The sequence below is a fragment of the Nicotiana sylvestris genome, chromosome 1 (genome assembly GCF_000393655.2).
Source record: "Nicotiana sylvestris chromosome 1, ASM39365v2, whole genome shotgun sequence".
NCBI classification, from domain to species: Eukaryota; Viridiplantae; Streptophyta; class Magnoliopsida; order Solanales; family Solanaceae; genus Nicotiana; species Nicotiana sylvestris.
This window is the reverse complement of record NC_091057.1, coordinates 116,428,975-116,501,063: the sequence shown is the minus strand read 5'-3', so window position 1 is coordinate 116,501,063 and position 72,089 is coordinate 116,428,975. Positions and strand designations below refer to the sequence as shown.

At 37.0% G+C, this 72,089-nt stretch overlaps 3 protein-coding genes across 3 annotated transcripts; 1 reads left to right on the top strand and 2 right to left on the bottom strand.

The window, feature by feature from the left end:
• Window positions 1–25,954: 25,954 nt before the first annotated feature.
• Window positions 25,955–26,836, bottom strand: LOC138873659 (uncharacterized). Its single transcript, XM_070152136.1, has 2 exons — window positions 26,742–26,836; window positions 25,955–26,570 (listed from the first exon to the last, which is right to left on the bottom strand). The coding sequence occupies exons 1-2, from the start codon at window positions 26,834–26,836 to the stop codon at window positions 25,955–25,957; spliced, it is 711 nt and encodes a 236-aa protein (XP_070008237.1).
• Window positions 26,837–32,913: 6,077 nt separating this feature from the next.
• LOC104238411 (partner of Y14 and mago) lies at window positions 32,914–36,966 on the top strand. The gene is made up of 4 exons (XM_009792759.2): window positions 32,914–33,233; window positions 33,318–33,437; window positions 35,693–35,911; window positions 36,584–36,966. Exons 1-4 carry the CDS (start codon window positions 33,045–33,047, stop codon window positions 36,722–36,724), a joined length of 669 nt encoding a protein of 222 aa, XP_009791061.1. The 5' UTR covers window positions 32,914–33,044; the 3' UTR covers window positions 36,725–36,966.
• Window positions 36,967–39,088: 2,122 nt separating this feature from the next.
• On the bottom strand, window positions 39,089–42,503 carry LOC104238412 (uncharacterized). The gene is made up of 8 exons (XM_009792760.2): window positions 42,429–42,503; window positions 42,152–42,317; window positions 41,514–41,604; window positions 41,357–41,415; window positions 40,881–40,941; window positions 39,878–39,968; window positions 39,673–39,749; window positions 39,089–39,517 (listed from the first exon to the last, which is right to left on the bottom strand). The coding sequence occupies exons 1-8, from the start codon at window positions 42,454–42,456 to the stop codon at window positions 39,401–39,403; spliced, it is 690 nt and encodes a 229-aa protein (XP_009791062.1). The 5' UTR covers window positions 42,457–42,503; the 3' UTR covers window positions 39,089–39,400.
• Window positions 42,504–72,089: the final 29,586 nt, after the last annotated feature.

Genomic DNA, 72,089 nt, shown 5'->3' with positions numbered 1-72,089 from the left:
TTATACAACTCCATTTCAGTCCACTTACTACATACTAACAGGGCTCTACCTATCATCAGTGATTGAAGAATTTTAATACACAAGTCATATAGAAACCAAAGCAGAATTTCAACTCTTCACGTATATTCAAACTTCATGTTTTCAGCTTACGCATGCCAAAGTTACAATTGTGTACCTGGAAATTGAAATACGAGAAAGGAATGGTCAGCAACAACAATACAACAGCAGTTACAACAGCAATACCACAACAGTACCAGTTTTGAATCAGAAACACACCCAAACCAACGCACGAACAGATTTGTAAGACCCCACAACAATAATCAACACCCAAATCAACTCAACCGAACTTGAATTAAACCAAAAATGGACCAAAACTTCAATGAGACGGTGTCAGCTTGTATTCTCTTTTTTTTTCAACTCTCAGAATGATGATGTTCAAGCTCTCAGGAAAACTCTCAAAGAAATGCTCTCTAAAATATCAAATAAAAACTGAATGTTTCAGCTTTCAAAACGCTGTGTAAGATTGCCTGAAAACTCCTTCAGTTCTCCAAATTTTTCCAGAACTGAAAACTAAAGAAAAAACTCTCAAAAAGCTCCTAAAGACTGCCTGAAGAACTGATTTCCTTTAGTATTTTCAGAAAGTGTTTTCCAGCTCTCAAAAATGGATCCTCTTTTCAATGTTCTCTCCAAAATGTCCTCCCCTAGACTGATCCCGGACTCCTCCCTTTATACCCAAACACTGACCCTGCCAGCTTGTAAGAACACTAGGCAGATTTAAGAAACTAATCCTGCCCATGATATCTTTAGCACTCCACTAGAGTATGTTTTCTTCCCCATTAACCTTTTTCTTTATTTAAAGTTCAAGCAGGTATGGGCAACATATTTTAATCAATGCCTTTTAAACCTCTCCATACCATTATGTTTTGTTCCCCACTAACACATTAGATTAATGATTAATTAAGTACTTTACTGACAACCCACTAGCAAGACCATTTGCCAAATTTGAACCCCAAATTACCCCCTGAAATTACTGTGATTTACTGTCCTAGTCCCATCCCCTGTACCTCATCAGCTATAACCAATTTCCTTAATCAAAATCAAACAGCAACTCAAACTACACAGATTAGATCAAATAGCAAACTAATATTAAACTGCTAAGATGTACATGTATATGGGAATAACTGACTACACTCACAATTCTAAACCAAACCTATACAAAAATGAATGAAACATTGTAATATCATGAATTCATATGCAACAAACTGATTGGCAACGGAGAGGAAAGAATCAAACATAACATAATAAGACAATTTGAACCAACAGTAATATCAAATGATCAAAGTTTTATACAATCACTCACTAAACTTGCCTAACTCGAAATACTCAACAATGTAAAGAAGAAACTAATCCAGAGTGAAACCAAACAGACAGGGGTTCGAGCGATTTCAACTAAATCCAATTAACTATAAAATCCAATTGATACAGTGATGAAAATTTGGACCAGAAAAAGGTCCGAAAGAGGGGGAAGAAGTAATTGACAAACATAGCAATGAAACCTAATTAGGCAAATAACAAACAACAAAAAAAGAAAAAGGAAAAGAGGAGAAATACCTCAAAATCAGAAACCAAATGAACTCCGTTCTCATTGACCTTCGTAATTCCGACTTGAACTTTTGAGGCCAAAAATGGACCTTAATCGAGTGTTCTCGACTGAGAATACTCGACTAAGGTCGATTAACAACCTCAAAACTCTCCTAATTTTAGACAGGTTCCAGTCTTGGTCTTTTTAGGGTTTTTATTCGATTTAAGATTCGACTAGTTCTAATGGGATTCGAACAAAAGCAGGGGTGATTTGGGAACAAGGGAGGTCAGGTGGCTTAGTAGTGTAAGTTTGGGGTTAATCGGAGGAGGTGAGGTTTTTTGGACGATCTTCGATTGAAGATTCGAAGAGTTCAGTTGAGATTCGAAGTAAACGAAACATGGATTCATGGAGAGGGTGGATAGAAGGTTCAGGGGTGTTATTTGGGTGGCCGGCGGCGTTGTTGCCACCGGGTTTCAGGTGAAGGGGCATGAGGACGGTTAGGGTTTCAGGGGGTCGTTTGGTCTCTGACTTGGAGATGAAGGAGTAAAAAATGAGGCGGGTGAAAGGGGTTTGGGGGTTTTTGGTATATTGAAAATTAATTGATTCATTCGGGCCGTTGGATGATGGGAACCAATGGTCCAGATTAAGTCGCTTAAACCAAACGGGGTCGTTTAGGCTTAGTTGGGGCGGGTATAGTTTGGGGTAAGCGGGTCAGGCAAGAAATGGGTTATGGGATGGAGTGATCTGGACTGTTGGATCAAGTCATATCAACGGCCCAGATTGGGCGCCAGAGAACGATGTCGTTTTGGCCTTCTCTGAGACCAGCCGGTTTGGGCCTGGGTTGGGGTGTGACATTGGGCCTGAACCTTTCTTTTAAAACTAGCCCAGTCCGATTTTTAAACTCTTCTTCTCTTGTTTCTTCTTTTTCTTTTATTTTCTTTTTGATTCCTAATTACCAAAATTCTAAAATAAATTGTAAAGCCAAAATTAACTTAGAAAATACTAATTAACCCTTAATAATAATTATCACACAAAATTAAATACAAAAATAATCACACAATTTGACATTAAACCCTAAAAATATGAAGTACGTTATTTTTTTTTGATTTTCAATTTCGTGAAACAAATCACTGTTTAATTATTCCAAAATTGTAAATGCAAATGCAACACATATATTTTTTGTATTTTTCATTAATTAAAATAGAATAAACATTCATAGACAAAAATCCAAAAAATGCAACGCGAATTCTCCAAATTGCACACAAATGCAAATTATTTTATTTTGAATTTTTGGGAGTAGTTCTCATAGGGCAAAAATCTCATGCTCACAGCTGCCCCTCTTTGTCCGGAAACACGAAGTGTTTTCGTGCAAAGATAAAGTTAGAGGATATGAGCGATTTTTGCCCGTTCGGTAACTCCGTGTAAAGCATTTTTTGAAAGATTCGACCAAACCTCTGCTTCAAAGGTTTCCTACATATCCCTGGCTAAAAGGGAATCAGGTCAATGTAGTTCGGGAAGTTTTGGTAGCTGGGACTACCACGGAGCTGTGGTTTTACTGTTACTGTTGTTGTTGCTGCTGCCGCTACTTACTGACCTCCTTATTACACTATGCTAAAATAAAACAAGAAGCTAGACTAAACTATAGTCTATGAATTACAAAATCTTATCTAGATCTTCAATCTTGCTCTTGTGTCTCTTATTGCTTTGATGTCTTGCTGACTGGTGTTTCCTCTGACGTTTCTTTCTTTCTATCTTGACTCATAGTCTTCTCTTGATTGTCGAATTTGAACTGCTTATTTCCTTCTTGTGAGCTTCGAATTATTTTTCCTTTGAAGCTTGAACTGCCTTCTTCTGACTAGTGTTGCCTTCCTTCCGACTTCTGAACTTTAATTTATGTTGGGGATCTTTGTTGCAACCCTCCGCTCTCCGAGCGGGCTCCTGACTTCTGTTATGACTTAACAAGATAATACCTCCATTCTCCAGGCGGGCTCCTGACTTCAACAACTTCTTAAAAATATAACACCTCCATTCTCCAGGCGGGCTCCTGACTTCAATAACTTCTTAAAAATATAACACATCCATTCTCCAGAAGGGCTCCTGACTTCGACTACAACTTGAAAAATATAACAACCTCCATTCTCCAGGTGGGCTCCTGACTTCGACTACAACTTAAAAATATAACACCTCCATTCTCCAGGCGGTTTCCTGACTTCAAAAACTTCTTCGAAATGTAATACCTCCATTCTCCAGGCGGGCTCCTGACTTCGACTACAACTTAAAAATATAACACCTCCATTCTCCAGGCGGACTCCCGACTTCAAAAACTTCTTCGAAATGTAATACCTCCATTCTCCAAGCGGGCTCCGGACTTCGACTACAACTTAAAATATAATACCTCCATTCTCCATGCGGGCTCCTGACTTCAATAACTTCTTAAAAATACGTTCTATTACCGTTGTTCCTTCCTGCCTCCTGAACTATTTTCCTTCTAACTTGAATTATCTTCTTTCAGAACTGCTTCCCTCAAAACTAGTGTTTCATTCCTCTGAAAACTGTTGTGGATAACACCGGTGTTTTATTCAAAAAATATGCTATTTTCCTCCTTCAAAGACTACTTCCCTTAAAGCTTGTGTCATCTTCCTCCTGAAATTGCTTTCTTTAAAACTTGTTTTGCCTTCTTCCGAAAATTGCTGAGGATACCGCTTTTCACCAAACTTGTGTTATCTTCCTTCTTCCCCAAGTGGGTACCTGACTTCCAGAAAATTTTCAAAACGAAAGAAAATTTTCTGCCCTAGTTCGACAATCTTTCTTATGGTATGTCTTTCTATCATCAATAACATTTCCTGTCCCTAATTAAAATCAAAGAGAATTTGTTAGTTTAAAACGTGAGGATGCTCCTGTTGGGGACGGTTTTCCCTTTCTCTCTTTTCCATGCTCTGCGTTGTTCGACCATCTTGAAACTTGGCTGATAACTTCCGACCTTCTTGATGATTCTGTATTCACCAACTTCTCAACCGTTGTTTTCCACCTTTGCTCCATACTGTCCTCGAAAACTTAGACCAATCCATCATTTGGCCTTACAACGACATCTTTCTAGTCCCATCACATTATCCTCGCATGTCTTATCCCCAATTACCTTGCACCATGTTGGCAACTGGTAGTTGGCTTTGAAAATCCTTCTTAAAAACAAACTACTACTGACCAAAAAAGAAATGGAAAATGATGACTTCGAAAGATAGAACAAGAAAAATCTTTCTGAGCAATTGTTTGAAGAGAAAATAACTTATCTGAATGGTATAATCGATCCCAATGGTCATGTCGTGCATTTTTGGACTAATCAATCCAGTCTATTTACATCAATCAATCTTTCTGATATCCCTACTTCACATTTCAAAGGTCCCGCAACCCATCTTCTTTTGCCGAAACAACATCTTTATTTTGTTTGATGTCTCGGCGGATCCTTTCTATCAAGCTTATCTCATTTTCCCCATTTAATTCCTTGTCGCCTTATAGTGCCCTTCGAGGGGTTTTCACTAATAAGACTCTCTCGTTTCTCTCAACTCCCATCGCCTTATGGTGCTTATGAAGGTTTTCACCAACAAGACCCTCTCATTTTATTTCTCGCAACTTTCGTCGTCTTATGGTACCTGTGAAGGTTTTCACCAATAAGACTCTCTCATTTTATTTCTCTCAACTTCTGTTGCCTTATGGTGCCAGTGAAGGTTTTCACCAATAAGGCTCTCTCATTTTCACTAATTTCCCTGCTTGGACTGGAGTATTGCCCTGATATGAATCACTCTACTTGCTCGACTTGTCATCTCTTAAAAACTGATCAGAAGGTCTTTCTTTGGACCATAATGTAGACTTTTGGATGGGATTAGAAAGAAAGGGTATCAAAGGCTCAAAATAATTGCCATGGGTTTAAAATTACAACTTTTGGAATCACATTTCTTATTACAAATACAACCTCTGCCCCAATTTCTTGTTTGGTAATCTTTGGATATTTTATATCACTTTTACCGAGCCGTAAAGCTGCCTACGTACCCTTAACAGGGATTAGGTCAAACGTAGTTCACACCTGAATTTCCTTGTTGTTATATTTTTCACTTCTTTTCTTTTCTCTTTTTCTTTTCTTTCTCTTCTCTCTTTTTCTTTATTGATTCCAAAAGAGGGGTATGAAAGAAATAAATAAGGCTCAAAAAAGGGAACAAAGGGTAAAGTGTTTAGATAGTAGAACAAATTGCCTTCGTCATTTCAATCTTCGAAATAATGCCAAATACAAACAATTAACAATTATACCAAAGAAATCATACATAATATCTTTTTACTGCATCAGAATTGATAGCCATGTCTATGCATTTTTCCTACAATATCTGTTAAACATAAAACACCATTGGACAATACTCTGGTTACAATGAATGGCCCTTTCCAATTCGGGGCGAACTTGCCTTTTGCTTCAACCTGATGTGGAAGGATGCGTTTCAGCACTTGCTGACCCACTTCAAATTTCCAGGGCCGCACCTTTTTGTTGTATGCTCTTGCCATTCTCTTTTGATATAACTGGCCATGGCACACAACTGCCAATCTCTTTTCGTCAATCAAGTTCAACTGCTCCAAACGGGTTTTGATCCACTCATCATCATCAATCTCAGCCTCAGCGACAATCCGAAGGGATGGGATTTCAACTTCCGCCGGTATTACTGCTTCAGTTCCATATACCAATAAATAAGGAGTTGCACTTACCGAAGTACGGACAGTAGTGCGATAACCCAGCAACGCAAATGGTAATTTTTCGTGCCATTGCCTAGAACCTTCCACCATTTTCCGAAGTATTTTCATTATGTTTTTGTTGGCTGCCTCAATTGCTCCATTCGCCTTGGGACGATATAGGGTAGAATTGCGGTGTGTAATCTTAAACTGTTGGCATACCTCTTTCATCAAATTGCTATTAAGATTAGCACTGTTATCTGTGATGATCACCTTCGGGATTCCAAATCGACAAATGATATGTGAGTGAACAAAATCGACCACTGCTTTCTTGGTCACAGACTTGAAAGTTTTGGCCTCAACCCATTTGGTGAAATAATCAATGGCTACCAGAATGAACCTATGCTCGTTGGATGCTTCCGGCTCAATTGGTCCAATGATATCCATGCCCCAAGCGACGAAGGGCCATGGCGCTGACATTGTGTGTAATTCCGATGGCAGAGAATGAATCAAATCTCCGTGTATCTGGCACTGATGGCATTTGCGCACAAAACTAATACAATCTCGCTCCATGGTGAGCCAATAATAACCTGCTCGAAGAATTTTCTTTGCCAACATATATCCACTCATATGTGGTCCGCAGACTCCTGAATGTACTTCGGACATGATAGACGTAGCTTGTCTAGCATCTATGCATCTTAATAATCCTAGGTCTGGTGTTCTTTTATACAAAACTCCTCCACTCAATAGAAATCTGCTTGCCAACCGTCGAATTGTTCTTTGTTGATCCCCCGTGGCTTGTACCGGGTATATCCTCATTCTGATGTATTCCTTGATATCATGGAGCCACGGTTCGCCATCAAATTCCTCTTCAATCATGTTGCAGTAAGCATGTTGATCTCGCACTTGAATGTGCAAAGGATCGACATAGGCTTTGTCCGGATGGTGCAACATTGACGCTAGGGTAGCCAAAGCATCGGCGACCTCATTATGGACCCTTGGAATATGCCTGAACTCCACTGATCTAAACCGTTGAAAAAGATCATACAACATTGTCGGTATGGTATGAGCTTCAGATCTTGCATTTCTCATTCTCCTTGAATTTGGTGCACCAGAAGATCCGAGTTTCCCAAGACCAGAACTTCCCGGACATTCATGTCTGCAGCTAGCCTCAAACCCAAAATGCATGCCTCATATTCAGCCATATTGTTGGTGCAATAAAACCGAAGCTGAGCCGTAACATGATAGTGATACCCTGTTTCAGAAATAAGCATAACTCATATTCCGACTCCTTTCATGTTAGCAGCCCCATCAAAGAAAAGTTTCCAACCTGGTTTTTCGGCCTGTTCTAGTTCATCAATATGCATCACCTCTTCATCAGGAAAATAAGTCCTCAGTGGCTCATACTCTTCATCGATTGGGTTCTCGGCCAAATGATCGGCCAATGCTTGGTATTTCGTCGCAGTCCGAGTCACATAGATTATGTCAAACTCTGTGAGCAAAATCTGCCATTTTGCAAGTCTTCCTGTCGTCATAGGCTTTTGAAAGATATACTTCAACGGATCCAAACACGAAATGAGGTAGGTAGTGTAGGATGACAAATAATGTTTCAATTTCTGTGCCACCCAAGTTAGAGCGCAACATGTCCTTTCCAGGTGAGTGTACTTAACCTCATAAGATGTGAACCTTTTGCTACTGGTGACATCATACTGCCCCAGTATACAACCAAATGAATTTTCCAAGACTGTCAAGTAAAGAATCAAAGGTCTCCCTAGTTCTGGCGGAACCAGCACAGGTGGGTTTGTCAAGTAACCTTTTATCTTATCAAACGCCTCTTGACACTCATCAGTCCACTTGATTGCAGCGTCCTTCCTCAATAACTTGAAAATAGGCTCACAAGTTGTCGTGAGCTGAGCAATAAACCTGCTGATATAGTTCAGCATTCCTAACAGACTCATCACTTCAGTCTTGTTCCTCGAAGGGGGCAATTCTTGTATGGCTTTGATCTTTGATGGGTCCAACTCGATGCCTCGCCGACTGACTATGTTTTCTGGATGGAACACCAAATGCACACTTGGTAGGGTTAAGCTTGAGGTTGTACCTGCGAAGCCTCTGGAAGAATTTCCTCAAATCCTCGACGTGGTCGGCCTGATGTTTTAATTTTATGTTCACATCATCTACATATACCTCGATCTCCTTGTGTATCATATCATGAAACACAGTAGTCATAACCCTTATATAAGTTGCCCCAGCATTCTTCAACCAAATAGCATTACCCGATAGCAATAAGTTCCCCATGGCGTGATGAACGCCGTCTTTTCTGCATCTTCTTCATCCATTAGAATCTGATGATACCCGGCATAGCAATCCACAAAAGATTCAATCTCGCGGTTGGCACAATTATCGATCAAAATGTGGATATTGGGTAGTGGGAAGTTATCCTTCGGACTTGCTTTGTTGAGATTGCGGTAATCGATGCATACTCTGATCTTGCCATCCTTCTTCGGTACGGGCACGACATTAGCCAACCAAACAGGATATCGGGTGACCCGAATAACCTTTGCGTCCAATTGCTTGGTAACTTCTTCTTTAATCTTCACACTCATATCAGTTTTGAATTTCCTCAGCTTTTGCTTGACGGGAGGGAATTCTAGATCAGTGGGCAATTTGTGGACTACTAAATCAGTGCTTAAACCCGGCATGTCGTCATATGACCATGCAAAAACATCTTTGTACTCGATGAGTGCTTTGATTAACTCCTCCCGGATTTTTGGCTCGAGGTGGACACTTATTTTAATCTCTCGGACATTGTCTGTGTCCCCTAAATTGACGGCTTCTGTGTCATTCAGGTTGGGTTTGAGTTTTTCTTCGAAGTGAATTAACTCCTTACTAATCTCTTCGAAGGCTTCGTCCTCATCCTCGTATTCTAATTCGTAATCACAATCTACTTCTTGAACTAACATTTCGGAATCAGATTGATTTTTAAGACTGGGCTGAGGATTCCTTATGCATGACATGTCATTAGAATCAGTGTAAAAAGAACTGTATAGAAAAGAAAAGAAAACAAAAAGAAAAACCATCAGTAATGATGAAGAAAAGGAAATTATATTTCATTGAATGATAAAAGATAACAAAGTTTACACACTTAAACAGACTGAAAAGAAAAACAAAAAAAAACGAAATCTGGATTATAACCCTGGAATAATCCGTACAGACTTAAAGGAAAATCAAAGCGAACTACCAAGAGTCCTTCTGAGTAGGGAGAGGAGTAGTTTTCCAATTATTAAGCTTTGTTTTTGGCCCGACAAATTGCACTTTCGTGTTGCTAGAACCCTCTCCACTTTCCACCATGTTCACACTGTCGAACAACTTCTCAAATCTTTCAATCAACTCCTTGTCAGGATTAATCACAGAACTGGGAATTGTTGTCACTAGGCGACTCCTTATACCGGACTGGAGAAATGATCTGGAAAGATGTGGGACCGGCTTTGGAAAGACCCATGTCCTCTGTTTCAATTTCCTGGCTCTTTTTATGTCTGCGGCTGTGGGCTTGAATCCCAAACCAAATGTTCCCAAGTTTTTAGGAAGAGACGTGGGTTGTATGATGCCTTGCAACGCTGATCCCAAACCCTTTCCTGGTACAAAATCATTCTTCAACATTTCATACGCTACCACGACTGATGCGGCATTTATCTTCGGACTTGGGATACACTTCCCTTTTGGAACTTTCTCGACTGACATTGCGTCAGAAACTTGGTAGATCCATGGTCCCTTGTCATATTCCACTTCAATGAACGACACAATGGTGTTGCTGTGAGCGCACAAATTATCTTCGTCGTGCACAACTATTTCCTGTCTGTCCCATTCAAACTTGACCATTTGATGGAGTGTTGATGGTACTGCTTTAGCGGTGTGAATCCACGATCGCCCTAATAGCAAATTGTAGGAAACAGTTATATCCAGCACTTGGAATTCCTTTGTCAATTCTACTGGACCTATGGTCAGTTCCAACATTATGTCCCCGACTGAGTCTTTGCCTCCGCCGTCAAATCCCCGCACACAGATATTGTTCTTATGGATCCTCTCCTCTTCTACTTTCAGCTTGCTTAGAGTGGAGAGAGGACAGATGTTCGCACTTGAACCATTGTCAACCAATACCCGGGTAACCACGGCGCCCTCGCATTTCACTGTCAGGTAAAGGGCTTTGTTATGCTCAGTGCCCTCTACCGGCAATTCATCATCGGAAAAAATTACTCTGTTTAATTCAAAAATTTTGTTGGCTATCTTTTCTAGATGGTTTACCGAGATCTTGTCGGGAACATGGGCCTCATTCAAGATTTTCATCAATGATTGGCGGTGCTCATCTGAATGGATTAGCAATGAGAGTAATGAAATCTGAGCGGGTGTTTTCCTCAACTGTTCTACAACAGAATAGTCATGCACTTTCATTCTCCTCAAAAATTGCTCTGCCTCTTCTTTAGTTACAGCTTTCTTCGCCGGTGTTGGATCATTTTTAGTTATTCTTAACTGCTCGGGAGTAAAACACCTTCCTGAGCGAGTCAAACCTTGTGCTTCGCAAACGTTTTCCTTGATTTCTTTCCCTTTGTAAATCACCGTCACCCGTTCATAATTCCAAGGAACAACCTTGTTGTTGATTAGTGGAAGCTGAGTTACTGGTTTTATAATAACAGGCTCTGTGCGAGTACCCTTCACGACCACAACAGGTTCACTTGTGACCCCTGGTACTACCACTTTAACTTTCTCTAGTTTCACTGCAACAATGCCTGACGACCCTCTCTCGGTTGCCATAGCTAGCTTATCATCTACCCCTCTCAACTGGACTACTGATTTCCCATTGATTACTTTTTCCTTTGAGCTGGTTTCGCTGGAACGGATCATCATTACCGTCTGTGAGGGCTTCCTGGGCTCCCCTCTTTGTGTATTAACTCAATCATGTGTGTCTCATGGTGAGCTGGCAGTGGATGATATTTGGTGCTTCTGGGGCTTGAACCTCAATCCGATGAGTATCAATAAGCTCTTGCACAACTGTTTTTAGTTTCCAGCACTTCTCTGTGTCATGCCTAGGGACCCCTGAACAGTACTCACAACTCACCGAGTGGTCAAGATTTCTAGGGGGAGGATTTGGCATTTTAGGCTCAATTGGATTCAACATGCCCAACTGCCTCAATTTGTGGAAAACACTGGTATATGATTCCCCCAGTGGAGTGAAAGTCTTTTGCTTCTGTGACCTCTCATTCTTGAGGGCTTGGTCAGAAACCTGTCCCGAGGGGATTTCTGTAGGCCCTTGGAGGTGGATATGTGTTTTGTGGAGCTGGGTATGGATTTTGTGGAGCCGGCGCATGCCATTGTGCGTGTGCCGGAGTTTGGGTATAGGTTTGTGCATGATGGACAGAAAAATGGGGATCTGGCGGTGGGTAGTAATGTTGTGGAGGGCTATATGGAGTGTAGGGGTAATTTTGGTGGTAGGGTCGTGGTTGGCTATAGTAGGGTGACGGGCCTCTAGATCCGAGCCAGGCTCCGGACTCAACAGTCGTGACATCTTCTTTCTTCTTCTTCCCAAGTACACCCCCAATGCCGCTTTGAATGGCCTGAGTGGTTGCCTTGATCGCTGAATAGATCATGATTTTGTTGGACTTAAGCCCCTCCTCGACCATGCCTCCCATTTTTACAACCTCATTAAAAGACTTGCCAATTGCGGACACCAAATGACCAAAGTAAGTTGGCTCCAAAGCCTGCAAAAAGTAATCGACCATCTCGCTCTCTTTCATTGGGGGATCTACCCTTGCTGCTTGCTCCCTCCACCGGAAACCATATTCTCTAAAGCTTTCACTCTGCTTCTTCTCTAGTTTAGTCAAAGATAGTCGGTCTGGAATGATCTCAAGATTATACTGAAAGTGACAAGCGAACGCTTGTGCCAGATCATCCCATGTGTACCATCTTCCGTGATCTTGGCAGGTGTACCACTCCAATGCTGCTCCGCTCAAACTCTGACTGAAGTAAGCCATTAGCAATTCATCCTTTCCTCCGGCTCCCCTCATCTTACTGCAAAAACCTCTCAAATGAGCCACCGGATCACCGTGTCCATTGTACAAGTCGAATTTGGACATTTTGAACCCTGCCGGTAGTTGTACATTTGGGAATAAACACAGGTCTTTGTAAGCCACGCTTACCTGACCTCCTAGCCCTCTCATATCCCTGAAGGATTGTTCTATGTTTTTCATTTTTTTGAACATCTCCTCATGTTCGGGATTTTTGGCTGGTCTCTCAGCTTCTCTCGGGGGATCAGAACGTGGATTTCAGGGGTAGGTTTCGGGAACTTTGAGGGTGGATTCCGGGGGATAATACTGGCTGTCCTGGGCCTGGAACACGGGTTCACTCAGGGATCTATGGAGTGCAGTTGGTGAAGATGTCACAAAGATAGGGGTGACTGGCGGAGGAGGGTATGGAATTGATTTTGGTGGTGGAGCTTGTGGCATATGAGAAGTAGTGCCATGGTAGTGTTGATAAATGGGAAAACCTGGATCGGTGGCGGGATGATCCTGAGACTGAGCTAATGGTGGGGTAAAAGTAGGGTTAGCAGGGTAAGCTGGCGGTGATTGCCCTTTGGACCAGGCCTGGTACATTTCGACCATCTGTTGCTTAAGCTTGAGCATCTCCTCTTTCATTTTATTGACGTCCAACTCCTCTACCTCAACACTAGTGTCGATATCTGGGATAGACATGATTTCCGGTATGGTCCCTTCGATCTGGTTTGGTAATGATAATGTGCCAGTATCCTCTAAATAAACTAACTGCTTGAATTCTCTGGACAACAACAACTTTGTTAGTTTTAGAGTTTAACACATATGAAATTACACGTTGGGATGCAATGCACCTAGGCAATCATGCATTTGCTTCGGTTGTGTGCGTCATTCCGGCCTCTCATAATTATGCCCCTTCTTTTAAGATTTCTTTATTCTATCCTTCTTTATTTATTTTTCATTTTCCCCTCTTTATTTTTTAGTGGTGGTCGAATCCTATAGAGATTGCCTACGTATCATGTCCCCGCATGAATCAGACCGTGCATAGTTCTGTCAGATAAGTGTGCAAGTAAATAAAATATTTTTGGGATTTTTAGCTTTTATAAAACAGATGCTTCGATTACACAGACTCAATATCAACAAATTTAAAAAGACCAACACACTCTGACGCAAAGATGACAAACAGACTCCGAAATCAAGATATCACACTCTAAAGAAATGCAGACTCGGAACAGAAAGAAAATGCAAACCCAACATGACTCACAGACTCTAACAGAAAAGGAAATACAGATTCAAACGGAAAATTATAAGTACATCAATATTCCTGGTGTCCGTGGGACATCGTTCGGTCTCGCCACGGGCCTATGTGCAAGATCCCTTTGAAGTCGGTCCAAATTGTTCATTATTTGCTTAACAAAGGTCATCACTGCTGCAAAGAATGTAGTGCGAGTCATATCCTCACAAATGTGGCACTTCATAACGATGTAGTCAGCGATGTTTCTAATTCTCTCTCTTATGATGCCTTTCTCCTGAAGCAACCGCCCTATTTGCTGATTACGGGCTTCTAACACTCGAGAGTCCTGCAGGTGTTGATTTTGCCTGCTTGACTGCCTCATTCTTGAGAGTGGCTATCCTTCTTCTTAGGATAGTGATGGTCCCTTCATAAAATCGTGCTTGCTCTTCTGCCTTCTTTATCCATTTTGCCTGGATTCTCGCTAGACCAGCTTTAGATTTTTCCAGGTTTTCTTGATACTCGAGGGCTTCTTCTTCAGACCATTTATGAACCTTTTATCAGCTCGGCTTCTCTCCGAGTTTCTTTTCATTTTCTGGATTTGAGATTTGAGGACTTTGTTTTCCTGAGCTAGCTTTTTCTTTTCTCCCTTGTTTGCAGCGGCTTGAACACCATTTTCAAACTGAAGCTCCATGACTTGCTTCTCCAATCTGCCTATTGCGGCTCTATACTCATGTTCTTTAGTCAACCAAACCCACTGTCCTTACGACGCATCGACGAACTCCTGGAGATGGGGTCTTTTGGCTGGCCTCCCAAACTCGATTTCTCTCCTATACCAAGCAAGGTATCCCGGCGAAACTTCACCTTTGGACCGATCACGTACACACGTATTTGCCGTTAAGTATTGACACTCGCTCCAAATTTGGCGCACTGCTGCTTCATGAAATTATCCGTTGGGCCCGATCTCGACTATTTGGCCATTAAGATCTTCATCTTTCGGAACTATTTGGCATCTCCCCAACTGCCTCAAAACTCGATAAGGGGTATAGGGCTGGATACCCCTGAGCCCCATCAAAAGGAAATGAGGTCCAGTGGCTGGTATATATATGATTTCATCCACAGGCAACCATCCAAATGTCCATTCTATTTGGCTCACAGCGACAAAACGGAGGCGCGCTGTCCACTCTGTGACCCCTTCTGGTAAGCTGATTCCGTCAACCCTCATAGGAAATTCCTCTATGCATGTTTTCTCCGTCGACCCATAACTCATAAATTGAGGACGATGACATAGGTGTTCGATCATCCACATCTGCAGCAACGCGTTGCACCCCTCAAAAAAGTCTCCCCCGGCTTTGCAGGCTGTGAGAGCGTGGAAGATTTCAGCTACTATCATGGGTGCGAGGGTGCTGTTGGCCTGAGTAAGTAAAGTGCTGACAACCCCCGATACTCGTATGTCAATGTTCCCGTCTTTTCTAAGAAACACCAGGAGTCCCAAAAAGGCTACCATGAATGCAAAACACCTATGTTCTTCCCACTTAAGGCGGTTTCCTTTGCTACAGATTTTGTTTTCCGGCTTGTTGAACCCCCTCTATGTGGCCATATCTATTGTATATAAATCGCAAGTACAAAAACCAGCTACCAAGTCTGGATTTTGGACCCCCCTACTTATTTTCAAAGAGTCTAGGAACCTGTGTATGGCTACGACCCTTGCAGCAATCAGGTACTGGTGTCTTAGAGGAACCTTGGGACCCCCGATGTATCCGGCTATTTCTTCCAATGTTGGGGTAAGTTCAAAATCCGAGAAGTGGAATACGTTGTGAGTCGGGTCCCAGAATGCGACCAAGGCCTTTATGATATCCCCCCTAGGATTAATCTTCAGCAACCCAGTGAGGCCTCTCAGGTATAGATTGACTGTGTCGCGCCCTAATTCGCCCAAGTCATCCCACCACATGTGCAACTCCAAAGGGATCTTGTTCACAATTGTTACGTGCAAATTCTGACTTGTGCTCATTCTGCACATTTATTGGGGTGGTTAAGCAAAAATCACGATTCAATTGACTCAAAGATAACATGGACACTTTTCTCTCTTTTTTTCATTTAAAATAAGACCCGGTTTTGCCAATACGGCCTTTCAGCACCTCGGGGTCGAAGATTTTAAGGTTGTGTCGGCTAACCGGTGAAAGCCTAAAAAATGACCACAGGCGGTTGTTCTTGCAAAATAGCCTTCCGACGCCCTTTAGGGACATTCGGCTATTTCTAGCAAGAATGGAATCACCCTAATTATTTTCAAATAAAAATTTTGTTCTTTTGGCTAATTTCGCAAAAAGTGAAGTTGGACCCGATGGGGGTTGCCTACGTATCTCACACCCTGTGGGAATCAAACTGGCGTAGTTCGGGCCGATAAAACAAAATTCTTTTGAAAACGAGGCTCCTTTTCATTGGCAAATAAAACTTTTTTTTTTTCATTTTCTCAAAAATTCGGCAGAGTTTCGACACTATTTGGACATTGGTTTTTTTTCAAAACAGGAGATTAACTCTCTTTAACCCTTGTACCCCTATCTCTCTTTCCTCAAAATATTCAGAAGTCGGTCAGCATGCAAGTCCGAAGCAAACAGATGCACAAGTAGCAAGTAAGATGCATCAGGATGGTCTTTTGTCATTTTTGGTACACCTGTCCTAGACAGACCCAACCCCTATGTTGAGCCTCCAAAGTCAAATTCACGTGATGCAAACAAACGTTCTTACTAGGGATCCGGCATGAAGTTGAGTTATTCTAGGTTTATAACCTAGGTATTTGTTCTTGATTGTGTACCCGAACAGACAACTCGAGTCGAAGAGGGGGCTACGTACCGGGAACCAAAAGGCCATCCGGCTTAGTAACTTGTCCGAGCCTCTTTCTTATTTCAAGGTATGACACTAACAGAATAGAGAGTCTCGACCAGCGAGCATATCCCCGAAGATAAGAAGAGAAGGGCTTCGTAGTAGTTTATATGCACTTCAGATAATATCAAAGAGATAAAAAGCATCACTTAGCATATTAGGCCCAAACATGTAAAAAAAATTAGATAAAACAAGCCAATTATAACAATTATTTAAAGCTTGAATTCTGAACCCTGAACCAGAGATTCTGGGTGTTATCCCCAGCAGAGTCGTCAGAGCTGTCACACCTCCTTTTTACCTGTGCCCTCAGGGGCGTAGAAGGAGTTTTTCCAATTAAAGGACCATCGAAACGGGAGTTGTTTATTTATTTTAGAGTCTCCACTTGGTAGATTTATGGTGTCCCAAGTCACCGATTTAATCCCGAATCGAGGAAAAGAATGACTCTGTATTACAGTCCGCGAACCAGAAATCCGGATAAGGAATTCTGTTAACCCGAGAGAAGGTGTTAGGCATTCCCGAGTTTTGTGGTTCTAGTACGGTCGCTCAACTGTCATATTCGGCTTATTTATCTGATTTTTATACATGTTGAACCTGTGTGCAAATTTTACTTTTACTGCTCTTATTATTATTATTTTTAACGAGAATTGCAATGTCGTGAAAATATATCTCGAACCACATTACATCAATGCACCTGTGGTTATTGACACATTTCGACTCCGTTGAGATTTGGATTTGGGTCACATAAATGTGCACCCGAGTTTAAGAAAGTAAATTATTAAAAGCGCGCCTTAAGTGGCTAGCACGTTATTATTTTGGGGAAAATCGTGAAATTCGCTAAAAGGCCTGTCCCGAAATCTAAGTATTTTAATATATACATTTAACGAGGGCCCCGCAATCTTTGTATTTTTTATTTGGCGAGGCTCGTCTCGTTTTATTATTAAAGGAAAACCTAAAGTAAACTACGATTTTCTATTTAGTTTTATTGTCTCTAAATAATAAAAAAAAACTTAGTTAATTTATGAACTACTATATTTAAAAACCTGCGCGTTTAAAAAAATGCCCAGTTTTGGGGCCTTTGATCAAAGCATCGGGCTAGCAAGCATATTAGTGGCTTAAAGGGAGGTGGGTTTGTTACCAAATTTGAATGATCCATACAATTGGGCAACAGTATAGCCCAGACTGTTCATATTAACTTAAACGATCCTGAATGAAGTTTTTAAGCCACTAGTTTAATACTAATTCACTAATTCATTACCTATTGTAATTAGAACGAATTAATAATGCACTGAAAGCAGGTAAGCAACTCGCAAAATGATTTTGTATTTCCAAAACATGCAATTGACACTCCAACTTTGTTTTTAACTAACGGATCAGCCAACGTCTTATGCCACTGCCATACTAACATCTAGTTCGACATTTACATGACTGTTATTACCAATTTGAACAACGGCCATTAATGCAAGCACAATACCACAAGTTCCAAAATAGAATGCTAACTCCAGTTATTTTCTAGCTTTAAGTGTTTAAACTGAACAAACACGCTAAACTAACTATAGCTAATGCCTACAGTCAATGCTTTAACCAAATTCCAATACTATTTACAATTTACACTTTCCTTTTCCTTTCAATTGATGTAGTACTTTTCCTGAATTAGCAATTGGCATAAAAAGACTGATATTCAGAACTAGTCGAACATAATCCAACGATCCAGTAATCTAACAGTCACAGTCCAGATTAATTTAACAGTCCAACAAGCTCATTTTTAACTACAGGAATCAGTTACCAGATGATAACATGTTTCAGTATGAACTATATTAAAAAAAATCTCTCATACAACTCCATTTCAGTCCACTTACTACATACTAATAGGGCTCTACCTATCATCAGTGACTGAAGAATTTAAATACCCAAGTCATATAGAAACCAAAGCAGAATTTCAACTCTTCACGTATATTTAAACTTCATGTTTTCAGCTTACAAATGCCAAAGTTACAACTGTGTACCTAGAAATTGAAATACGAGAAAGGAATGGTCAGCAACAATAATACAACAGTAGTTACAACAGCAATACCACAACAGTACCAGTTTTGAATCAGAAACACACCCAAACCAACGCACGAACAGATTTGTAAGACCCCACAACAACAATCAACACCCAAATCAACTCAACCGAACTTGAATTAAACCAAAAATGGACCAAAACTTCAATGAGACGGTGTCAGCTTGTATTCTCTTTTTTTTCAACTCTCAGAATGATGATGTTCAAGCTCTCAGGAAAACTCTCAAATAAATGCTCTCTAAAATCTCAAAGAAAAACTGAATGTTTCAGCTTTCAAAACGCTGTGTAAGATTGCCTGAAAACTCCTTCAGTTTTCCAAATCTGTCCAGAACTGAAAACTAAAGAAAAAACTCTCAAAAAGCTCCCTAAAGACTGCCTGAAGAACTGATTTCCTTTAGTATTTTCAGAAAGTGTTTTCCAGCTCTCAAAAATGGATCCTCTTTTCAATGTTCTCTCCAGAATGTCCTCCCCTAGACTGATCCCGGACTGCTCCCTTTATACCCAAACACTGACCCTGCCAGCCTGTAAGAACACTAGGCAGATTTAAGAAACTAATTCTGCCCATGATACCTTTAGCACTCCACTAGAGTATGTTTTCTTCCCCATGAACCTTTTTCTTTATTTAAAGTTCAAGCAGGTATCGACAACATATTTTAATCAATGCCTCTTAAACCTCTCCATACCATTATGTTTTGTTCCCCACTAACACATTATATTAATGGTTAATTAAGTACTTTACTGACAGCCCACTAGCAAGACCATTTGCCAAATTTGAATCCCAAATTACCCCCTGAAATTACTGTGATTTACTGTCCTAGTCCCATCCCCTGTACCTCATCAGCTATAACCAATTTCCTTAATCAAAATCAAACAGCAACTCAAACTACACATATTAGATCAAATAGCAAACTGATATTAAACTGCTAAGATGCACATGTATATGGGAATAACTGACTACACTCACAATTCTAAACCAAACCTATACAAAAATAAATGAAACATTGTAATATCATGAATTCATATGCAACAAACTGATTGGCAACGGAGAGGAAAGAATCAAACATAACATAATAAGACAATTTGAACCAACAGTAATATCAAACGATCACAGTTTTATACAATCACTCACTGAACTTGCCTAACTCGAAATACTCAACAATGTAAAGAAGAAACTAATCCAGAGTGAAACCAAACAGACAGGGGTTCGAGCGATTTCAACTAAATCCAATTAGCTATAAAATCCAATTAATACAGTGATGAAAATTTGGACCAGAAAAAGGTTCGAACGAGGGGGGAAGAAGTAATTGACAAATATAGCAATGAGACCTAATTAGGAAAACAACAAACAAAAAAAAAAGGAAAAGAGGAGAAATACCTCAAAATCAGAAACCAAATGAAGTCCGTTCTCATTGACCTTCGTAATTCCGACTTGAACTTCTGAGGCCAAAAATGGACCTTAATCGAGTGTTCTCGACTGAGAATACTCGACTAAGGTCGATTAACAACCTCAAAACTCTCCTAATTTTGGACAGGTTCCAGTCTTGGTCTTTTTAGGGTTTGTTAGTCGATTTAAGATTCGACTAGTTCTAATGGGATTCGAACAAAAACAGGGGTGATTTGGGAACAAGGGAGGTCAGGTGACTTAGTGGTGTAAGTTTGGGGTTAATCGGAGGAGGTGAGGTTTTTTGGACGATCTTCGATTGAAGATTCGAAGAGTTCCGTTGAGATTCGAAGTAAACGGAACATGGATTCGTGGAGAGGGTGGCTAGAAGGTTCAGGGGTGTTATTTGGGTAGCCGGCGGCGTTGTTGCCACCGAGTTTCAGGTGAAGGGGCATGAGGGCGGCTAGGGTTTTAGGGGGTCGTTTGGTCTCTGACTTGGAGACGAAGGAGTGAAAAATGAGGCGGGTGAAAGGGGTTTGGGGTTTTTTGGTATATTGAAAATTAATTGATTAATCCGGGCCGTTGGATGATGGGAACCAACGGTCCAGATTAAGTCGCTTAAACCAAACGGGGTCGTTTAGGCTTAGCTGGGGCGGGTATGGTTCGGGGTAAGCGGGTCAGGCTAGAAATGGGTTATGGGATGGGGTGATCTGGACTGTTGGATCAAGTCATATCAACGGCCCAGATTGGGCGTCAGAGAACAATGTCGTTTTGGCCGTCTCTGAGACCAGCCGGTTTGGGCCTGGGTTGGGGTGTGACATTGGGCCAGAACCTTTCTTTTAAAACTAGCCCAGTCCGATTTTTAAACTCTTCTTCTCTTGTTTCTTCTTTTTCTTTTACTTTCTTTTTGATTCCTAATTACCAAAATTCTAAAATAAATTGTAAAGCTAAAATTAACTTAGAAAATACTAATTAACCCTTAATAATAATTATCACACAAAATTAAATACAAAAATAATCACACAATTTGACATTAAACCCTAAAAATGCGAAGTACGTTATTTTTTTTTCGATTTTCAATTTCGTGAAACAAATCACTATTTAATTAATCCTAAATTGTAAATGCAAATGCAACACATATATTTTTTGTATTTTTCATTAATTAAAATGGAATAAACATTCATAGACAAAAATCCAAAAAATGCCACGCGAATTCTCCAAATTGCACACAAAGGAAAATTATTTTATTTTGAATTTTTGGGAGTAGTTCTCATTGGGCAAAAATCACGTGTTCACAACCTGTACCAAGTAAATCTGTCTATCAAGACTTGGACATATGAGAAGAAACAACCTAATTTTTTTAAAATTTGTGTTAGATGTTTTAGCAAGTAGATCACTTTTTATTCTTCGTAAGTATATTTATATTAGACAATTATAATATAAATATTTTTTTTTAATTTGTGTTAAATATTTAGTGTAGATCACTTTTTATTCTTCGAAATTATTTATATTAGACAATTATAATATAAATATAAGTTCAAGCACAATTTAAATTATTTATAGCAAAACAAAAAGGTTAAAGACTTGAAAAATAAATATGTTATAATATTCGGCGCGAAACATAAGAATCCTAAGGCATACGGTTTGGTTCCAAAAAGGAAGAGGAATTAAGTGTGTGTTATGAAACAATAAAAGTAGAAGAACAATATTGCAGAGAAAGAGAGAGAAAATTCTTATTGAATTTTGGGATGATTTACAATGGGGTAAGACTCTTCTATTTATAGGGGAAAAATGACTTAGCCACAAAGTAAAACTCTCTACAAGATAGACATTCACTCTAAATAGAATTCTATTCATAACATTCCCCCTTGAATGTCTACTCGATAAGTAATGTGCCTCATTAAAACCTTAACTAAAATAAAACCCAATGGGAAAAAAAATTCTAGAAAAGGAAAAAGAGTACACATGTTTAATAATACGCCTTTTAGTTGCCTCGTTAAAAACCTTGCAAGAAAAACCCAGTGGGACAAAATCTTGTAAGGGAAAAAGAGTGCAACGTGCATTAACTCCCTCTGATGAGAGCATCAATTCACATCATTGAGCCTTCGCATCCCGATTTTGTACACTAGCTTCTTGAAGGTTGACGTTGGTAGAGATTTTGTGAACAAATCAACCATATTATCACTTGAACGAATCTGTTGCACATTGATATCACCATTCTTTTGAAGATCATGTGTGAAAAATAACTTTGGTGAAATGTGCTTTGTTCTATCTCCTTTTATGAATCCTCCCTTCAATTGAGCTATGCATGCTGCATTATCTTCATACAAAATTGTGGGTAACTTGTCACATTTCAAACCACATTTGTCTCGAATAAGATGTATTATAGACCTCAACCACACGCACTCTCGACTTGCTTCATGAATAGCAATTATCTCAGCATGATTAGATGAAGTAGCCACAATTGATTGCTTAGTCGATCGCCAAGATATGGCAGTGCCTCCACAGGTAAATACATAACCTGTTTGAGACCGAGCCTTGTGTGGGTCAGATAAATACCCAGCATCAGCATAACCAACCAGATCGGGACTGCAATTGTTGCTATAAAATAAGCCCATATCGGTAGTCCCTTTTAGATACTGCAATATGTGTTTGATTCCATTCCAATGTCTCCTTGTAGGAGCAGAGCTATATCTTGTTAAGACATTAACTGAAAAAATTGTGTCAGGCCTTGTAGTATTAGCAAAATATATTAGTGCACCAATTGCACTAAGATATGGTACTTCATGACCAAGTAGCTCTTCATTCTCTTCTTGAGGCCGAAATGGATCCTTATTCACATCAAGTGATCGAACAACCATCGGAGTACTTAATGGATGTGTTCCATCCAAGTAAAACCGTTACAATACCTTTTCTATGTAGGCAGATTGATGAACAAAAATTTCGTTTGCCAAATGTTCAATTTGCAAACCAAGACATAATTGTCTTTCCGAGATCTTTCATCTCGAATTCCTTCTTTAAATAATCAATTGCCTTTTGGAGTTCTATAGGAGTTCCAATAAAGTTTATGTCATCAACATATACGGCAAGTACAACAAATTCCGATGTTGTTTTCTTTATAAAAACACATGGGCAAATGACATCATTTATATAGCCTTCCATTAATAAATACTCACTAAGACGATTATACCACACTCGTCCAGATTGCTTTAGACCATACAAAGATCTTTGCAATTTGATTGAAAACATTTCCCGGGACTTTGAATTATGTGCGTTTAGCATTTTAAATCCATCGGAAATTTTCATGTATATCTCATTATCAAGTGAGACATAAAGGTAGTCAGTAACCACATCCATTAAATGCATGTCAAGCTTTTCATGGACAACAAAACTAATGAGATAACGGAAAGTTATAGCATCCATAACGGGTGAATGTGTCTCTTCATAATCGACACCAGGCCTTTGTGAAAATCCTTGTGCAACAAGGCGGGCCTTATATATTTGTACCTCATTTTTCTCATTTCTCTTGCGTACAAAGACCCATTTATAGCCAACAGGCTTAACACCATTAGGTGTTTGGACTACAGGCCCAAAAACTTCATGTTTTGCAAGTGAATTCAACTCTTATTGGATTGCTTCTTGCCATTTTGGCCAATCAAGTCTTTATCGACATTCTCTAACAGATTGAGGTTCAAGATCCTCACTTTTTTGCATAATGCTAGATGCAACATTATATGCAAAGACATAATCCACCACTATATCCACTCGATTCAAATTTGTCTCAATATCGATTGGATTTATTGATAGTTCCTTATTTTCTTGAGCCTCAGGCTCAGTGGATTCCTCATGAATCTCAGAATTTATTAAATTGTGGATTTCTTCATGAGGTTCTTTCGTAGTCATTTTGATTATTTGTTTTCCTTTTTCTAGGATTTCGATCTTTGGAACCTAATGGTCTGCCATGTTTTAGGCATGCTTTTGACTCATTAGCTATGACACTAGAAGATTATCCAATAGGGACATCAATACGGATTGGAACATTCTCTACAGGGATATGTAATTTTGTTATCCTTTTCAAATCCGTAAATGTGTCTGGCATTTGATTTGCTATTCTTTGCAAATGGATAATTTTTTGCACCTTTTTTTCACAAATAGAGGCACGTGGATCAAGATGAGATAATGATGGATTTTCCCACAAAATTTTCCGTTTGATTTCACCAACTTCTCCCCCTAATTTTGGGAAAAGTGTCTCATCGAATCGATAGTCTGCAAATCGAGCAGTGAATAAATCCCCCGTTAATGTTTCAAGATAGCGAATAATGGAGGGCGATTCAAACCCAACATATATTCCTAACATTCTTTGGAGACCCATTTTGGTGCGATATGGCGGTGCTACAGGCACATATACTGCGCATCCAAAAATTCTTAAATGGGATATATTAGGTTCATGACCCAAAACTAGTTGCAACGGGGAATATTTATGATAATTTGTCAGTCTCAGACGAACTAGCATTGCTGCATGCAAAATGGCATGACCCCAAACGGAAGTGGGCAGCCTCGTTTTTATGAGTAACGGTCTTGCTATCAATTGCATAGGTTTAATTAAAGACTCTGCAAGACCATTTTGAGTGTGAACGTGAGCTACAAGATGTTCCACTTTTATCCCAATTGATAAACAATAATCATTAAATGCTTGGGATGAAAACTCAGCACCATTATCAAGTCTAATAGAATTAATTGGATTATCGAAAAATTGTGTCCGTAATCGAATTATTTGTGCCATTAATTTTGCAAACGCGAGGTTGCGAGATGACAATAGGCACACATGGGACCATCTAGAAGATGCATCTATTAAGACCATAAAATATCTAAATGACCCACTAGGTGGGTGAATAGGTCCACAAATGTCCCCTTGTATACGTTCCAAAAATACAGGTGACTCAATTCCAGCCTTTGTTGGTGATGGTTTAATAACTAACTTGTCTTGATAACAAGAAATGCAAGAAAATTCATTATTTAAAAGAATCTTTAAATTCTTTAATGAATGCCCATTTGGAGACAAAGGCACACTACGATTATTCTCATCTATTGTCTTAATATGATATCCATTTTGACGGATATCTTTAAAACTCAACAAGTTCCTCTTGGACTTGGAGGAGAACATTGCATTCTCTGTGATAAGTATTGTTCCCTTAGGCAGAGTTATAGTAGCTCTTCCAGAACCTTCAATTAATTTACTACTACCAGAAATTGTAGTAACATCTGCCTTACACATATTTAAATGAGAGAAATATTTCTTCTCTTTGAATATTGTATGTGTCGTACATGAATTAATTAAATAAATATTTTTACAATTGAACTTTGATCCAAGTTTGCTTTGTGGAATATCCATATTTGCTTCTCATGGGTTGACATACAAAAAGAAATATACGAATAAACATTAATATTTTCAGAGATAAAAGAAAAGAGATAGTTTTTTTTTTAGTATTAGACGCATACAATGTTATATTGGTAGCAGCGGAGACGGGATTCACAATTATTAAATACAATATTATAATGGTATCTCCTGACTTATCTTAATTGACTTGTGGTATAAAATAATTTTGATTATACGCCAGATTCTCTTGAAATTTGCCCTAATTATCCTCACATTTTGGTTGATTAAGAAAAATGAAAATAAGAGATATGGTTTATAGCACATCTGAAAATTAACTAAGATGATTTGGTTGTCAATTTCAACAAACCAAAGAATGAAAGCCGTTCATATTTAGTTATTTCAAAACCAGTAATTAAATATTTTCTTCACATTACAATATTACTTCAATAAAAATTATGTTAATCCTTAAAAACTAACCAAACTGAAATATTGTTCAAAATAAATAGTAGAACTATATTTAATTAAAATGAACTAACACTTTCATAAAACAAATAATACTAATTGATACTAATGACTACTACTCATGTAAAAAATTATGATTATATGATGTTTATTTACTAGCTACTACGAATAGGAAAAATAAAAATTAAACTACTTAATCTTCTTTAACCACAGATCCATTACCGATTAAGTGGTTTATTTTTCCATCAGGGTGCTCAAAAAATCTGCCACATCCAAGTGGGTGATGTCAAATTCATTGTCATAGACAAGATTAGCTTCAGGGCCTTTATTCTTTAGAGATGCTTGATAAAGTTCAACCAAATGTCTTGGTACACGACAAATATTTGCCCAATGCCCTTTCCCACCACAACGATAGTATTCGGTTTCTGAACCATTTGCTTCTGGTTTCTCATCTTTCCCTTTCCACTTTTGGTGGTTATTTTTCTTTGGGGGGTGATTAACACCAGGAAAATTTCTTCCTTGTCCATGGCCACGGCCACGACCATGACCACGACCACGACCACGAATAGGGACACGGCCTTTTCCACGCTTAGCATAATGGGAATACACCCCATCCACTTCAAGCAATGGTGTAGACCCAGTGGGTCGATTTTCGTGATTTCTCATGAGCAAGTCATTGTTTCGCTCAGCCGCAAGGAGAAGAGAAATCAACTCAGAGTACTTTTTGAAACCTTTCTCTCTGTATTGTTGTTGCAAAACCATATTGGAGGCATGGAACGTTGTGAACATTTTTTCAAGCATATCATAATCAGTGATAGTATCTCCACAGAGTTTCAATTTAGAAGTAATTCTGAACATTGCAGAATTATATTCAAAAACAGACTTAAAGTCTTGGAGCCTCAGATGAGTCCAATCATATCGTGTTTGTGGAAGAGTGACCAACTTTAAGCTGTCATATCTTTCCTTTAAGCCATTCCACAAAACAAGTGGATCTTTGACTGTGAGATATTTTATTTTCTACCCTTCATCAAGGTGATGGCGCAAGAAAATCAAGGTCTTAGCATAGTCTTGGGTGGATGCTTTAGTTTTGTCTTTAATGGCGTCTCCAAGACCCATTGCATCTAAATGGATTTCAGCATCCAACACTCATGTCATATAGTTCTTGCCCGAACTTTCAAGGGCAACGAACTTTCTTTTCATAATATCAGTCATAATTAAAAGAGGAGAAAAGTTGTACCTTAATCTTCTTGAGACGGTAGAGTCTCGTGCTGATAACGTGTTATGAAACAATAAAAGTAGAAGAACAATATTGCAGAGAAAGAGAGAGAAAATTCTTATTGAAAAAATGACTTAGCCACAAAGTAAAACTCTCTACAAGATAGATATTCACTCTAAATAGAATTCTATTCATAACAGTGTGTAATTTATTTATTTTTTTCAGTTTGATAACCTGCAACAAAGTTTTCAAAATATTCTCTAAGCAAAGATATATACGGTTTCCTTCTTACACATTTTGAATGAATTATAGTTGAATTCAAATTCCTAATTATTATTCTAGAAAAAAGAATTAAAAGAACTCCTAAATATTAGGAAAATAATTAAATATTTAGTCTTAAATATTAGGAAAACAGTTAAATTACACTTTTATCTAATGTAAAGCCTATTTTAAAGGGTAAAAAAGGCAAACAACATTTCGCTAAAGGGCTTCATACTTTTAATATAGTATAGATAGATAGATATAGATATAGAAAGATAGATATAGATTAGTCTTAGGTTATGCGTTTTGCGCGTATTTTCTTGTCTATAAGTAAATAACTTTTTAAAAAACATAAGCAGTATTAAATTATGTCTGAGTTATATTAAAAATACAAATAAAATGCATAATTTTCTAAGAATATATATATTGATTCCAAATCCAGACAATAATAGTCCCAGGAGTTTTGTAAGAATATCCTGTGAAAATTATTGTTATATTTATGCCTTAACATATCACGATGAGGTTGGCATATAGCACCTACGAAAAAATTAATAAGTAAAAATATAAACTTTAAAAAATTAACATAAAAGGTATTATAGTTGTGGTACACACTTCAAATAAGTAAATGATTTATTTTAGATAAAATCTTGATTGATAAATTTTAAATATTAGGATTTCATACATAATTCAAATGATTTATTTAATAACTAAAATTTAGTTGATTTAATTATTTTAAATATTAAATAAATAATTAAGTTTTAATTTGAGTTATGCTTTTTATTCTTTTTTTCATATAGTTGTCCCGTATTATTTAAAACTTGGGTTTTATATTTTTCATAGTACTCACGATTTTAAAATTGTTAGAATGGGTTAATGTTACAGATAGCAAAAAAATTAAACTATAATTAATCACATAAGTATATTTTTAAATAAATAATTATATAAACTGATGTATATAATAGTTTAAATAATTTTGTGGAAAAGTATACTAAATTGAATTGGGCTTTAAAATGGTTCTTATAAACATACACTGCTAATTTCTATGTACGTAGATCATAAGGAAAAAAGTTTACAAAGAAATTATTTGAATTGTATAAGGTAAACTTAATTAATTTTGATGTCCTAAATATTAAGATTTATTGTGTAGTCATTCAAATAAAAAAAACTTTAATAACTAAAGTTTTAGTTAACATCAAAGTACCAAATATTAAAGAATTAATTAAATGACTATTTGTCTAGTGTAACTCTATTTGAAAAGGGTCGAAAAGACGATCGACATGCGTGTGCTACTTAAGTTTATAGAATAAAAACTTATAATTACCTTAAATTTCTTATAAGAAATATGATAATTTATTACTATTTATTTCGATACATAAATTTTAGTATCTTGTCTATGTTTCACCTATCAAATTGGGTTTGTGCTTTAATATGTATATGTTTACCAAAAAAAATTAAAAACATTATATTATTTATTATAACTGTAAATCATAGTTTAAATTATAGTCCTGTCAGTTGTAAATTTATCTACTGTTGTTTGTTTTACTCATAAATATTTATAGCTATTTGTAAAAAAAAGATACTTTTGTATACTTAGTGGCAGATATATACTAACTTCAGTATTTTTAGATTTAAAATTACAACATAATTTTAATTAGTACATTTCAAATGTACGTGTACACTTATTTTTAGCCTTTAATTTTTTAAGGATATTTGTTGGAAGGTGGATTGTAAATGCCCTTTGAAATATTCACATTAAAAGAGTACTAATGGATCACATTAGAACAAAAACTTAGGAGTTCTATGTTCACGAGAATTTATTTGTAATTTTTTATTTATTTCCTATCGATTAAATTATTTTTACTAAGATAATAAAATTATAAAAAATAATTGGTTATACTTCACTATAAAGAATAACTAAAAAGAGTTATAAGTAGGCGAAACTTCAATTCCTACTTTAATTCTTTCGGCTGTTACTTTCCTTCTACAAATATGTTGTCTTCCCTATTTTAAGTAAGGAAAGATTCAATACATAAAGTTTAGTTGATTTCTAAGTACTAAATATTAGGAAAATAATTAAATAATTATTCCTAAATAATAGGGAATAGTTAAATTACTATTTTGTGTAATGTGAAATCTATTTTTAAAGGGTAAAAAAGGCGAACAACATTTTGCTAAGGGCCTTTGTACTTTTAATATAATATAAATATAAATATAGAATAGATAGACTAGTCTTAGGGTACGCGCGTTGCGCGTGTAACTAAGTCGATGACTTTTTAGAAAATCGTATAATTACTATTAAACATAATATATTTTATTATAAACTGTTCCGTGTTATTTTATATTATATTTAATAGTTATACAAACAGGTTATATTTATTTTTAAAATATATACAGTTTCAGTTGAAAATGATTATCTATAAACCCTTCCATTTTAATTTTTCTATTTTTCTGATTTTAATTTTTTAATTCAAAGCTTCTAAAAGCATCTTAATCTAATAGTTAATGTCTATTTTCTATTGTTGTTTGAAACATATTTAATTTTACATTCTAATTTGTTCCAAGGATCACTTTGGCGATTTTATTGTGGAATATAACCTGGATTTAATATGCTAAGCTTCCTATGAATATAAAGTTTCTATTGAATTAGTTTTCATATGACTATATTCTAGTGCTTTGTTAAGGTAAGAGATTAGAGATATATTTAAATTAATAACAGAATCATGCTAAAGAGGGATGATTTTGGTCCAAGCTAGAATTTGTGTGGTATTTAAAGATCAATTTTTAGAATCTACTTCAAATAAGGAAAGATTTCTTATTGGAAAATTATTAAATGACTATTCCCAAATATTAAGGTAATAATAAAAGACTATTTTATCTAGTGTGAACTCTATTTTAAAAATGGTAAAAAAAGGAAACGATATTTCGCTAAGAAATTTCGTGCTTCTAATATAGTAGTATAGATAAATAGATATAGAATTAGGTAAAACAATATGGAAGGAATTATGTTATTAACAAATAAAGAATGAATTTATGTAAGTAAAATCTGTTAAAATAGCACGGTATAGCTAGTTTTCAGACTAATCATTCAAAAATAGCTACCGTTTACAAAGTCAATGAAAAATAATCACTATTTTGCTGCAACAGAGACCGGTCCCGCATAATATACGGGAGTTCGGTGTATCTGTGTACGAACTCCAGCATATTATGTTGGACCGGTATACTTTGCTGACTCCTGTATAATATATGGGAGACTGGAGCACCGGTGCTCCAAACTCCAGTATATTATACTGGACATTTATACTTGCTATGCTGGAGTTCTATAGTACTTATATGCTGGAACTCCAACATATTATTCTGGAGTTCCAACATAGTTATCCTGGAACTCCCGTATAATATGCTGGAGTTCAAGCATACTTATGCTGGAACTCCAGTATAATATACGGGCGTGTTTTCCGGGTTTTGAATAGTGTTTTCGCTCAGATTTATCTTTACATGAAAAATGGCTAAATTTCGATTACTTTTGAAACTGGGCTATTTTTGAATGACCTGTTGTAAATCTGGCTATTTTTAAATTTCTCCCGTAAAATCTTGTGTATAATTCATATACAAAGAAATCTTTATATTAAAAATAAAGACTCCTGCATCAAAAGGAGTTTAAAGTGCTCATTTTCACCTAATATAATACGTTTCTATAAAATATTAATATGCCAAAATTTTATTATTAAAAAAAACTTCCTAAACCTAAATGGTCGAAATCTAGTCTAGTGTAAATGGAAAAGTGCGGGACTTCTAGAATGGTAAGGAATTGAAAAGTCGTCCCAAAATTTAGGAAAATAATTAAATGGTTATTTCTAAATATTACAGAAATAATTAAACGGTTATTCCTAAATATTAGAAAAATAATTCAATGACTATTTTGTATAATATAAACACTATTTTAAAAGGGTAAAAAAGACGAACGAAATTTCGCTAAAGGTCTTCTTGCTTTTAATATAGTATAGATATAGATAGATAGATATAGATACTAGTATATATGAACGTGTATTGCACGTTAATAATGACACGTGACGATTTAAACATTTATTTATATGATGGAACAATACAATTTATTTAATGAGAAATTTTTTATGTATAATAATACAACAATCAGTAAATGGCGAAAATTATTATTACATTAGCATAATACATGAATTTAAAATAAAAGACATCATCAAAACTTATACAAATGATTAATTTTGTTATGTTAGTTAGATAATTATGTATTATAGTTTAAAAATATTTAATGTAAAGAATAGGTAGATATTTACTTGTTCAATTTTATATGAATTAGACAGTCCGAAAGTAATTATACTAATAGGATTTCTAAAGATAATCATGTATGATTTCTAACGTGTAGTATTATGTCCTAAAGCTAATAGGATTATAAGGCTAATGTCTAGAATTCCGGTTATGTCCTTTTATTATGAGTTATTATGCTTAATATTATAAGGTTATTTTTGTAAACCGGGATTTTATTCATGCTTTATAGATAAAATACAGAAAGATGAGAGTTGAACTTATGACCTCCGCTAATTAAGTGAGCACTCTAATCAACTGAGGTATAAGAGCTTGTTGCTCTTTTGTTTCAGTTCAAAATAATTAATCTCTTATTTTATGGATTTGTTATAAAATTTAAATATAGCTATAAATGATAAACTTACTGAAAGTATAGTTATGAATAGTAAATACACTGCAAATATTTGATGTACCGCTTAATTTTCCCATTAACATTAATGTACCTTTAGCCATTTTATGATTACGCTTTAAATAGTTTCATTAAAAGTGGCAATTTGACCCATTTTATCCACACGAGCCTTTTACCTATTAATTCAGTTCATTAATCACGATAGATTATTGAATTTGCATTTTAATTAGTACTCAGTCATATATATCTTCGAAAGTGATTGATATAAGATAAAGTTGAATTAGAGGTACCTACATTAAAATCGAATCAGGATACATCTTTCTAATTTTTACAATCAAGTTAGATATTTTTTCATAAATTCCCATACGCTTTTGTTCCACAGCTGACTTCCCATTTTCATCTCCACATCTCTCCTCTATATGCCTCGGCAGCCATGACTAGGGAGGGCAAACGGGCGGTTCGAGTCGAATATAAGACAGTAATAAAAAAATAGATAAATTATTTGGTCCAATTCATATTTAATACTGATAAAAACGGATTAATCGGCGGGTAATATGAGTAATCATATTATCTATAACTTCTTGAATATGATCACTTTTGGGAGAATTACTAGTATCCCAAACTCGAGAAACCCCCAATTCCAAGTTTTACATTTGTTACCCATTAGTTATCCATTGATTATCCATTTTCTAAATGAATAATATGGTTCTTATTCATATTTAACCCGTTTTTAAAATGTTCATTATCTAACCCATTTTTTAATGGATAATATGAGTGATTAACTAATTTCTTTTAATTATTTTGCCACCACTAGCCATAACCAACAAAGAGCGAAGCAAGTAGAAGAAAGCAAGCGGGCATCAGCCGCTTAAATAAAAATGATAATCTTACCTGAATAAGTCCCAATTTAAATTGGTTATATTTGTGCAAAATTACATCAAGGCCCAAAAACACTAACAAATATGAACCCGGCCCGTGACTCACCACCTCGAGGGACTCGATTAAATAATCTGATAGTACTGAACATAAGACAGCTCTAATTGCTCGTAAATGTGATGATTAGACGCCAACAAATCAATGTCAAATAGCCAATGATGAGTTGATGAAAGGGAATTCTCGCTTCCACTCTGTAAAAACATCAGAATCAGCTGAGATAGCTAGTAATGGCGACCAGAGGAGGAGAAGACGAAGCGAAACAAATGGCAGCTGACCTAAGCAAAACCCTAAAAGAAGGCGAAAGACTTCTCGCGCCAACACGACGCCCCGACGGAACCCTCCGTAAACCTATTCGTATTAGGGCTGGTTATGTGCCTCAAGATGAAGTCGCCATTTATCAGTCTAAAGGCGCTCTTGTAAGTATACATTAGTCGTACATGTTGTTTTGGTTTATTCTGTGTGTACTTGTGTTGATTAATTGGTGCTCTGGGAAATGGCAGTGGAAGAAGGAAATGGAGTCATTGCAGGATGTTCCGCCGGGGTATGATCCGGTGATGGAAGCTAAACCTAAGTCTAAAGCTGCCAAGCGGAATGAAAGGAAGAAGGAAAAGCGTCAACAGGTTCAAATTAGTTCCCCTTCTCTCATTATTTCTTGTTTATTACTACTATACGTTAGTCAGCTTTGTTTTAGTTACGAGAGGATTAGTTTATATGGCCTGAACAGTTTTTTGGGAAATTATTTACCTGTACCCGTGCATCCACCAAAGGTAAAAGCGCATCAGGGGCGGATGTAGTGTTAATGTTATGGGTTCATCCGAACCCAATAGCTTCACTCTGGTCTATGTATATGTGTTTAAAATTCACTAAATTAGTATAAGTAATAGATTCCGTACTCAGTAAATCAAATGGACTGTGGTAGAATCCCGAACTTGAACCCATAAAATTCAAATCCTGGATCCGCCTTTGAAGGCCATGACATATGCTTTTACATAAGGTTTAGTATGTAAGCATGGTTAATTAATTCTATTTATTAGTCGCTCGATTTGTCATTTAACCAAGTTTAACTAACATGGTTTAGTGCATGCACCTAGTCCAGTTAAGTTTTTTCCCCAGTTTGTTTGGTCAACTGTCATAGCTGTTATTGCATTAGTTGCAGTGTTGCAGATCTTTAATCAATATTATGTTCAACCAAATTATTCATTTTCTTCAACTATGAAATGACATAGATAGATATCTTATGAAATAATAATATAAATGCACTAAAAATCTTGATGGCATGAGTGATGCATATGATACTGCTGTAAGATATAAGGTAATATAATAATGCACTGTATTTAATGTGCATTATGCTTAATGTAATGCAATTATATTGCTAGCTTATGCAAGTGGGTAGTAGCTGCAGTTCATGATGAAAGATTATCGAATTAAATGGCATTTAATCGGGCTTCAAAGTTGGCCATACAACCATATTTGACCTAAGCTGGTTTCTTATAATGTGGTTTCAGTAATAGTGCCCCCAATGGCTCGTAGGTCTCTCTATTTGTGCATGCACCAGAAAAGCTAATAGGTATCAGTTTCCCAAATTCTTCTAATTCTAATTTGCTCGATAAAAACCTGGATTAGCAGAAAATCCTTCACCAAAGCTGGCGAGCAAGAACAAGGAGATGCATTCCCAGGCTATCATAATTCAGTCAGTGTAATATGCGACAGCAACCGAACAACTGAAGTTAGACACCTTGTTATCGGAAGTATGTTTTTTATAACGAGCAGATATCTTATCAATGAAAGGTGCAGGTATATAAAAAATACATGTAGAAAGCCACAACGTTAAAGTTGTAGGGAGCTAATAAATTCCAGTAAAACTTCCACGTTATTTATATATTTAAAATTACCACAAATGGAAATCACCTGGACTTCAGAGTATGACTAGGTTTTAGCATCTCTTGTCCCTCTCCCTCAACGAACGCCCTCAAAATGCAAGCTGGATGACATACTATCTTTTGAATAGATTTCTGTGGCTTCCTATAAACTGAGCTGAGGTATGTGGCCATGGGGTATCTGGGCTTTACCTTTAATCACCAATAGATTTGGAAAATATCCCACTTCTACCTTGCCAACCCACATAATGGGAAAAGATGATTAGGTTCCTCGATGTACCTTTTACACGAAGTATCTATTGCACGAAATGAGCGCATTTTCCTCTGGTTATACTGAGTTGGGCAGCTTCATGTACTGCTATCCAACCAAAATGGGAAACTTTTATTGGGACTCTGCTTTGACTGGCAATTTCCAAGGCGAAGACTTAGGCTTAATGTCCTTGCAATATGAAGCATATTGTAATAACATGTTCTAGAGTGAATTTCCCTGTACTGTTACCTTTTCTAGTTGATAAGTCAACCTTATGTCTAATCCAAATTCTTTCTTCAGTTTCTGTAACGTGGAGGTTAGGCTCTAAATTCCTTATCTTGGCAATAGCTTATGTTCCAGCTACCATTTGCATAGGTATTGAGATCAGAAATTACAACTCATATACAAATGTTAATCTCCCGAAAGATCCATCAAACTATATATACAAAGGGTATGTCCCCTTAATACCAAAATACAAGTAAATTAATGAAGAAATTCTAATCTCACCTCTTCCCAAATGACCTTCACTTTCGTCCAATCTTACATCCTCAAACTTAGGCCTTCAGTTATGAAGATCAACACTGTATACAGGATGTAGTTTCTGGGACGATCATGCTGCGATATTAGTGAGAGGCTTTTTGATTAATCATGAAAAAAAAAAAGAGCTTGATGACTTAAAAACTGCATTCCTTTTCTGTTACAAAAGTTGTGAACCAAATGCTGCTATAATTAACAAAACTTGTGGCAGGCTGCAGTTGAGAAGGGTAAGAATCCAGAGAGTGGTGAAATCTCATCTGCTGAAAATTCAGTTGGCGTTCCAGAGCAGGTTGAGTCAGTTATGTCCCAGATAAACAATCTTGCGATATCTGCAAATCCTGTTGTCCCCCCTTCAAATTCAATCGAGTCTTCTGTTGTGGGAGATAGTGTGCAGGACATTGACAAAAAGATCCGAGCTCTGAAGAAAAAGGTATGTCCTCCAGTGCTTCCAGTTCAAAGGCATGACATCATTCAAGTTCTTTAACATAACTTAGATGCTTCTTACTGCATTTTAGAGATGCTCGGCTATCATCTTTGTTTTCCATGCCTTGATGAAATTTATTATTCTACTTCACAATTGGATGGTGGAAAAAAATTGTTGTTTCCATTTTGTACATCAAAATGGATGATTCGGTTTTGTTTCAAGGTAATGACATGTTTGTGCATTCTTTTTGAATCCATAACAACTGCATACATGTGCTGGTTCACCTTTATGTTGTATTTTCAGTCCAAGGTTCTCCCATCTCAACACTTTGGTCAAATGTGACATGGATGGGAATATCACCTTTGGAACTTTTTTGAGAATGACCTCTTGGAACCGTCGAACTGTGACATGAGGACGTCCGTTTGATTTCTACTAATGGTTCATCTTTCAAATACTACATATATTAGAATCTGGTCATTGGGTAGTTTTGGAAAGATTTGGGTTTTTACTGGTAATATATTTGCACTATCAATCTGATATTAAAAAACAGCCTTTTAATCGCTGGTGATTTATCTATAGTATGTTCTTGGGGGGGGGGGGGATGCACTTAAAGGCCTCCATTGGAGCTTTAAATTTTTGTTGAGCTCACTAAGTTAAACGCTGCTTTATTTGGTGCAGATTCGGCTGACAGAAGCTCAACAGCAGAAGACTGAGGAGAAGCATATGAAGCCAGAACAGCTGGAAAAAGTGGCTAAGTTGGAAAGCTGGCGAAAAGAGTTAAAGGTTTTGGAGGATAAAAAGGCTGAACTGGAAGCATGACATCATGAATTTAATTTTAGGCTGAAGAAACTCGTAGTTTAAGTTACGGTAGCCTGGTGGAGTTTTACCACTGCATCAATACACTCAACGCCCAAGATCTTGTTTAAGGGAAATGTGTGTTTATTTTGTAATTTGTGCACTAGTTAGGGCAAAACAACATAGGATCTAATTTGTGTTAATTTTCAGGTAGTACTCCATTTTTTGAAGAGTCCATTACTCAAATGTCACTTAACTATCCCAAATTATCTCCTAAAGTCACTTTACTTTCGTTTGTAACAACAAAGTCACTGAACTATGCCTATTGCACTCAGAAGGTCACTCAATTAGATTTTCCAAAATTTGGATTGCCAAATACTTATTTTACTCTCTAAAGTATAAACATTTATTTTATTTTTTTTTAAAAAAAACTTTTTTAATATTATGATTTTCTCTTTTAATTTATATTATGGACTTACCTATAGAATAAATAAATATTATTTATAAATTAAAAAAATAGAAAGTATTTAAGCATATATAATGCTGAAATAACAAAATAATGAGCATAGTAAAAAAAATAATTAGAATAATATGTTAGTAATAATAATTTTAGTATTAACAACAAAAATTCAAAATTTATTTACACAATTCATAATGAATAAAAATAAAGGCTGTAAAATATATATTCCATGCACATAATATAAAAATAATTATTTAAATGAAGGTATTTTTATAATATACATTATATATTCTTGAAAATTATGCTCAATTATATTATTATATTTCTACCAACTTTCCGACAACATAAAGTTATATCACCGGAAAGCAGAGGAACTATTTGTATATGGTAAAATATGCTATGTTAAGTCGGGCATGGAATATATATATATAATATAATTGAGCATAATTTTCAAGAATATATAATGTATATTATAAAAATACCTTCATTTAAATAATTATTTTTGTATTACGTGCATGAAATATATATTTTACAATATTTATTTTCTTTCATTCTGAATTGTGCAAATAAATTTTTGAATTTTTGTTGTTAATACTGAAATTATTATTACTAACATATTATTCTAATTATTTTTTTTTACTATGCTCATTATTTTGTTATTCCAGCATTATATTTGCTTAAATACTTTCTATTTTTTTAATTTATAAATAATATTTATTTATTCTATATCCATAATATAAATTAAAAGAGAAAATCATAATATTAAAAAGTTTTTTTTAAAAAAAAGAAGATAAATATTTATAATTTAGAGGGTAAAATAGGTATTTGGCAATTCAAAATTTGAAAAATCTAGTTGAGTGACCTTCTGAGTGCAATAAGCATAGTTCAGTGACTTTGTTGTTACAAACGAAAGTAAAGTGACTTTAGGAGATAATTTGAAATAGTTGAGTGACCATTTGAGTAATTTAATTCTTTTTTGAAGACATGGCTGCTGCTTGTTCTGATGTGGTCCTTGATTTCCAAAGACGTCAAAATTCTGAAGCGCTTCAATCATCTTTACATATTAAACCTCTAGATTGAGCGTGTCATCAACGTCATAACTTATTTTGCGAATGAACTTCACAAATTAATGCCTTTGGCTAAATTGATTTCCGATTTCTTAAATTCATGGCTGATCATTGCTATTTGCAAGACGATTGTGTTACCAATTGGTACAACTTATTATTCAAAAAATTTGTCCCATTTCATGTGACACTTTTCTTTTTTGTTTGGCAAAAGAGAATGATGCATTTTTCTATTTGGATCCACTTGAGATAAAATTTCACTCTTTTAGTAAGAGAGGATGAAAATGCATCACCACCCATTTGATTATCGGTAGTAACGACAATTTCAGCATTTTGTATTTTGTATATACACTGAGGGGTCGTTTGATTTGAATACGGCTTATGCCGGGATAAGTTATGCTGAGATTAATTATGCTGGTATTATTTTTTATCCGCTGTTTGGTATGTTATATTAAAAATGACTTGCATAATTTCTAAAAAAAAAAGGTATAAGTTATTCTAGCACTAAATACCTCACCCTCTACAAGATATAATATTATAAATAATCTCGATACTAATTTTAATTCCGGAATAACTTGCACCAAGTTTGCTAACCAAACAAAGTATTAAGATGGTATTGAATTTTTATACCAGCACTATACCTTCTTATACCTCATACCAAACGACCATAAGATGTCAAAACTATTCCTAGTATATCAAGTCAGTCTAAAGGCGACATTATTACTCGATTGAAGAAATCTCTTATTTAGGTGTGTTTCCCTCTCTTCAAAATAAGGATATACCAAGAGAGATCTTAAGCCAATCAGATGAGCTCGCAGAAAGCCTAGACACCAGGCCAACCATCAACGAACGTTGAGATCCAAATTTGAAGTTGTACACTTTAGTAGGAATTTCACATAAAATCTGTTACATTTTTTCCCCTTTTTAAGTATAAATCCGTTACATTGAAGAGTCAAAATAGTTCAAACACCTTCCACGCACACAGAGAGTGAAGTCTGAATACCGAAGCTATAATATTGCCAAAATTGATGACTGGTCAAGTAATATCTTGAGACCAAGTAAAAAACACCCCCTGTGACTTCAGCTGGCAAGAGGTTCTAGGAGTATCAAAGGATCAACCCACACCGTGCAACTTTAATCTTGTAAAACATGTGTCATCAGAGGTGTGAGAACTGTCTATGAGGATTCAATATCTGACTCTTCCAATCCTTCTCTGTAGATTTCAAATTCATCAGGAGTCCACCTGCATATTAAGTTGAGCCGGAAAGTAGCCATCTTGATACCAAGCAGGCGCTGCACAGTAACAAAGTAATTGCTTTCAATTCTCAAAAACTTCAACATATGCTGTTTTGATCTTTTTGCACGCTTAAGGCACCTCCAGTATGACACAAGAAACATACAGAATGGAACTATCCTCAAAAATTTGAAAGATGGAAATATAAACAAACCAGTATGCGAGCTGCCTCTGGTGACAATGGCTTCCCTTCTTCACATACAACAAAGTCAGAAACAAGCTCCACAACACCTGCTCACCGTGCGACATAGGTAGATGAATCAGAGATTTTTACAGATAGATAAACAGATTGGACACACTAAAATTATCTTACAATCATCAATCAGCAAACAAAAACAGCAGGAGCAGAAGATTAGTACCTTTGTTCAATCGAACTGGCATGCCCTGCTTTCGTAGGAACGGCTCCATCTCATGTGTGAACTGATCAAGAGGGCCTTCTTGTAGCTCTACCTGATAACAAAAAACAAGAGCCCGGTATGTAACTGAAATATAAATTGAGGCAAGGCACTTGGTGAAGATACCTTATGTAACTGCTCAGATCAAATAAGGACCAAAAATAAGAACCCGGTAAGTAACTGGAATATAAATTGAGGCAAGGCACTAGTTGAAAATACCTTAAGAGACATGCTCAGATCAAATTAAATAGAAATATCCCAAAATTATCTACTAGAACCAATCTTTAATGGATATGATAATCGATATGGTTTAATTATAATAGACCAAACAGTACATGGGTAGCAAGAGGCATCAATTGAACCAGAGAAAGCATCTTCTGAAGGAGATCTCGCGCAAATCGCCCTTATTATAGTAGCCAAATGGCAATTAGCTTTATAAAAAATAAGTTGACATATAGCTAATATGGCAGTAAGAGTCAGAACATACTTAGAAATGGAAACAGGTAAATACAAACGAAGCTAGCATGCAGTTGATTCAAAATTATCAGAAATATATTCACCATCCAAAAGATAGTGGCAAAAGCTTCTTTTTACAGCAGTAAAACCTAAAACAGAAACACTAAATCTCCACAGAAACAAATAACATCACTTAACTTCAAGCTTGAGTATTTCTGTTATATACAAGGAGAAAAGATTATTCTTTTCTGGACCTTACACCGCAATTAAGGAGAATAGCTTTATCATGGAATGTGCAGAAGTGAGGCAATTCTTAAATTTAAATACAAGGTTGGATAAAGAAGGAATAGAAGTTCTGTCTAAGTTTTGATGGACAAAATTAACCGGTGCCAATGCTAGTGGGAGATAGCACATGCCGGGTGATTTAACCAGGGTGCGAGTAATCTGGCCTACGCACACCGCCACAAGGTAAATAAACAACTTGTATTAATAAAAAAAAGCTTTGCAATACCTTTTCCGTTGCTGCACTGCCAGTCCTTGCAAAGTCATATTCTTCAAACTCGTTAAACAACCTGACAACATTTAAAATGATGAGCCAGAAGAAAAATGGAAGAAATGGAGGGAGCAAGAAGTAAACACCAGAGGTTATACTCCAGCAGAGAAAAACAGCTAGTGCTACAGGATACAGGTGTAACTTTCATGCAAGGAATGAAATTGCAACGTAGAAGAGAAGCGGAAGAAGAAAAACCACGAGCATTTGACTTGGAATTATTGGCTAGATATTTTTTGCAACAAAATGTTAAGGTGTAATCACGATCAGCATAAATAACTTGGAGATAGCACAATAGACAAGGATGACAATTAACAACAAATTATTAAAGCAATTTCATTAATAGAAGTAAAGCTTTACTTTCACCTAATAAAAAACAGAGTTATAATGTTTAGAGTTCCAGTATCTCAAATGCACCATCAAATCGGCGAATTTACCTTTGGACCTCTTCCTTTGATAAATTAGTAAAGCAAAGGCCTGAATCTCCACGTACGAGCTGTACAGACAGGATATCAATTAGAATAATTGAACAGAATAAAAAAAAAATCAATTTGACATTTGACAGATAATATAGAGTGCGTTGGCGTGCCCTACCTTAGAAATCTTATGGAGACCAGGTCTAATCTCATCGGAGACTGACCGGCCAAGTGCTACCTGCATGACTTTGTTTGATCCAAGGAAAAATCTGAAATATAAAGAAATAATGCTTAATACACTCTCCATGCTGCTAATTAATACGAAAGACCAACAAAAATCCCCCTCAAGACTTTCCAACTCAATACTAATTTCCAATCAATAATCCTCCCAAAAATGATTTGTATGAGAAACTGTAATTGTTTAATGATAAAACATTCACTGTATGTACACAATGTACTCTTGAAACACGCTGTAATAGCCAGACAAGCCAGAGCAGCCAAGGGATCCACAACATGTAAATTCTAAACATGGACATGCGACAGTAGAGAGTACCTCCATACGACCCTAATTAACATTTGCTATTTTCTGAACTCTATAAAGAAAATATAACCTAATAGTATCCTACATTATTATTCATAACTAACCTTCCTATAATCAAAGTAAAATTGATGCCTTAACTCGAAAATGTCCCAACATGTATGCTTTTGATATTAAAATCCTTTATATCAGGATATTACAATCTTTTCAAGCAACTAAGATAAAGATTAATAATTTTACATGCAAATTTGTCAAACAAAAAATAAATAAAAAGTTGCCTGCTAGAGGACTTGAGCTGATCTCTGAACTCCTTGAACTTGAGATTTCTCATGTTCTCGAAACTAAAGACGTAAGCTGAACTATACTTTTCCGCACATTCCCTTATTGTATTTACTATATTTTCTTTGTGCTCCTTCCCCTTCTTCTTCGTCTTCGACAAGGTCACTGCAATTAGAAACCAAACACATCAGCTTAATATAACACCTTATCAATTGAAATGCTTAAGTAGTAAGAACTCAGCAATCAGATATTGAAATTTCAAGGGTTGTACTATACCGGCTCTATTACGCTTCGACTTCGGCATTGTTTCTTAACCCTACTTCTTGTTTTTGCTTTCACAAAGTATAACCTGGCCGCGAGTTTAGTTTTATGTCTTTATACTGGTTTGGTCAATACTGGGCCTTGAGTTCATAAGCCCACTTAACTGATAGATTGGGCCGAATTGTGATAATCGAAGAAGGTGTTATTGGACCGACGTCCAATTGGATGGGTGAGTTACAGTAATGGCCTATAAGTGTTGGTCCTTATATTGCCACTAGTTACTCATCACGTGCAATATTCCATGTCAATCAGTAAATAAATTTTAAATAACGCCAAATTTTGGTAAAACATATGTTAGATATAAACAAAATATGAGGGGAAAAAAGTACAATCTCAAATTGATGAAATGTGATCTTATTTTATTAGCATAAGTATTGAACTCAAAATCATTGAATACTTTCAAGCATGGGAAATTTTCACGTCATATAATAATAATAAAAAAAGAGGTCCTAACTTACGATCCAAAATTGTGTGCCTGAAATTAGATTTTGGATCAAAAATATATGACATAAAATCGATATTTCAAAGCAGCACTACAACCAATATTTTTTAAAGAAAAGGAATTCTGTTATAAAATAAAAGTAATGCAGTAAAATGTAAATAGAAGAGATAGAAAGAAGGGAGAAGTGTTTTCTTCTTTCACTTTGGTGTATTTTTTCATTGCAATTACATAGCCTTTTATAGGCATAAAAAGTAAAGATGATGGACATAAAGTAGGAAATTTAATCTTTAAGTTATTCACAACATGGACATCCAATGTAGCATCCAATGTAGTATCCAGAGTAGTATCCAATGTACAAACTATTCATAACACTCCCCTTGGATGTCCATGTAAGATAATGTGCCTCATTAAAAACTTACAAAAAAAATATTGGGATGTACATAGTTATTTATAATATGCATTGCTTGTTGCCTCATTAAAAATCTTACCAGGAAAACCCAGTGGGACAAAACCTTGGTTAAGGAAAAGAGTGCAGCGTGTAGTTACTCACCCTGATGAAAAATCACTTAATGTCTCGAAGACGACGCATTCCAATCTTATATATCAGTTTTTCAAATATTAAGGTTGGTAACGCCTTAGTGAACAGATCAACCAAATTATCACTTGAACGAACTTGTTGTATATCTATTTCACCATTCTTCTGAAGATCATGAGTGAAAAAGAATTTCGGTGAAATGTGTTTTGTTCTATCTCCTTTGATATATCCTCCTTTCAATTGAGCTATGCATACAACATTGTCTTCATACAATGTTGTTGGAATATTCTCTTTCGAAGAAAGACCACATGTTTGCTGAATGTGTTGAGTTATAGATCTTAACCAAACGCATTCTCGACTTGCTTCGTGAATGACTATTATCTCTGCATGATTTGAAGAAGTAGCAACCATAGTTTGTTTTGTCGAACGCCATGATATGGTTGTACCTCCATTTGTAAATAAATAGCCTGTCTGAGATCGACTTTTGTGTGGATCAGACAAATATACTGCATCTGCATAACCAATCAATGATGGCTTGGATTCATTTGAATAAAATAAACTCATATCAATGATCCCTTGGAGGTATCTGAATATATGTTTAATACCATTCCAGTGTCTTTGTGTTGGCGAAGTACTAAATAGTACCAATAAGCTTACTGAAAAAGCTATATCTAGTCGGAAATTATTGGCAAGATACATTAATGCCCCAATTGCACTAATATATGATACTTCGGCACCAAGAAGCTCTTCATTATTTTTATGAGGTGAGAATAGATCTTTCTTTATATCAAGTGATCTCACAACCATCGGGGTACTCAATGGATGTGCTTTATCCATATAAAATCGCTTTAAAATCTTTTCGGTGTATGTTGATTGATGGACAAATATTCCATCTTTCATATACTCAATTTGTAGATCAAGACAAAATTTTATCTTTCCAAGATCTTTCATTTCAAATTCTTTCTTCAAACATTCTACTGTTTTTTGAAGCTCCCCAGGAGTTCCAATGATATTTAAATCATCAACATACACGGCGATTATAACAAATTCAGATCCAGACCTTTTTATAAAGACACAAGGACAAATTGGATCATTCTTGTACCCTTCTTTCAACAGGTATTCACTCAGGCGATTGTACCACATACGACCTGATTGTTTCAATCCGTATAAAGATTTCTGAAGCTTTATTGAACAAGTTTCTCGAAAACTTTTATATGCTTCTGGCACTTTAAATCCCTCAGGTACTTTCATAAAAATTTCGTTGTCTAATGATCCATACAAATAGGCTGTAACAACATCCATTAGATGCATATCAAGTTTTTCTTGCACTGCCATATTTATGAGATACCTGAAGGTGATAGCATCCACTACAGGAGAATATGTCTCCATATAATCAATTCCAGGCCTTTGGGAAAACCCTTGTGCCACAAGTCGCGCTTTATATCTAACGACTTCATTTTTATCATTTCGTTTTCGCACAAAAACCCATTTATACCCTACTGGCTTTATGCCTTCAGGTGTTCGAACTATGGATCCGAAGACTTCACATTTTCCAAGTGAAGTTAACTCTGCCTGGATAGCGTCTTTCCATTTTGGCCAATCATTTCTATGTCTATATTCATTGACAGATTTTGGTTCAAGATCCTCATCTTGTTGTATTATTTCAACAGCCACATTATAAGCAAAAATGTTATCGATAACAATATTATTTCGGTTCCATCTTTTCCCGATTGAGGCATAACTTATTGATATCTCTTCATTTTCGTTATTTTCAGGTACTTGGACCTCTCCTAAGGTCTTATCATTTGTTACGTCTTGGGGCTCTTCTTGAGCCACTACCTCTGTGTTATGTTCACTTTGATCACTTGCTCCTTTTCTTCTTCGAGGATTTTTATCTTTAGAATTGATTGGTGTACCACGTTTCAAGCATGGATTAGACTCATTTGCTTTAATTAATTGTCCTGCCAGGATATCAACTCGAATTGGAGTATTAGCAGCTGGAATATGTGACTTAGTCGCCCTTGGTAGGTCAGTGAATGCATCTGGCAATTGATTTGCAATATTTTGTAAATGAATAATCTTTTGAACCTCTTGTTCACATTAATTTGTTCGAGGATCTAAATGAGACAGTGATAATGCATTCCAATCTATCTTCTTTTTCAGCTGCTTATTTTCTCTTCCTAATGTTGGATATACTGATTCATCAAAATAACAATCAGAAAATCTTGCCGTAAATAAATCTCCAGTCATCGGCTCTAGATATTTTATAATAGAAGGAGATTCATATCCAACATATATCCCCAACCTTCTTTGAGGACCCTTCTTTGTGCGTTGTGGTGGAGCAATTGGAACATATATCGCACAACCAAAGATCCTAAGATGGGAAATATTTGGCTTATGACCAAAAGCCAATTGCAATGGGGAGACTTTATGATAACTTGTGGGCCTTATCCGCACAAGTGTTGCTGCATGCAAAATAGCATGACCCATTACTGAAATGAGAAGTTTTGTTCTCATAAGCATTGGTCTAGCAATTAATTGGAGGCGTTTGATCAATGATTCTGCTAGACCATTTTGTGTATGAACATGAGCAACCGGATGCTCAATTGTTATCCCAGTTGAAATACAATAATCATTAAAGGCTTGGGATGTAAACTCACCAGCATTATCAAGACGAATTGTCTTAATTGCATAATCTGGAAATTGTGCTCTTAGCTTTATTATTTGAGCCAACAATCTCGCAAATGCCATATTGCGAGTTGATAGTAAGAACACATGTGACCATCTTGTAGATGCATCTACCAAAACCATATAATATTTGAATGGTCCACATGGAGGGTGAATGAGCCCACATATATCACCCTGTATACGTTCCAGAAATGCAGGGGATTCCATCCTAACTTTAATAGTTGATGGTCTAATAATTAATTTTCCTTGAGAACATGCAGCACAAGAGAATTCATTAAATTGAAGAATCTTATGATTCTTCATTGCATGTCCATGCGAATTCTCAATTATTTTACACATCATATTAGAACCAAGATGGCCCAACCGGTCATGCCAAATAATAAAATTATCTTGATTAGTAAACTTCTCGTTTACTATGGCATGTGTTTCAATCCTGCTAATACTTGTGTAGTATAAGCCGGAGGAAAGAGCAGGTAACATTTCAAGCACATATTTCTTACCGGACATTATTGTAGTAATATAAAGATATTCAATCTTTTCATCATTTGTAGTCTCAATATGATAGCCATTTTGGCGAATATCTTTGAAACTTAATAAGTTTCTTTGAGATTTACTACAATATAGTGCTTCATCAATAGCCAAATTTGTTCCTCCTGGTAGTAATAAATTGGCTCTTCCAGAACCTTCAATTAATCTTGTACTACCGGATATTGTATTAACATTCGCTTCTTTCATTACCAAATAAGAGAAATATCTCTTATCTTTTAAAATAGTGTGTGTTGTAGCACTATCCAGAAGACATATATCATCTTTATTAATCTTGAATCCAACTGGGGAATTTTCATATTCTTCATAAAAAAACAAACAAATAATACATCATAAGAAATATGAAAGACAAGCGGAAAAAAAACATTAAGAAATACATTAGGAATGTAGAAACTAGCAACACATGATGCATTAGGAAAATACACTCAAGAAAAATAAACTAGTTGCAAACATAAAAATAACAACTTTTATAGCTTCATTCCCCAGTAAGATGATTAGTTCTTCAGTCAATATCCTCAAAGAAGTCTCCAACTTCTAAATGAGTAATATTTGTTAGGCCTTCAAAATCATCATCTTTATATGCAAGATGTGCCTTAGAATCATATTTATTTGAGAGACCTGCTTCATCATCATTATTTTGAAAGGTCAAGTGTGCCTACACATTATTTTCTTTTTTCTTGAGGGAGGCTTGATAAAGTTTGACAAAATGTTCTGGCGTACGACAAATGCGTGCCCAATGACCTCTCATACCACATCGGTGACACATACTAGCTTTACCTTTTGAATGATTAATTTGAGAACCCTTATTGTTCTCCAATTTATTTCCACCATAATGACGATAATTGTTTCGCCCCTGCCACGTCCACGTTTACGACCATGTCCACGACCACGGTAATTTTTTTTTTTTTTTTCAAACTTATCATATGTTGCTACATCATTCACTTCCGGAAATGGAGCTGACCCAGTAGGACGAGCTTCATGATTTTTCATTAATAGAGTATTATTCTGCTCAGCCACAAGTAGGCATGTGATTAACTCAGAATATTTCTTAAAACCTTTTTCACGGTATTGTTGTTGTAGCACCACATTTGAAGCGTGAAAAGTAGAAAATATTTTTTCCAATAAGTCCTCATCTGTGATAGTGTCTCCACATAATTTTAATAGAGAACTTACTTTAAAGATAGCAGAATTATACTCACTTACGGTTTTAAAGTCTTGCAACCTTAAATGTATCCACTCATACCGAGCTTTCGGTAATACCGTAAGTTTTAGGTGGTCATATCGATCCTTCAAATTAATCCATAATTCAAGTGGATCTTTTACGGTTAAATATTCAGTTTTTAACCCTTCATGTAGATGATGACGAAGGAAAATCATGGCCTTCGCTTTATCCTGATTTGATGCTTCATTTCCTTGTATAATAGTATTTCCAAGACCTTTAGCGTCAAGGTGAATTTCAGCATCAAGAACCCATGATAAATAGTTCCTTCCGGTGATGTCAAGTACCACAAATTCAAGCTTTGATAAATTTGACATAGTGAAAACTATCATAAAAGATGAATAAGTTAGAGAAATAATTATAATAATAAACAATTAATGAAAACAAAACGATTAAGGTAAAAGAAATGAAAATAGAGCTATATCATGTTAACAATCTACTATTTCATTTTATTCTTGCCATAAAGTAGAAATTACATACTTGTTTCATTTCACTTTATATTATTGATATATATGTGTTAATAGAATTGAACGTGACTAACATTATTTATATGTTCCAATAAATATAAAGTAATTAAAAAATTATTGCTTGTCAATTTATTTCTCACAGTTCTTCAAAATGCCTTAAAGATATGTTTTGATCCAGGGAGTCCATGACATTAGTGTATAGCTAGTTTGATGACTTTGAGGTCCTCTAAAAGTTGAGCACGGAAGGAAGTAGTTATTTAATCACTGCAATGTACTTAAACTATTTAAGATGCCCAAACGCACAAGTAATCTACAAACAGTGAGCATATGATATGTACTATCATAAATAAGATGATTATAATGATACATACCTTAATAAAATATGGCTCAACTTAGCGGGAGTTAAGAATAAAATTAGAGCTTCTTGCTGATAACGTGTTATAAAATAAAAGTAATGCAGTAAAATGTAAATAAGAAGAGATAGAAAGAAGGGAGAAGTGTTTTCTTCTGTCACTTTGGTGTATTTTTCCATTGCAATTACATGGCCTTTTATAGGCATAAAAAGTAAAGATGATGGACATAAAATATGAAATTTAATCTTTAAGTTATTCACAACATGTGCATCCAATGTAGCATCCAATGTAGTATCAAAAGTAGTATCCAATGTACAAACTATTCATAACAAATTCAACATTATTTTTTATATGTTTTAATACGTAACAATTATACATAAACTTTAAAAGAGACCGACAATTATTTTTCTTAATACAAATTTAAGGATTTTTAAATTATAATAAAGAAGTATGGAGTATATGTAAGACAAATCATAGATAAAAATGAAATCTATTTTGTATTCTTTTTTATGATTCTAAACATGCCTCTACAAATTTATAATACATGTAAATTAGGTTGAAAAATTCACTTCATATTCTTTTTTTTATAATTCAAAAAATTAAGTGCAAACACAATCATACACGTCAAGAATTAAATTAAAATAAAATAAAATAACAATGGAGAAATAATATTACTTACAATGACTGCTATGGTATTTCTGAGTTCGAAGACTATGATCAGACTGTATCAATTCTATCACTGCCAGAAAGGAAGATCAAGTCACCTAGAATTTGATGAAAATACCATAGAACCAAACATTAGGTTATGAAAGTGTCACGAGCCGGAATTCCCACCTTCGCGACCGTGGTGACGCCTAACATTTCACTTTCTAGGCAAGCCAACATTAGAGGATTTGTTACATCCCATGTTTTCGTATGTGAGAGTACGTCGTAAGCCAATTGATGTAAGCTCGAAAATGAGATTGTTTTTGAAAGTACATAACGTAAGTTCATCATGTTATATTGGAGGTTACAAATCTTTAAGATCATGAATAACAAGTACCAAAAGGGTTGGAAAGCTTGGACGCTAAACGAATTGAAGAAAATAAGTTTTGTCGAAAGTCGACAAGTTTGGAATGTCATAACATATACTTTTGGGGTGAGACTAGGGTGATTAACATGATGAGAAGGTTAAGTTATGAGTTATTTTAGTCGTATTTTAGTCGTATGTTATGTTTTTAAGTCAAGCGAGTTGTGGAACAAAAGTTGACAAAGGTCATCACAAGTTGCATTCATAATGTGCTAAAATTTAGGTCAAATGTAGCTGCACTTTTCTCCCAATATACTTGGTATAAAGGGATGATCTATATATAAAATTGAACATCTACGAGTCTAGTTTCTAACGCATTAAACCGTTCGTCAATATGACATCGGACTAGAGAGATATTCTCGTTTTTGCAAGACTGCGCAAGCAGCTCCCATGGGACCCACAAAGTCGGTTTAAACTTCAGCTTGTATTTAAGTCATTTATATGTCATTTTAACTCATTTTTCTCATCCAAAACAGTTCCTAAACCCTCCTAAATTCTCTCCAATGGTTCCTCCATGATTCTAGGGTAAAAACCTAAGATGAAAACATGAATCCAACGCTAGAAATCCCGTGGTGCTTGCTAGATCATAGTTCTTCATCTTGTGGCTATTTTGGAGGATTCTTTAAAGGTAAGTAACCTCAGATTTCGTGTTGTTCTTTATTATTAAGCTAATAATTAGCACCTCCTTCATGTATATTAGAGTTTCAAGGCGAAATACAAGTGTTTACGTACCAACATGAACACAAAAGTTGATTCAAGAAGAGAATACAATTCCTATAGGGTTGTGGTGTGAATGAGGGTTGTTGTGAGCTACACCAGCTGAGGATTTCAAGTTGTATCTACTGCCTAAGGTAATTAAATCATGTTCTTGGTTGTGCTTAAGGTCAATCATGTGTTGGTTGAGTTGTTTGAGTAAAAATCTACAAGATAGTAATTGACATGGCATAAGGAATAATTATCTTTTTGTAGGTTGTTGAGGCTATATATATGGTTTTTTGTGGCTGAAAATTATTATAAATAGTTTGATTATGTTGTTGTAGCTGTTGTTAAGCTTATATATGTGCTAATTCAGTGGATTGAAGAAGATAACATGAAAAATAAAATGTTGACGATAATGGTTAAGGTGCTAGGTGTGTGGACTATGTTTGAAGACTATGCTTATGATGTTTTGGGTTGAAAATAATATGGTAAGCATAAGTATGATGTTATATATGTTGTAGGCAGATTCATGGAAAATAAATTGGATTCAAACCATATTTTGTTAATCGTAAATCGAGCTTGCTGCTCAAAATAGTTGTTGAACAAATCTGAGAGCTTATTGTGAATTATATTATTGTTGTTTGGGTTGTTTGGTGATTTTTGGTAACAAATGGGATGTAGTACAAATAAGGGAGGTGTTGTCTTGTAGAATATTAGTTTCCAAATATGAGAGTTACCACCTTTATATAATGACGACGAAGTCAGTTTACTCATTATAGACGTAAGAAGATCATATTGAGCTTGCTTGACGATTGGATAGAAGATTTCAAAGGTATGTTGAGGCACTTCCTTCTTTATTTTGGCATAATCTAAAGTGAAATAAATACACTATTTCATAACGGATCTACTCCTAGCAACTAAGATTGTCCATGTTGTTCTTTCCTTATAAAATTACTCTAAGCAAGCATGTGTGATCCTTGAATCCTATTGAGTTTCATATTGATGGTATGGATGTACATAATGTTAAACGAAGGTGCAACGACCTTACGTCGCTCCGAAAGATTTAGAACATGATTCTATGAGTCCAACATGCATTATATATAGTATCTATTTTACTCTACCACGCCGCGCTATAGTCTACCGGGTACGAAACTTATTGTGCAACCACTGATCAATTGGATTTACCGAGCTCCATGTGGCCGGGTACGATTCTACCGAGCCTTATGATGGTCAGGTACGTGTTTATTGAGTCCTCTTCTAGGCCGGGTACGATATGATGATGATGATGATGCCCACATAGGCATATGCTTTTTAAAAGTTTATGTACATATATATATGTATCATGCATTTCATATAAGTATCCCTTAGAGGCACTCAGATGTTACAGGTTGTATCTCATCTATCTCTCGTTATATTATTGTTCTTGTTTATGTTTTCATCCTTTACATACTTGGTACTTTATTCGTACTAACGTCCCTTTTGCCTGGGGATGCTTCATTTTATGCCCGCAGGTCCCGATTGATAGATTGACAGTCCTCCAAGTAGGCTATCAGCTCATCCAAAGGTGTTGGTGCACTCCACTTGCTCCAGAGTTGCCTATTTGGTCAGTATGCTTTGGATATGTATTGATTGGTATGGCGGGGCCCTGTCCCGACCTTTATGGTTTTATGTACTCTTAGAGGCTTGTAGACATATGTCAGGTGTATGGATACTTGTATGGCCATATCGGCCTATGTTTTGAGTTTACAAATGGTCATGTCGACCTTATAGGCTTATATGTCACATGTATAAGTTTGTATATCATGTTGGGTCATCATATGTTGAGTATTCCCTTATGTTTTATTCTTGTTATCTCATGACAGGTTTTCTGGCTCATTTAACCATGACAGTATGATAAGAAAGATATGTTACGTTGGTACTCGGTTGAGTAAGACATCGAGTGCTCGTCGCGACCCCTTCAGTTTGGGTCGTGACAGGATTCTTAAGTCAACTTCAATCAATTTTAACAACAGAAACAATTAAACTAAACATAAGCTAAAATTGAGTTTGTAGAATAACATATACCCATAGCAATTGATACAATTCCGATCTGGTGTCACGATTCACGAGCTTCTAAGAGTTACTATGAGCAAAGTCTGAAAGAAAATACAAATGTTCTGAAAGAAAGGAAACAATATAATAAAGAAACTAGGAAGGGACTCCAGGGTTTGCGGACGCCAACAGATCTACCTTGGATCTCCGACAAGCAAGTCCAACTGCTAACCTCACGATCAGCTAGGGCCGGTACCAAAATCTGCCCAAGAAGTGCAGAGTGTAGTATGAGTACAACCAACCCCATCTACTCGTTAGTGTCGAGCATAACCTCGACGAAGTAGTGACGAGGCTATGCAAGACATCTACATAATAAGCATGTGCAATTAATAGTATATGTATAAGATAACAACAACTAAGAGCTAGACATGTAATATTGGGAGGGGGACATGCTAAAGGGGGGATGCGAGATAAGATAATTTCAGCAGAAATGATAACCAGGACAATCAATATGCCTTTGACCAGTGAAAATAATTAAACACGATAAGGAAAAGTGCACGACATCACCCTTCGTGCTTTTACTCTCAACCTCACAATGAAACAATGAAACTGCACAGTATCATCCTTCGTGCTTTTACTCTCAATCTCATAATATAAATCAAAAGATATGGCACGACATCACCCTTTCGTGCATTAACTCTCATAACATGGCACAAAATCACCCTTTGTGCATTAACACTCACAATATGGCACGACATCACCCTTCGTACATTAACACTCACAATATGGCACAGCATCACCCTTCATTTATTAACACTCTCCCTTACCATAAAACTATGAACAAATAACAATAGGGAGATAGAATAACAAAAACAAGCCTTACTTCAATATTTGGTTCCACAATACCAACCTCAACTTTGAAATCAATACTCAATTATCACCAAAAAATCTGTAAACATGATAAGAATGATAAATTTAACAATAACTAGTCTAAACATGGATAACATTTTCAAAGAAGCAATACAAGGAATCAAGTCCCACCCACATGCTTTAACCCGACAACAACGCATAAGTACTCGTCACCTCACTTATACATTGTACCCAATATCTAAACATATAGCAAATAGACAAACAAGTCCTATTCACTCAAGTCAAGGTTAATTATGATACTTACCTCGCTCCAAAGACCAACTCAAGGCTCAACCATCGCTTTGCCTTTCAAACAAGCCTTTGAACTAATAGAATCTAGCAATTTACCAACCAAACGATTCAAGTTAAGCCTTAGGAACTACCCACGATTGCAAAGAATTCAATTTAGGTCATTATTGAAAAGGACAACAAAAGTCAACTCCGGGCTCGCTTGGTAAAAACCTGAAATTTGGACCAAAACCCGATTACCCATTCACCCCCGAGCCCGATTATGTAATTTGTTTTGGAATTCGACCTTAATTTTAGGTATAAATTCCATTTTAAAAAAAATTCCCAATTCTACCTAAAACCCCCAATTTCCACCATGAAAACACAGAAATTTTGGTTGGAATCTAAGAAAATATAGTGAAAGATTGAAAGAAACTAGTTTAGAAAAATCGCCTCTAGGGTTCTTGAGTTTGAAAATTTGAAGAATAAACCAAAAATCCGGTTTAAGTCACATTTTAATCAGTTGGAGGTGTTGCATTTGCGAGCTGGGGTTTGCAAATGCAAAGAACCTATCACAAATACAAAAGTTTCACATTCCTGCTTTTATCGCATTTGCAATGAATTGTTCTCAAATGCGAACACTGACCCTTCCGAAAATGCAATCAATTGATTGCATTTGGATCACTGCCCCTCATGACTCACTTCGCAATTGCGAAGTATGTTTCGCAAATGCAAACTCAATGTGGTCCAGCTGCTCTTCGCAAATATGATATGTAGCTCGCAAATGCGAACCCCTCAGAGGTTGCAAATGTGAGGCCTGATCTCGTAAATGTGAGATCACATGCCTGCACTAGAATTGGAAATACCAACAACATTTCTAAGTCCAATTTCACTTCATAGCCTATCAGAAACTCACCTGAGCCCTCGGTGCTCTAAACCAACTTTGCACATAAGTCTAAAAATATCATACGAACTTGCTCGCACGATCAAATCACCAAAATAACACCTAGAACTACGAATTTAACACCAAATCAATTGAAATTTTCAAGAAAACTTTGAAACTTATATTTTCACAACCGGACATCCGAATCATATAAAATTAACTCTATTTATCACCAAATTTTACATACAAGTCATAAATATGGCATTGGACCTATATCGAATTCCGGAACCAAAATATAGACCCGATATCCAAAAGTCAACCATTGATCAAACATTTCAAATTCTTTAAGCCTTTAACTTTCAAATTCCAACAAAGTCCGATAACTCAGGCTAGAGACTTTCGAATTTGATTCCGGGTATATGCCCAAGTCCCAAATCACGATACGGACCCATCAGGACCGGCAAAATATGAATCGGGTCCGTTTTCTCAAAATGTTGTTCATAGTCAATTCAAATGATTTCCAAAGCAAAATTTTCATATTTTTCACAGTTTTTAACACAAAAACTTTTCAAAAATATTCCCGAACTGCGTAAACAAATCGAGGATGGTTAAAATGAGGTATTTAAGGTTTTGAAACACAGAATTAGGTTTTAAAACATAACATGACCTATCGGGTCATCACAAAAAGTGTAACGACTCGGCCGGTTGTTTCATGAGTTATCGCTCTGTTTCCCCCATTTCCGCTTCTTATTATATTGTTAAGCTGTATTATATATTATCGGGTTGGTTGGTTTGGGTTCGGAGAGGTTTTGTAAAGGAATGAGACACTTAGTCTCTTTTGAGTAAGCTTAGGTTGGAAAAGTCAATCGGACGTTGACTTATGTGAAAATGGGCTTGGATATGAATTCTGATGGTTCGGTTAGCTTCGGGTGGTGATTTGGGACTTAGGAGCGTGATCATAATGTGTTTTGGAGGGTCCGGAGTAGACTTAGGCTTGAATTGGCGAAATTGAAATTTTGGCATTTTTCAGTTGATAGGTGAGATTTTGATATAGGGGTCGGAATGGAATTCTGGAAGTTGGACTAGGTTTTTTGTGCTATTTGTGACGTGTGTGCAAAATTTTAGGTCATTCGGAGGTGGTTTGATAGACTTTTTGATCGTTTGCAGAATTTGAAAGTTTTAGAGTTCTTAGGCTTGAATCCGTAGTTAATTTGATGTTTCAATGTTATTTTATGTGTTTCGAAGATTGGTATAAGTTTGGAAGTTGGTATATGACTTGATCGCACCTTTGGTTGAGGTCCCGAGGGCCTCGGGGTGATTTTGGAGGGTTGACGGGAGGTTTTGAATTGGAATTAGCAGCTGAAGTGCTGAAGTTCCTGTCATAACCGCACCTGCGAGATACGAGAGATCGTTTCTTGCTGTTATATGATTAGTTTCATTTTTAATATATACTCAGCCATGTTCATGCATATTATATCATGTCTCAGTCTCGATTATTGTTATTTAACATATCATATCATTGTTCGGGCTTGTATCATGACATTCTTAGCTCATGTGTGTGAGACTGGAGAGCATTGACTGAGTGAGGCCGAGAGCCTGATATTGTTTGACAGTATGAGATCGGACTGCACACTGTAGTGAGATATTGATCATGCCTTCGCTGGCATTGATATAGCGCTTGGGCTTAGAGAAGCCCCTTCGGAGTCTTTACACCCCAGTGAGCGCAGTTGATGATATTGAGGGATCGATCTTCCTTGGACATGGATCTTGTCTGAAGTATTGGTATGAAGATAGATCTTCTCCATAAGGATGGATTGGCCTGTTTTCCTTGGTACCGGGTGACTTATAGTCTATGATGTATATACATTCCGGAATGGATCTTCCCTGGGCCGTATACAGTACCGAGTGGTTGAGCACTGTGAGTGGAAGTATTATACGTAACATTGATCATGCTATCTGTGCATTGGTACTTAGAGGTTCCTGAACTTTATACTCTGTGTTTTTCATACCGTGTTTAATCACTGCTGAGAATTTACTTGAACTATAAACATGTCTACATTTCTGTACAATTAACTGTTGCAACCTATTGAGATTTGGTTCGTCACTACCGCCAGTCCACACTTTTGGACTTGTTACTTACTGAGTTGATGTACTCACGTTATCCCCTGCACCCCTGTGTGCAGATCTAGGTATCTCGTGGCACGGTAGCGACTGCTGATCTTGCCAATTGGAGACTTTCTGGGGAGGTTGCAAGGTAGTTGCTTGGCGACCGCAATTCCGTCTTCTCCTTTCCTTATCTTTCTTTAGTTTATATGTTTTGGATATTCTCAGACCGTGTTAGTCATGTTATTGTGAACAATTGTATTAGTTTTGGCTCATGACTTAGTGACACCCGAGGTCGGGATTGAGTTTCTTTCCGCTGGATTTTGGATTTCTACTTTTATCTCATTGAATTTCTGTTAAAACTATGATTTTCCTTAAGTTTTTATTTGAAAAATGGAGTATTTGGAAATAAGTGGCTGGCCTAGTATCACGATAGGCACCATCACGACACAGTTAGATTTTAGGTCGTGACAAAAAGTAACGAAAATATAATTAGATAAAGAAATTTTAATAGAATAGGTTGATTTTAAATATACCATTGTGAAGACACGTAAAATATGGAACAGTTAAAGGTAATATATTCCTTAATAATCATGCTTCCATATATATGTTACAAAAGATATTACTGGTTGAAAATAATTATATGCAATACTAACAAAAGAACTATGTTGCTATGGTTATATGTACTATGAATGTCACGACCCCAATCCCGGTCGTGATGGCGCCCAACACGATGCTAGGCAAGCCCGACCAATTACCATTCACAATCCCTTCTTATTAGAATTCATTACTAATTTTCAGAAATAAATACCAATTTAATATAAGTAGAAGTCTGAAATAAAAGATTGAAATATGTGGAAGGCCATAATGAAATCTCTACAAATGCCCAATGATCTGGTGTCACAAGTCTGAGCCTCTAATACATGGTTTCAACAGCCTAATGCAGAAATATGTCTAAAATGCGGAATAGTAAAGAAAGATAGAGGGAGAAATCGAGTCTGCGGACGCCATGCAACTACCTCGATAACTCCGATGAAAATCTAAATGGCAGGAATGCTCACTCTACACCTCAGGGACACCTGTACCCGCACACACGGTGCAGGGAGTAATGTGAGTACTCTGACCCAGTGAGTAATAACAATAAATAATGGCTGACGGTATGAAATCACGTAAAGGCACTAAGCAGTTCTATATCAAAGCAGTAAAACCATTTAAAGAGCAAGTAGTAAAGAAAATTGAATGAAACTCTTTGAACCAGGTGAAAACAGGTAATTTGACAGGCATTAATCCAGTATAAATTCGCTCCTCGAGCATTTTCTGTTCATTTACTTATTTCTTACCCTCAATACTCAATTCATATACTTCTCACAATAACCGAAATCGAAACATATATATATATATATATATATATCGCTATATATATACCGCTGCATCGTACAACCCGATCCGTATATCGCTATGGCGCATAGCCCGATCCATAATAATAATAGTCAATTGCGCTCACTGGGGGGTGCAGACTCCGGAGGGGCTCCTATAGCCCAAGCGCTATATTGCTGCGGCGTGCAGCCCGATCCATATATATATTTACATATTTGCCGCGACGCGCAACCCGGTCCATATAAGTATTTGCTGCGGCGTGCAGCCCGATCCAATATATGTATTTGCATATTTGCTGCGGCGCGCAACCCGGTCCATATAAGTATTTGCTGTGGCGTGCAACCCGATTCAATATATGTATTTGCTACGGCGTGCAGGCCGATCCAATATCATATATAATATCCTCACTATTGGGTCCTCAACCCCTCTCAGTCATTATAATCACAGGCTCTCGGGCACAATAATATAATGTAGGGATCTCTGCCCACATATTTCTCTCATTTATGGTTAACATTTCATAAACCGGTTCATATCATTTTTAAACAATTAGAAACATGACTGAAGATATGATTTTTAGCAAATAAGTGAGGAAAACCAGTCAAAAATACTATAAGGGTTCTACAGGTCGGCACAAGGCCCCAAACATGGCAACTAGCCCAAGTCAGGATGACAATGCATAAGTCTCAGTCAAAATGTAGTGAAAATATCAATTGGGATGGACCAAGTCACAATCCCCAATAGCAATGAACCCCACGCTCATCACGCAATGTGTGTCTCATCTTAGTATAGCACTACGTTGTGCAAAATCCGGGGTTTCAAACCCTCAGGACATCATTAAAATCATTACTCACCTCAAACAGGCCAAAGCTCTAGCTCGCTATGCCCTTGCCTCTCAAATTGGCCTCATCGCGCGTCGAATCTGACCAAAATCACAATGAACATGTCACATTATGCTAAAGAAACAATACCCAATCGAAAAATATCAAAATTCTCGAAATTGGCAAAACCCGAGCCCCGGGCCCACTTCTCGAAATTTAGAAATTTTTACATCAACGGGTTCCTTATCTCCCCACGAGTTCATACATACCAAAAGTTCTCAAATTCGACCCCAAATGGTCCTCCAAATCCCCAATCAAAATCTCAAAATCCCAAGCCCTATTTCTTCCATTTTTGGTAAGAATTCAATGATTTTCTAGGTGGATTTCACAATATAAATGAGTTTTAGGTCCGAAATTCTTACCTCCAAACGTTTCTCCTTGAATCCCTCTTCAATCTCCTTCAAAAAGCTCTCAAAATGATCAACTATGGCTGAAAAATGGACCCAAATCGCGTACAAGAGGGCTTAAAAACATTCTGCCCAGGCTTCATCGAGGTGTACGTTGCGTTGTGCAGGTTGTACATCCTCTTACCATTTTCCCTGCTGTACACCTTCTGTTAAAACACCTATAACTCCTTGTGGAAATATCCAAATGACAAACGGTTTGACTAGACTCGAAGATCTTTCATTTGATAGGTTGTACACCATATAACTCTTTATATATTCCGAGATATGAGCTTCTAAAGTGCATCAGAAAATTCTGTCAAAACTGATCCACCAGCCATATTCGATTCATCATAACTTTCTGATAGAATATCCAAATCATGAATGGTTTAACTCTCTGGAAACTAGAATGCAAGGGATACAACTTTTATATTTTGCACTTTTTCCGATTCCTTATATATTTCAAGATATGAGCTTCCAAACTGGACTCCCCGCACCAGAAATCTTCTGGTGCACAGCTGAAGCTAAACAAAAATCTGCAACTTTTCCAAAGATGAAATAGTCCGTTTAACCACCCGAAACTCACCCGAGGCCACTGGGACTTCAACCAAAAGCACTAACACATCCTAAAACATCATCCAAACTTATTCCAATCATCAAAACACCTCAATTAACACCAAAACCATCAAATTACATCGAATTCAAGCCTAAGTTCTTCTAAAACTTCCAAAACACGCATTCGATCAAAAACCCAACCAAGCCACGTCCGAATGACCTGAAATTTTGCACACACACCGGCCTGCGGTACATACCTCTCCAAGAAGAGAGTGGAGAACTCCTGCCAAGTAAGGGGCGCTGCACCAACCGGCCTACGCCTCTCATATGCCTCCCACCAAGTGAAGGCAGCCCCAGTAAATTGAAAAGTAGTAAATGCCACACCACTAGTCTCAAGTATCCCTGCTGTACGGAGCATCCGCTGACACTTGTCAAGAAAAACCTGGGCATCCTCGCCCTCATCACCACTAAATTATGGAGGCTGGAGCTTGCCAAACCTCTCAAGACGGCGCTGCTCATCATCTGGCATAATTGGTACTACAAACTCCTGAGCTGGTGCAACCGGCTGAGCTGGAGGTGCCTCCGAGGTCTGCAATCCTTGTACCACCTGCTCAGGTGTGCGAGCGGCGGGGGTCTGGTTGCCTCTCCCGGCCTGTGAAGTAGTCGCTGCTGTGGTAGCTAAAACTGCCTGAGCTAGGCCAGTGCAAACTGTCAGGATGTGAGCCAAGGTCCCTTGTAGACCCGGAATCACAATAGGTAGTGCCGGTGCCTGGGCTGGAACTAGGGAAGCTGGTGGATCAACAGGTGCTGCCCTCGCTACCCTGCCTCTGCCACGATCACGACCGCGTCCACGACCTCTGGTGGCGTCAGTGGGTGGCACTGGTGGTCGTCCACCTCGTCCAGTAGCACGAGTCCTCGCCATCTGCGAGAGAATAGAATAACAGAAGTTTAGTTCTCGAATCAACCAAAGTCACACAACAAGAATTTCAAGAATATGAAGTTTTTCCTAAAGGTTCTGCAGCCTCTCGAGGATAAATACAGACGTCTCCGTACCAATCCACGAGACTCTACTAAACCGGCTCATGACTCGCAAGACCTATGTAACCTAGACTCTGATACCAACTTGTCACGACCCCAATCCTTGTCGTGATGGTGCCTAACACGATGCTAGGCAAGCCCGACAGATTACCACTCACAATCCCTTCTTATTAGAATTCATTACCAATTTTCAGAAATAGATACCAATTTAATATAAGTAGAAGTCTGAAATAAAAGATTGAAATATGTGGAAGGCCATAATGAAATCTCTACAAATGCCCAATGATCTGATGTCACAAGTCTGAGCCTCTAATACAAGGTTTCAACAGCCTAATGCATAAATATGTCTAAAATGCGGAATAGTAAAGAAAGATAGAGGGAGAAATCGGGTCTGCAGATGCCATGCAGCTACCTCAATAACTCCGATGAAAATCTGAACGGCAGGAAATCTCGCTCTACACCTCAGGGACACCTGTACCTGCACACATAGTGCAGGGAGTAATGTGAGTACTCCGACCCAGTGAGTAATAATAATAAATAATGGCTGACGGTATGAAATCACGTAAAGACACTAAGCAGTTCTATATCAAAGCAGTAAATCCATTTAAAGAGCAAATAGTAAAGAAAATTGAATGAAACTCTTTGAACTAGGTGAAAACAAGTAATTTGACAGGCATTAATCCAGTATAAATTTGCTCTTCGAGCATTTCTGTTCATTTACTTATTTCTTACCCTCAATACTCAATTCATATACTTCTCATAATAACCGAAATTGAAACATATATATATATATATATATATATATATATATATATATATATATATATATATATATACCGCTGCGGCGTACAGCCTGATCCGTATATCGCTATGGCACACAACTCGATCCATAATAATAATAGTCAACTGCGCTCACTGGGGGTGTGCAGACTCCGTAGGGGCTCCTACAACCCAAGCGCTATATTGCTGCAGCGTGCAGCCCGATCTATATATATATTTACATATTTGCCGCGACGCGCAGCCCGATCCATATAAGTATTTGCTGTGGCGTGCAACCCGATCCAATATATGTATTTGCTGCGGCGTGCAGCCCGATCCAATATCATATATAATATCCTCACTATTGGGTCCTCAACCCCTCTCAGTCATTATAATCACAGCCTCTCGGGCACAATAATATAAGGTAGGGATCTCTGCCCACATATTTCTCTCATTTATGGTTAACATTTCATAAACCGGTTCATATCATTTTTAAACAATTAGAAACATGACTGAAGATATGATTTTTAGCAAATAAGTGAGGAAAACCAGTCAAAAATACTATAAGGGTTCTACAGGTCGGCACAAGGCCCCAAACATGGCAACTAGCCCAAGTCAGGATGACAATGCATAAGTCTCAGTCAAAATGTAGTGAAAATATCAATTGGGATGGACCAAGTCACAATCCCCAGTAGCAATGAACCCCACGCTCATTACGCAGCGTATGTCTCATCTCAGTATAGCACTACGTTGTGCAAAATCCGGGGTTTCAAACCCTCAGACATCATTTAAAATCATTACTCACCTCAAACTGGCCAAAACTCTAACTCGCTATGCCCTTGCCTCTCAAATTGGCCTCCTCGCGCGTCGAATCTGACCAAAATCACAACGAACATGTCACATTATGCTAAAGAAACAATACCCAATCGAAAACAATCGAAAAATATCAAAATTCTCAAAATTGGCAAAACCCGAGCCCCGGCCCACTTCTCGAAATTCAGAAATTTTTACATCAACGGGTTCCTTATCTCCCCACGAGTTCATACATACCAAAAGTTCTCAAATCCGATCCCAAATGGTCCTTCAAATTCCCAATCAAAATCTCAAAATCCCAAGCCCTATTTCTTCCATTTTTAGCAAGAATTCAATGATTTTCTAGGTGGATTTCACAATATAAATGAGTTTTAGGTCCGAAATTCTTACCTCCAAACGTTTCTCCTTGAATCCCTCTTCAATCTCCTTCAAAAAGCTCTCAAAATGATCAACTATGGCTGAAAAATGGATCCAAATCGCGGACAAGAGGACTTAAATACATTTTGCCCAGGCTTCATTGAGGTGTACCTTGCGTTGTGCAGGTTGTACATCCTCTTACCATTTTCCCTGCTGTACACCTTCTGTTAAAATGCCTATAACTCCTTGTGAAAATATCCAAATGACAAACGGTTTGAATATTTAAAAACTATACTTGAAGATCTTTCATTTGATAGGTTGTACACCATATTACCCTTTATATATTCTGAGATATGAGCTTCTAAATTGCATCAGAAAATTCTGTCAAAACTGATCCACCAGCCATATTTGATTCATCATAACTTTCTGATAAAATATCCAAATCATGAATGGTTTAACTTTCTGGAAACTAGAATTCAAGGGCTACAACTTTTATGTTTTGCATATTTTGAGATTCCTTATATATTTCAAGATATGAGCTTCTAAAATAGTCCGTTTAACGACCCGAAACTCACCCGAGGCTACTGGGACCTCAACCAAAAGCACCAACACATCCTAAAACATCATCCAAACTTGTTCCAATCATCAAAACACCTCAATTAACACCAAAACCATCAAATTAAATCGAATTCAAGCCTAAGTTCTTCTAAAACTTCCAAAACACACATTCGATCAAAAACCCAACCAAACCACGTCCGAATGACCTGAAATTTTGCACACATATCCCAAATCACCTAACGAAGCTACAACAACTCTCGAAATTCCATTCCGACTCCCAGATCAAAATCTCGCCTATCAACCGGATATCGCCAAAATACTAACTTCGCCAATTCAAGTCAAATTCTACACCGGACCTAAGTCACAAATCACCTCCCGGAGCTAACCGAACCATAAAAATTTACATCCGAGCCCTCTAACTCTTAAGTCAACGTCCGGTTGACTTTTCCAACTTAAGCCTTCTTAAAAGAGACTAAGTGTCTCATTTCCTACCAAAACCACTCCAAATCAACTCGATCACACAAGATACGGATAACGAAATAACACCAAATAAAGAGGACACGTTTTGTCTTCTTTGATATTTTCTAAAGACCAACGATTGAGATTTGAGATTTTTAAAGTAAATCATTAAAAAATTATTTGAACTAAAAAATTAAGCATCAATAATCAATACTCAATCAATTTTAACAGTAATCAACCATTAACTTTCAATTCCTCCCCCTCCCCCTCCCCCTCCCCCTCCCCCAAAATAGAATTTTAAGTTTTCAAAATTGAAGAATTATGGTGTTCTTGGTGAAGATAAATAATTGCATGACGTAGAAAATTAAAGAAGCTTATTTATGTAATAAAAAAAAATATGAATAATATTTGAAAATCAATTTCTCAAAGAGAAAACCAAGGCAATTATGTAATTTGGATGCTATTATAGTGAACATTCAAATTTACAAACCTTTAAAGCAGCTACTAAAATCTTATGAACAACATATAAATAATTTTGATTTTGACTGTTAGAGACATAAGACAAGATGAGAAATTATGATGACCTTTTAGTGTATTGTATTTAATATTTTGCTCTTAATCTATTCTCACATAAAACGTAGAATTGTATATTACTCATGCACTTCTATATACAAAATGGTTGTCTTATCTATTTTTTTCAAGTTCTCTTTCTTCTTCTTTCCATCAATTATATTATAATGGTATGTTAGAACGGAACCTCTTGTTATGTGTGAGTTGGTGGTTAAGTGACACACATCCAACTCTAATTTGATTATTGTCAAGTGATTATTTTGCCCTCAGCCCCTAGATCATCACCTTTTAAAAATAATTTTATTACACATACTTAAAAAGTTACATTTTGTTCTTGTTTCTAAAGTATAAATATTAACTTTCTTCAGTATTCACAACGAACTCTTTCTAATTCTATCTTCTCTCGCTTTCAAATTGCTCTCAAGGTTCTCAGTTATAAGTCGTGAATGGTACTGTTTGAATTTGCCGGCCAAGTTTGAAATTAAGTATTCATTATTGTTATCTTATTTATATTTTTATTCCAATATTTCAATAATTTGTTCCAACTCTTAATATTATCTAGTGTTTTAATGCTCATGTGTTATTTTATTATCCTACGAAACGTTACAAGAACAATATAAGTAATGCTCGATTTCAACTATAGCACCAGAAAAAGCTTTTAGCCAACAAAGGCATCAACTCAGAGAAAACAAACACTTTTTAGCTAAGTACCAAATTAAAATATATAGTTCGTTTCGTATTTCATAAATTGAGAATAAAACACACCACAATATAAGTGCAACCGGATGACGGAGAACTTAAAAATATAGTATTACTTGTATTTGACCAAACTTACGAAAGAAATTAAGATAACCCAACTTTTGAATCATCTATAAAATAATATTGATCAGCAACAACAACATACCCAGTATTATCCTATATCGTATGTCTGGGGAGGGTAGTGTGTACCCAGACCTTATCCCTACTTTGTGAGGATAGAGAGGTTGTTTCCAATAGACCCTCGGCTCAGAAAAGCATTGCACCATATTAATGAAAATATAGACAAGAAGGGACAGTACCAAAAGGCCATACAAAATCATAATAAAAACAACATGATAGTAAGGTGATCAACAATAAAAGAAAATAACTGCTAGTCATAAAAAACTACTACCATCAGAAAGTGAGACTGCGTGCCAATACTACTATTATGAACACTCTAGTCTACCTACTCTACTACCCTAGTCCTCGACCTTCATACCTTCCTATCAAGGGTCATGTCCTCGGTCAGCTGAAGCTGCGCCATGTCTTGCCTAATCACCTCCCCACCTCTTCTTAGGCCTGCCTCTACCTCTCTGTATGCCCTCCAATGTCAACCTTTCACACCTCCTCACCAGGGCGTATGTGCTCCTCCTCCTCGTATGACCAAACCACTTAAGACACGCTTCCCGCATCTTGTCCTCAATAGGGGCCACACCCACCTTGTCGCGAATAACCTCATTTGTGATCTTATCTAATCTGGTGTACCCACACATCCATCTCAATATCCTCATCTCTGCTACCTTCATCTTCTGGACACAAACGACCTTAACTGGATAGCACTCAGCCCCATACAACATCGTTGGTCTGACCACCACTTTGTAGAACTTACCCTTAAGTTTCAGTGGTACCTTCTTGTCACACAAAACACCGGAAGCGAGTCTCTCTTTCATCCATACCACCCCAATACGATGTATGACATATTTATCAATCTCTCCATCCTCCTGAATAATAGACCCAAGGTACTTAAAACTTCCTCTCCTAGGGATAAGCTGCGAGTCCAGCCTCACCCCTTCCCCTCCTTGAGTCTTGCAACTGAATTTACACTCCAAGTATTCTGTCTTGGTCCTGCTTAACTTGAAACCCTTAGACTCCAGGGTCTGCATTCACACCTCTAATTGCGCGTTCACACATTCTCTCGTTTCATCAATCAATAAAATATCATTTGAAAATAGAATGCACCACGACACCTCCCCTTGGATATGGCGTGTCAGTACGTCCTTCGCCAGAGCAAACAAAAAAGGGCTGAGTGTCGATCCCTGATGCAACCCCATCATAACCGAAAAATAGTCCGAATCCCCACGCACCATCCTCACTCGGGTCTTTACTCCATCATATATGCCCTTAATCATACTAACATAGGCAACATGTACACCTCTAGCCTCCAAACATCTCCACAAAACCTTCATCAGAACTTTATCGTACGCCTTTTCTAAGTTGACGAACACCATATGCAAGTCCTTCTTTCTCTCCCTATACTGCTACATCAATCTCCTAACAAGGTGGATTGCTTCTGTAGTCGAATGCACCGGCATAAAACCAAACTGGTTCTTGGAAATAGACATACTTCCCCTCACCTTCGTGCTCCACCTTTACTCATCGGGCATCTTATTTGTTCTAAAAATGACATTAAATAACCTAGTTAGCCGCTCCAAGCTTGCCTTGCCCTCACTCTTCCAAAACTCCACCGGAATTACATCCGGCTTGGTTGCTTTGCCCCTGTTCATCTTATGCATAGCCCTCTCAACTTCATCAATTCTAATCTTCCTACAATACCAAAAGTCATAACGACTCCCAAAGAGTTCCAAATCATCCAGTACAATGCTCCTGTCCCCCTCCTCGTTCAAAAAACTATGGAAGTAGGTCTACAATCTACGACGGATAAGCCCCTCATCCAACAAAACTCTACCTTATTCGTCCTTGATGCACTTCACTTGGTCCAAGTCATGCGCCTTCCTTTATCGCGCCTTGGCTAACCTGAACAACCTCTTATCCCCATCTTGGCCCTTGAGTTCCTCATATAAATGACTAAAGTTGTCGTCTTGGCTGCCATAACTGCTAGCTTTGCCTCTTTCTTAGCCAACTTATAATTCTCCCTATTCACCCTCTTCTTCCCGTCGTCTACACTTTCCACTAGCTCCATATACGCTGCTTTCTTAGTTTCCATTTTTCCTTGCACCTCTCCATTCCACCACCAATCTCCCTTGTGACCACCAGAGCAACCCTTTGAGACCCCTAATACCTCTCTCACAACTTCCTAATGCATTGTGCAGTTGTGATCCACACAACGCTTGCATCCCCACTATTCCTCCAAGCTCCCATAGTTAACAGCTTGACCCCCAACTCCTGCGCTTTAGCTTCCATCAAGGCTCCACACTTGATCCTATGTTGGCTATACATCACCCTCTTCCTCTTCTTCCTCGTGATCTCAAGGTCTATGACCAGGAGCCTGTGAAGGGTCGAGAGGTTCTCACTCAGTATGACTTTGCAATCCATGTAAAGACCTCTATCAGACTTCTTGCAGAGTGAATAATCAATCCGAGTCTCAGCCACTGAACTCCGGAAGGTGACCAAGTGCTCCCTCTTCTTCTGGAAACTCGACTTTGCTATCACCTCTAGCAAAGTCGAGTTTCTAGAAGAAGAGGGAGCACTTGGTCACCTTCCGGAGTTTGGTGGCTGAGACTCAGATTGATTATTCACTCTGCAAGAAGTCTGATAGAGGTCTTTACATGGATTGCAAAGTCATACTGAGTGAGAACGCTTTACATGGATTGCACAACTTCCTAATGCATTGTGAAGTTGTGATCCACACAACGCTTGCATCCTCACTATTCCTCCAAGCTCCCATAGTTAACAGCTTGACCCCCAACTCCTGCACTTTAGCTTCCATCAAGGCTCCACACTTGATCCTATGTTGGCTATACATCGCCCTCTTCCTCTTCTTCCTCGTGATCTCAAGGTCTATGACCAGGAGCCTGTGAAGGGTCGAGAGGTTCTCACTCAATATGACTTTGCAATCCATGTAAAGACCTCTATCAAATGCTCTAGCAAAGTCCAACAGAGATGTTCCTCTTCCATTTCTATCTCCAAAACCAAAGCCACCATGCACATCATCATACCCCCCAAACATTGTTCCAATGTGGCCATTGAAATCTCCTCATATGAAAAGCTTCTCGGTATGCAGGATACCACACACCAACTCATCCAAATCCTCCCAGAAACGCCTCTTGACTTCCTCATCCAAGTCTTTTGTGGTGTGTACGCACTGATTATGTTCAAAGTAAAACCTCCAACAACCAACTTAATAGTCATCAGCCTGTCATTCACCTTCATAACATCCACCAGTAGTTTACGGAGGTCCTTATCAACCAAGATACCTACCCCGTTATTGCCCCTCACACTCCTAGAATACCATAATTTGAAACTGCCCACATCACGCACCTTATCTCCTACCCACCTAGTCTCATGTACAAAAGCTATATTAATATTCCTTTTCTCGAGAATCTTCGCTAATTCTATAGATTTTCCAATCAAAGTTCCTATGTTCCAAGACCCTACTCTCAACCTAGTAGCTCCCTTATTCCCTGCACCCCCTCCCTACGCTGACACCCCCGAGGACAAGACCTTACTCTACCATCATTCACCAAAGCCGCTATAAGCTATGAGTGAAATATAATGTAACACTAAAGGTCACAAAACAGGTGAAGAAATAAAATAAAAGAACTAATGGGTACTATAATCTACAACTAAAGGTCAGAAAAAATAGGTGAGTAAATAAAATAAAGGAACTAAAGGACAAAAAAATATGTGAAGAAATACAATACAAGAGCTAAAGGGGACTATAATCTACAACTATAGGTCACAAAGAAAATATGCAAAACTAGAACAGAACTACTAGGGAATAAAGATTCAAAATAAAAATGTAAACATGTAGATAACAATATAAACAAGTAGACAAATATATCATTAATGCAATTAATTTGACAATGTTAGGGCAAATACTAACTAAAGATTGAAGAATAAAATAGGGAGGCAAGGAGATACAATTACGCTAAATTATCAACCTATTAAAATATCAAGACAAGAGAGGAATAATAGAATCTAGATTGCAGACCTTGAAGTTAACGGCAATCTGGCCGGCGGTGATGGATTGCGACGAGAATTGACCGGAATTTGAATCGGAATCTTCGTGGGAGAATTATTATTGCTGGTGTCGGAAAAAGGAAAGAGTCGCTATTCAACAAATTGTCGGAAACCACTGATTCAGAGTGGTTATCAGAACTTCTTGTGCTAATCTTCGATTATAATGATAACAAACAAGAAGTGGATTTCACCAGAGAAGGAGATCGAGAGGAGGAGGTAGGTGGCCGATGGGAACTGCTGGTCAACTTTGCGGACGAAGAAGTAGTCTTTTTTAGGTCCCAAAAAGAAATCAAATTCTTGAAAACTTCCTCCAAGAAAAAAGGCATGTCACGACCCAGAATTTTCACCATCGGGATTGCGATAGCGCCTAACATTTCACTTGCTAGGCAAGCCAATGTTAGAACAATTTATCCTTTTTTACACTCTGAAAATGAATTAGTGAAGAAGAACTGATTTAACTGCAATAATCCAAATATAAATGCAGAAGATAAAATTGTAAAACGTCTACTACAAATCTCTGAACCCGGTGTCACAAGTGCACGAGTTTCTAGAGTAATACATACAAGGGTCTGAAATAAATACAAAGCTGTTTGAATGAAAATGTATAGCTAAACAGAAAGAGGATGGGGACTCCAGGAGCTGCGGGCATTGAACAGCCGTACCTCAAGTCTCCACAAATGTCCAATCCGAGCATGCTAATTACCGCCTCTGGGACCGACTCCAAAATCTGCATAGTGTGTAGAGCATAGTATCAGTACAATCGACCTCATGTACTGGTAAGTGCCGAGCTTAACCTCGTCGAAGTAGTGACGAGGCTAAGGCGGATTACCTACACCATAACCTATGCGTAACATATATAATAATGACAGAATAATAGAAATACTGAACAAAATTAAACAGTCAATTGAAAATAATAACCACAACCTCAAGAATAAACCAGCGTTGTCTGGAATTACCAATCTTTAACAGTTAAAATACAAACACTGAAAACCAACACAACTCAAGATATGGAAACATATAGGTTGTTGCGGCGCACAACCCGATCCCACCGGACAACACAGAATCATCCCTTATTTCACCGTAACAACATCAACAAGAGTAAGTAATATATATATATATATATATATATATATATATATATATATATGTGTGTGCAGCGGCGACCCGATCCCACCATATGTCATTATCAATATCATAATTCACCCTTATTTCACCATATCAATCCACCCTTATTCCACTTGTTGAGGCGTGCAACCCGATCCCACTGTACAATATGAATTCACCCTTATTTTGCCATATCAATCCAACTTTATTACATCTGTTGCAGCGTGCAACCCGATCCCACCATATTAGTGCCAAATATTCAAAGCACAGTTAATCAAAAAATCAAACTACAAAGCCTTTACGATCAATAAATGCCAAACTGAACCAAATTGCACGATATAGAATCTACACAAGTAATATTACACAGCGAGACCAATCCAGCAATTTACAATTTGAAGGTGCAAACAAGTCAATTTAAGCAAATAGTAGGGATTCGTGAAACTATGAAAGAACTAACATCATTAACAGGAGAAGATTTGATTAAAAAGTAGCAGTTAAGCATGGAAAACATTTAGATCATATAACAGTTAAGATAGAAAAGGAAACAATTAAGGAAAAACGGTAAATTAGGGAAAAACAGATAATTTGGCAGCGTATAAGCACTCATCACCTCGCATATACGCGACTCACATGACAATCACATAACACATAGTCCGAAGGTTCCTAATTCCCTCAAGTCAAGGCTAGACACAACACTTACCTCACTCCGCTGCCAATTCAAAGCTATACCAGGGCCTTTCCCCTAGAATTCGCCTTCAAACCACTTGTATCTAGCCCCGATCAACTCAATAACATCAAATATAGCTAAAGCAATCAACTATAATGCATAAATTTAGATTTCCCAATCTTTTCCCCAAAAAGTCAAAAATCGATCCCGAGATCGCTTGGTCAAAACCCGAGGTTCGGAACAAACTCTATTCACCCATTCACCCCCTAAGATCGCTGAGGTATGGAAATCATAGTATAAAGCATGACTGAGTACAAGTATAACGTCAAAACAGTGAGGAAATAGCAGTAAAAATCCCCTAAGAGTCCAAATAGTTGGCACGAGGACCAAATATGGCATTCAACCCAAAACATGATGATAACAAATAGTTTTCAATCAAATACGCGGTAAAACAGTCATTTAGGATGGACAAGTCACAATCCCCAATGGTGCACAACCCCACGTTCGTTATCTAGCGTGTGTGTCACCTCAATATAGCACAACGATGTGAAATCCGGGGTTTCATACCCTCAGGACAACATTTACAATCATTACTCACCTCAATCCGGTCCAAACTCTAGCCTGCGATGCCTTTGCCTTCTCGAATCGACCTTCAGATGCTCCAAATCTAACCAAAATTAGTACATAACCATTAAAATATGCTAAGGGAACAAAACCCACTCGAAAATATCCAATTTACATCAAAAATCCTGAAATTGCTCAAACCTGGCCCCCGGGCCCGCATCTCGGGATCCGATAAAAATCACATCAATAGAATCCGCATCCACTCACGAGTCTACCCATATAAAATTCATTAAAATCCGACCTTAATTGCCCATTCAAATCCAAAAAAGAATTCTCAAACTTTTCCTCCATTTCTCCCAAATTTCCACTCTAATCTCTCAAATTAAATGATGAAATTCAAGACTAAATCATGGAATTAAACCAA

Bases quoted from the DNA above. Each gene is read 5' to 3' on its own strand.
- LOC138873659 (XM_070152136.1), bottom strand. From the start codon at position 26,836: ATGGGTCTTGGAGACGCCATTAAAGACAAAACTAAAGCATCCACCCAA. The intron at 26,571-26,741 runs GTAGAAAATAAA...TGCAATGTTCAG, and splicing joins CGCCATCACCTTGATGAAGG to AATTACTTCTAAATTGAAAC.
- LOC104238411 (XM_009792759.2), top strand. From the start codon at position 33,045: ATGGCGACCAGAGGAGGAGAAGACGAAGCGAAACAAATGGCAGCTGAC. The intron at 33,234-33,317 runs GTAAGTATACAT...GGGAAATGGCAG, and splicing joins ATCAGTCTAAAGGCGCTCTT to TGGAAGAAGGAAATGGAGTC. The intron at 35,912-36,583 runs GTATGTCCTCCA...TATTTGGTGCAG, and splicing joins TCCGAGCTCTGAAGAAAAAG to ATTCGGCTGACAGAAGCTCA.
- LOC104238412 (XM_009792760.2), bottom strand. From the start codon at position 42,456: ATGCCGAAGTCGAAGCGTAATAGAGCCG. The intron at 41,605-42,151 runs GCAACTTTTTAT...TTTATATTTCAG, and splicing joins CAGCTCAAGTCCTCTAGCAG to ATTTTTCCTTGGATCAAACA. The intron at 39,518-39,672 runs GTTTGTTTATAT...GTTACTGTGCAG, and splicing joins CAGAGGCAGCTCGCATACTG to CGCCTGCTTGGTATCAAGAT.